The following is a 71489-nucleotide window of genomic DNA, read 5'->3' as shown; positions in this document are numbered from 1 at the left end:
GTCTGCCTCTTTTAGTCCTTAACTTTGCAGGGCTCTCAGTAAACATCAATCCTGTTACTGACCCCATCATCTGAAGCAGATAGGAACACCTTCCACAGGATAGGTGTGTCTGGCTAGGGTTTCTGGAAAGAGGAGGCATTAGCAGAGTGGAAAGATAGCCTGAATCCCTATTAGTGAGGGCAGGTGTTTACCAGAGTTCAATGTAGCTCCTCTATTCCTGTATCTTGTCCAGGCTAATCCAGTCCTGGATGATGTAGCATTTCATCGAGTACGCCCTTTGCCTCCAATAATAAGATTCCCTTCTTCTTCAAGCAAAATGATGGCTTGGCCTTCAGTGTGTTCAGTCGCTCTGCATTGAAAAGACATCTCAGCTGGGCCAACTTTCAAATCATTTACAGTAAAATAGTCCTGTTGCTAAGACCTGCATTCTGGCCTGACTCAGGTGTTGCCATGTACAAGTGTCCCTGAGCCTTGGTTTTCCCATTTATAAAAGACAGATGTGTTGGTTCTTTCTATGCTCCATTGACTGAGGACAGATTGGTCATTCAGTCAACCAACAAAGATTACTGAGGACCTCCAATGTGCCAGGCATACTGAGGTACAAAGTATGCAATGTTGAGCAACACAGAAATGATCTTGGGCCTTGCGGAGTTTAACGTCTGTTGGGAGAGATGGCCATATGTGCAGGTACATTAGCACACATTGTGATCACAACATGAGGGCCAAGAGACCAGAGTGGCTAACTCTGCCTGGGGGTTGGACAGGTTGCCTTTCTCACCATTACCTTTCCCTGGTTAACTTCTGCACATCATTCATTCATTATTCATTTACTCCCCCAAGCATTCTGTGAGTGCCTGCTAAGTGTCGGACACTGGAAATACAGTGAAGTTCAAAAACACAATGACCTGGCCCTGGGGAGCTTACGTTCAAGTGGAAAAGATGAACAATAAGCAAGTAAACAAACACACAGGGCTTATAGCCCTGTAGCTTCTTCAGTTTGACTGTTTCAAGAAGGCATCTCTGAGGAAATGACATTTTAATTGAGACCGGTTAACAAACAAAGAGCCAGTCACATAATAATCTGGGAGGCAGAGTTTTCTCACAAGCAGGAAAGCAAGTGCCAAGGCCTTAAAGTGGGACTGAGCTTGGTCTGTTTAAGGAAAAGAAGAAAAGAAAGCACATGAGGTTGGCATATGGAGAATGAGGGGAGGACAGCACCAGATGAGGTTAGCATGGTAAGTGGGGCTGGGTTACTTGGGGCCTTGGAGATCAGGATAAGAAAGGTGAATTTTATTCTCCCTGCAATGGGCAGCCACGGGAGGTTTGAGCAGGGAAGTAAAGCGATTTGCATTTTAAAATCACTCTAGCTCCTGAGCCAAAAGTGGGTTGAGGGCACAGCAAGAGTGGAGGCAGGGAGACCAATTACAGAGTGGGAGTCGACTGTGGCTTTGCCAGTGATACTCTCCTATTGCTCAGCTCAGTACTGTGAGCCCTGTGAGAGGCCTCCTCTCTGATTCCCGCCTTCTGCCAGGCCTACTGCTAGAGCTCTGTGCATGCAGAAAGTGAGCTGCTTGCTGTGACAGTTTCTCCCCTCCTCTGGTAGCAAGAAAATAACTGAGATTGGAAGCTAAGAACCAGAAGTCCTTCCTCCCACAGTCACTCTGGTCTTGACTTCTGCCCCCCACCCCTTGGTGTTTGCCAGAATCTCTGCCTATTTCTGCCATATCAATTCCATTTCAGTGTTGTTGGACTACAGATGCATCAATCAGGCAACTTCTTTCCCAAATCCCTTCCAGGCAGGAAGGCCTCGGTCCCTCTTCATCTTGCCTCCTGACTGCAGTCTAGAAGAGCATGGCCTGGCAGATTGGCGACCAGTGCCCACATGGGCAGGACCTGTGATTGATTGCCACCCCCAGTCTATGCAGGGCCTCTGTCTGACTCTCCCCACTGGGAAGGCAGGAAAGAGGCCCAGGCAGAGGCTGGGCTATGACCAAGGCTGTGTTCAGAGGTGGAAGCCAAGCCAGGACCTGTGTCCAGGTTTCCAGACTCCTAGTCCCATGCCTTTTTCTACCCCACTATGCCGCCAGCCCATTCCAAGAGAGAAATCAAGAGTCTGAGAATGGCTTTGGAGCAGGAAACCACAACTCTCTTGCCAAGTCCACTTTCCCATCAGAACAAACCCCTTTAATTCTCCTGCCACCTCAGCAGTGTTCCTCCCTCCTGCCTGCCTATCCAGATTTCACTCAGAGACCATTGGAAATCTGGTCAGTGCTGGTTTGGGGAGCGGCAGCGGGGGCAGAGCTAATTCCACACTGGAGATGAACAACTCATGACCAACACATTTGGGCCTCTGAACTGACAATGAAAGCCCAGATGGCATCGCTCACCATCTTCACAGTGATCTGCAGACGGATGAGGACTTCTTTCAAGACCAAAAGTTAAGCAGAGACAAAAGGGAGCCAAACACCTACTTCCCTCTGCTACATATCTCTCTTCTCCTTGTTATGAGGAAACTGCCTTCTCACTCCTGGGCCTCAATTCTCCCCTCTGTAAAATGAAAAGCTGGCCTAAATGATCTCTGACTGAGAACCTTCTAGTAATGCTGCTCTGCAAACTCTGTGAGGCGTGAGACTGCTGTAATGAGTGAGTGGTCAACGTGGGAAGACAAGAGTCCTAGATTTCCCAGGGAAAGCAAAGCAGTCTCTGAGAACTTACTCTGTTCCAAGCCTTGATCTGAACCCCATCTTGAGGGGAGAACAGGGTTGGGGGAGAGAGAAGAATTCAGGCAGCTGCCATTGAAGATAAATTTTAAGAAAATAGCCAAGATGTTGAAAGAGTTCATTTAATAAATTTTGCTTGGTGATATATATCTCCCTGTCTCTCCTTGAAACCTTCAGTAAAATGCCACATTAACTGTCAATGCATTTGCTGTTGGATTTGTTCTTTTTGAATATTAAGCATTATGCTGAAACTGCCCTCTACAAGGGCATGGTGCCAGAGCAGGGAGGGCCCAAAGAGGCCCCGGCACCTTTGAATATATCCAGAAGAGTTTTACTAGCCTGGCCTGTCTACAGGAGGAAGGCCTGATGGTCCCCCAGCTACTCCCCTGCCCCCATCTCCTTTTCCCTCATCCTGGGGCCACTAGGCCACAGAGCACCTCTGCTCAGAAAGGGTGAGAATCCTCAAAGAAGAAACAAGGCCTCAAGGTTTATTTCACAGTTCAGTAACTTGAAATGCAGGGCCTGAGTCTCAGAGATCAAGGGAGTCACATATAGGGTCTAAGTTTGACTTGCAAGCATATTGGCATCACTGTCACCTGGGATGGACTGAATAGTGTCCCCCCGCCACCACCACCCAATTCATATGTTGAAGTCTTACCCACCAACGTGATGGTATTGGAGGTGGGGCCTTTGGGAGGTAATTAGGGTTAGATGAGGTCCCGAGAGTGCGGGCCCTCATGATGGGATTAGTGTCCTTACAAGACAGGGAGTTTGTATTTCTCTCTCTCTCTCTTCCCGCCCCCCTTCCCCCCTCCCCAACCCCCGAAGCATGTGAGCACACAGCAAGAAGGCAGCTGTTGTTTAAGCCCCTAAGTTTATTGTATTTTGTTATGGTAGCTCAGCAGCTCAAGCTGACAAGTAAACCATTCCTGGACCGCTGAGAGGAAGCCAAAGCCTTTCCCTTCACATATATACATGTTAATCAGCAGCCCTGTGAGCGAGGCATGAAAGGCATTATCAACCCCACTCCATATGGGAAGAAATTGAAGCCCAAAAAGCAACCTCACTTGACCAAGGTCCCAAAGTGAATAAGCCCAGTGTTGGGTCTCAAACCCAGTACTTCTGAGTCTAAGTCCAATATTCAAGTCCTGGTTTCTCAAAGCGTGGCCCAGGGCCCACATCCTTTGGAATACTCTGCAGAGTTTCTTGAGCAAGAGGAATTGGTGGCTTGTCAGGCTTCCTAATTAACATCATCTGAGGGTGAGCTCATGAATCTGCATTTTAGCCAGCTGCCCTGTGAGTCTTAGGCTTCCTAACAGTAGAGAAGCTGCCTTAGTTTACTCAGGTTGCCATAATGAAGATGGGTCTTAAACAACAGAAGTGTATTTTCTCATAGTTTTGGAGGCTAGAAGTCTGAGATCAAGGTGTGGGCAGGGTTGGTTTCTCCTGAAGCGTCTCTCCTTGGCTTATAAGATGGAGTCTTCTCCCTGTGTCCTCAGATGGTCATCTCTGTGTGTGTGTCTATGTCCTAATCTCTTCTTATAAGGACACCAGTCCTTTTGGATTAGGGCCTACCCATATGACCCTCTTTAAATGTAATTACCTCTGTAAAGACCTACCTCCAAATACAGTCAACATTCTGAGGTACTGGAAGTTAGGACTTCAACTTATGAATTTGCAAGGACAAAATTCATAATAGAAGCCTCGATTGAAAATGTGATCCCCAAGTCCCACCCCTAGTGAAGAGCAAGTCATTTCTCTTTTTCTCCCTCTTCCTCCCACATCTCAGTACTCTAAAAAGAGCAACATGTTTCAGAGTGCTGGCTTCAGGTGAGCCAAGCCAGGAGGCCCTGCTCCCTGTTTCTATAGTCCTAAGCCTCACTGATGCCTTTGGGGACCCTCGGGAAGCTGGGGCTTTCCCTCCCATCCATGATGGTGGGTGTGCCACATGGCACAGTGGCTTGTGAAGAAAAGCCCTGCCCTCAGGTGTGCAAGTCAGCTCCATCTGCACATCTTTAAGAGCCTAATTAATCCAAAACCAAGTGGAAGGTACACTTCCAGAGGCAGAAAACACACACCCACCACTCTGGCTCAGTGCCTGCACAGTAAATATTGTGTTTTGTGCCCTGAAGCTGACAAGCTCATGGAACCTGAATGAAACCATCAGGGCTTATCATTTCATGCCAGCTAAAGATATCAGAGAACAAAGATGATGTCTAGGAGGAATGCATAGGGATGGCCCCTCATCTGTGCATCCTGTGTTTTCAGGCCACAGTTATGGGAGGGGTGGTGGCATATGGAGCACCCCAGTTTTGCCTACAAGGCCTGGCGATGGAAGCTGCAAATACTCAACCTAACAGGCCATTTTAGTGCTCCTCCTACAGCTGTACCTGACAAGCTAGCTGCGCTGAAGCCCTTGGACCCAAAAACCTTTGCTCTCCAAGGCCCTTCACCCTCTCTGGAAAGCCCAAGCACTCTCCAAGAGACAACTACAATACTAGCTTCCCACGGAGCTTTAGTGCCCTCTCCCCTGAACTCAGCCTCTGGCATAGAGACTCTCCATTTCTCTACTCCCTTTGACTCCAAGGCAGGGAGTTCAGTCTCAGTGGGAAACACACCCTTTGCTCTGAGACAGTCCCCGGGCAGGGGCAGTTCTGATAGCTCATGGAATCAGACTACGACTACCCTCCCTCCAGTCCACTTTCTGGTTGCCCAGGGATGCTGTCTTGACAGTCCCATTTCCCAATGCTCTTGGACCTAAAGGCATATGTATGCACTAGCCCTGAGCATTCAGGTGGCCCAGGAATATGACACAGCCAAGGAAGTGCAGAGCAGTGCAGAGAAGTTTCAAAGAGCTGCTCTGCCATGGTTTCCAGAAGCAGAATGTGGGCTTGTGCACACTGCTTGCCAGCCTGCTAGAGGGCCTCACTCTTGGGAGTGGGAGAAGGGTGGCAAGGCTGTAAGAGCCACTCTGGCAGCAAGAGGAGAGTGGACGGGAGGAAAGGAATGTGAACTCAGCTTTGTAGCAGACATGCCTGTGGGAGCAGACGGTGGGTGGAGTGCACAGACTGGAAAGAAGAGGCACAAATGAGTACTAGAGCTGGGCCAAGGCCACTTTAGGCTTCCTGAGGCCACTCAGCTTGTTTATGTGAGCTTTTTATACAAAGGCTGGTCTGCAGACCCAGGCCCTCTTTTCATCATTGACAATGGGAGTAGACTGCTAGGGAGATGAGGCCTCGGCCCCAGAATGCAGGCCTCTTCTGCAGAGGGCCTACATTTGGCTGTAAGGGTCCACCCCAGCCAAGCAAAGCTCAGCAGGCAGGAGCTGAGCTGATTTTAGCAGCCATGAAAGCAGCTGCTGCAATACTGTCCCATGAAGACAGTTGTGTTTCCCACGCAGGGCTCGATGTCATCCCCCAGGCATCTGGTATGGGATTCGAGAGCCCCCTCCATCCGGCCTTTGCCTTATCTATGTGCACATCTGTATCCTTCACGTAGCTGAGAGCCCCTTCAGGCCAGCAAATGCATCTGATTCCTGTTTCTATCACACTCGCTCCACAGCCCACACCCCAGAACCTAGCAATGAGTGTGAGATGGCTCAGTGTCAGCAAGGGATCCCAGTAATACCAGAAACCTATGAAGATGAAGTGTGAAGTCACCACTGTACATGTAGGTCAGGAGATCAGTAATTCTTGGATAGGCAACCTCTCCCATGGGACACAGTTTTTTTGTTTGTTTTGTTTTGTTTTTTGCTGCTGCTGGAGCTAGGGCCCATGTGAGAGCTATGTGCTTCTTAATGCAAAGGAGAAGAGCTGGCTTACTTCCTCCATCCACAAGGGATGTACAGGGCCTTCTAAGGAAGCACTGGGCTCTCCAAAATGCCGACGCACCACACTGGCTTTGCAAGGCATTGTCTTTCTTTTTTCATTCTTCTCCTCCTCCTCCTCTTCCTCCTCACCTTTCTTTGCATGTGTATTGACTTTCTCCATTTTACCAGAAATATATGCTCATTAGGAACATTTGAATTATTCCAAATAAGAAAAAGAAGTAGAAAATGTCATCTAATTTTCAACAACCAAAGATAGCCATGGTTAATATTTTCAAATGTTTTATTCCAATATTTCCTCTAATCTTTCTGAGAAGTGAGGGTTTCTGTGTGTTTGCTTTATTTCTACTGCCTAGCGACAACTGACAGCCAGGTGAGGAGGAGGGAGCAGAATGAGACAATGTAAATGTCAGGAGAGCGGCATTTAGGTCCCAGCTGCACTACTGACATGCTCTGCAAGGTTGAGCATGCACTGACCCTCCCTGGGCTTCAGCTTTCCCATCTATGTAATGGGGTATTGGATTAGATAAGGTCAGAGGCTTCTTCCAGCTTGATGATTTTTTGAATTCATCAAGGAGTAGAGAAAGCTTCAAGGAGAAATTGTTACTTGAGCTGAGATTTTAAAAGCTTTGTTAATAGATTTGGAAGAGGGTATTCTAAGTTAACTCTGTTAACAGATTTGGAAGATAGCATTCTAAGCGGAAGAGAAGGCAGATGCAAAAACAAAAAGGCTGGAAGATACAAGCTGTCCTTAGGGGAGAGCCTCTGTAGGCTTGAGGATGTGAGAAATGTCCATGGGAGATGCAGCTAGGACCAGACACCAGATACCTGGAATCCTTTACGTTGAAGGCCCTTTGGATCCAAGATGGGTCCTAAGCAGAGAGTGTTTGTGAGCCTGTCATGTAGAGAGTGGCAGTTGAAAGATGAGCAGGGGACAGTGCCAGCTCTTGCTCATCCAGGTGTGAGATCTCAGACCTGCTATCTGGCCTTGCTGGTCAAGCTGAGATGGCAGTCTGTAGGATCAAGGAAGGCTACAGCCAGGAGCCTATGTTCACCATCTCAACTGCAAGCATGGCACAAATCTGAGGGTAAAAGATTCAAAGAACCTTGAATGAGAGAGAAGGAGCAGAAGCCCCAGTAAGAAAGCAATTTGGATAAAAAGAAATACCGTAAAAAGAGTAAGATGATGACCTAAACACAGAGTTCAGATCTTCCTGCCATCTCCACCAGCCTTGTTCATGAAAGTCCCAAACTAATCTGAACATGATGGCAAATAGAGGTGAAGATGTTTAGAGAAATCGTCAGACTTCTTAGGAAGGAAGATGGTTGGGGAGAAGGATGTGGGCATTCATTCACCTATATATTCACTAAGTGTCTCCATGGGCCCACTAAGAGGCAAGCCCTGTGTGAGGGTGTCAGCCAAGCTCTCGACCCTCTCAGCCAAAATTTCAATTTGCAAGATGCACATATCAGAAACAGTGGAGCATTGCCCGGTAATTTGTCCCAAGTTAAATAAACTTGTAGGGAATCATGGTGCTTGGGTTGCTGCCTCATGGTCCAAATAGCTTGGCTTCTCAAAAATGTTATTAACTGCATTGAAGAAAATGTAGCCTGCATTTCCATTTAGCCATAAGACTTTATTATCACAAAATGCAATGCAAGAATTTCAAGACTGAACTGGAATTTGAAAGCCACCTACTCTAGAGTCATTATGACCCTGATTTAAACAGGTTAACACAAATATATATTAGTCTTACTGTTTCTAAAGAGAGAGTTTTCCAAATGCAAGTGGACAAATAAAGGTAGTGCTCCATTCACAAACCTCCTATTTTCCACCAAGCAAATTATATAGCCGGGCTTGAGTAGAACATCCTGTGGAGTTGCCTCTGGTAGCCTTAAGGCCTTCCAGAAGTTTTGTATCAAGTTATATTCCCAGAGAACCTGTCAACATTTGCCCTCCCTTTAGCAGCTGGCTGGGTAATTCAGGGGATAACTTTATTTGGCATCCCCGAGAGCCCTTTACATCTAGGGGTTCTTTGCCATGACTCCTTGCTCTCTTGCCTCTCTTGTTCTAAAGCAGTAAAGAGAGGAGAAGAAATGTTGGAGCTCATAGTAAATGTCCTGAAATGGTCACCCCACTCAGCTAGTTTCTAAAACTTTAGACAGGTGTACTATGTAAAGAGAACTCCAGTGCTCCAGAAGCAGCTTTGACTCTGTCTCTCCCACATCTACTATGAAAGGCAGAACCTGATTGGCCCCATGACTCATACCCCACCCAGTTTGTTTTGTCTCAAATAATCCCAAGAAAACCCATTAAATCATCTGAACATTTATTGGTGGCCATTCTCTTTTCCTTTGTCAATAGGAGATTTGGGAGTCCTTTAGGAAGACTCTGAAACCCCAGGTATGTGTTCTTGGGTGTAGGGAGCCCAGAAAGGCCCTGGTGGTAAAGGTGGTAGCAATGGCACTGGTAAGAATGGAGGGTTGCCTGCGGCCATACTTACTAAGGCCAATAGGGGGACCTCTGCCCTGTCCCTGGCCTGATGCCCTCCCCAGCCCCTTTGCCTGCTTGCTTTCTGCCTACCTTCTTTTTAAATGCAGCACAGCACAGTGCAGAACCCTGAAGCAGTACGAGCTTTTCATGGTGATCATAAAGGCACCATTGTTATCACCTCCCTTCGTTATTTATTTGGCCATGATGAAGGCAGCCCCATTAACACAGACTACGAATCTCGCCTTGCCTGTCTGCCGTTATCACTGTGCTTGCAGCTCAGGCTACAGATTAAATATCTATCATCATGCTGTTAAATGGCCTCTGCAGTAGGGGCAGAAATGCAAATCCACCTTACAGCAGCTGGTGGCAGCTAATCCAGCCAGGGCATCCCATATAGGCACCCCAGCCATGGAGAAATCAGCTTTACCTCTGTGGCGATGTGCCAAAGCTCACCTGTGGCTCATCAGTTCCACAGGTCAGCTCAGAAGAAAGGATGCCAGGGAAGCTTGTTGTTACCTGGGCTAGCTAGTAGCTCTAGGAGAGCAACCCCCCACAACTCCTCTCTTGTTATCCCCATACTAAAATTGAGACCCCAACTACAAGAGACAAAAGACTGGGCTTGCAACCTGGGTGAGACAATGGCTAGCAAATGAAAAATATGTGGTAAGGAGTTGTGACTGACTCTAGAACCCTGTGAGGAGGGGGACTGACATGCAGGCTTCATATTTGTGCATTCCTCTAGTGTCCCTGGGAACAAAATCCACCTCTACCACAGTGGATGAATTTGCTAGTTGAATTGTGCATGCAAGGGCTTATGCTGTGGCTCGACAGCTCCATCCCAAGGGGCCTGTTGTGGCTCTTCTGCTTCAGGAGGGACTCCAGGCTGCCTCCAAAATTTATGCTGCTCTAAAAGAGAAGAGACAAATACAGGGTTCTGAAGCCCCTGGGACCTCATTCTTTTCCATACTAATTGGCAAGTTTATCTCTAAGGCTTTTACAGCATTGCAATCTGGCTATTCTCACCTTTGGTGAATCACACCTCCTTGAGGGAGGGATCCTTGATGTTTCTGCTGCCTGTGGTGCCACCAAATGCCACTGCAATTCTGGCCACAGGCAGGAAGGAGATGCAGCAAACACCACAGTCTGAATGATGCTTAAACTATGGCTCAGTTCCAGGCACAATGTTGAGCATAGTTACCTTGGGGTTCTATGACCTTCTCAGGCTGGGTCAGCTCTACTAAGCATGACCTCCACCTCCAGGACAAGGGGCTAGTAGCAGAGGGACAGCACTCTGCTCAAAGGCTTCTCTGCTTCCAGTGCGCATCTTAATGAATGCATACCTCAGGAATCATCTGTGGCCGCAGGAAACCCTCTAACCCTGAAGCCCCTTGTTGATAGGGCCTGGGTCTTCTTCAGTTCTTAGGAATGGGTTGTGAGTGAATGAATGAGTGAATGAATGACCAACTTGAAAAGTAAATGAACAGGAGTGTAAGAAAAAGGCTTCTCAAACCCTGAGGTCTACAGCTGCAGGATCCTTGACACCTGCTCCTCCAGTCACCTGGAAATGCTTCTTTGTACTCACAGCTAGAAAGCCTTTGTGAAGTCCATTGTGTTATTGGGAGCAGGGAGCACAGAAGACACATTTTTATGTTGACAAAACCCACCCCGCAGGCAGCCAACTGTTTCCTCCAACTTGCATCCTGATAATTCATCTTAGGGTTTCCTTCTAGGGCCCAAGCTGTGGGTCCTCCTCCACTGGACAGACTTTCAGAGACCTCAAGAGGATGGCCATGCTCCACCAGGAATCTGTTCTTCTCCATGCTGAACTGTTCCTTCACATTTTCTCCTCTCCATCCATCCTAGTAGTTTTCTTCTGTATACACCAGGTTGTACCCAGTCCAATTCAAGTGTGGAGCCCAGAACTGAGCTCAAGTGTGTGAATGTTGTCTGATCAGAGGGAAGTCATTATTCCCTTCATTCTACACTGTACAGCCAACTACTGTGGCAACTGGTTCTGTGGTCACATTGCACTGTGGGCCCCTTTGGAACTTTGTGGTTAACCGAACTAGGTATTTCTCTTCTGAGTTTCTTCAGAGCCTGAGCTCTTTAATCAGGGTCATACAATTTATTTTTAAAAGATGATGACTTTTTTAATGACTCTTTCAGAAGTCATTGTGTTGAGTTGGGCTAGGGTGTTATAGCTAGTTCCATCCTTTTCTCCAAACCTTGGAGCACTGGCAAGTTTGGCACAACTGCCTTATATGCCTTTAACTGAATCACTTCTGTAAATTTGAGAATGATCAAGATCAAGATCAGAGTTCTGAGACATGTCACACTAGACTATGTTGCACATAGTCTATGCCATGTTGCGCACCAACTTTTTTTTCCAACTTTTATTTTAAGTTCAGGGATACATGTGCAGGATGTGCAGGTTTGTTACATTGGTAAATGTGTGCCATGGTGGTTTGATGCACAGATCATCTCGTCACCCAGGTATTAAGCCCAGCTTCCATTAGCTGTTCTTTCTGATGCTTTTCCTCCCCTCACCCCTCCCCACCCTCTGACAGGCCTCAGTGTGTGTTGTTCCCCTCTGTGTGTCCATGTGTTCTCATCATTCAGCTTTCACTTATAAGTGGCACCTCACATTATTTGGTTTTCTGTTCTGTGTTAGTTTGCTGAGAATGATGGCCTCCAGCTCCATCCATGCTCCTGCAAAAGACATGATAGGGTTTCTTTTTATGGCTGCATAGTATTCCATGGTGTATATGTACCACATTTTCTTTATCCAGTCTATTATTGATGGACATTTCGGTTGATACCATGTCTTTGCTATTGCAAATAGTGCTACAGTGAAGATACGCATGCATGTATCTTTATAATAGAACGATTTACATTCCTTTAGGTATATACCCAGTAATGGGTTTACTGGGTCAAATGGTATTTCTGCCTCTAGATCTTTGAGGAATCACCACACTGTCTTCCACAATGGTTGAACTAATTTACATTCCCACCAATAGTGTGGAAGCATTCCTTCTTCTCCACGACCTCACCAGTAGTTGTTGTCTTTTGACTTTTTAGTAATAGTCATTCTGACTGGTGTGACGTGGTATCTCATTGTGGTTTTTATTAGCATTTTTCTAATGTTCAGTGATGTTTAGCTTTTTTACATGTTTGTTGGCCATAAGTATGTCTTCTTTTGAGAAGTGTCTGTTCATGACCTTTGACCACTTTTTAATGGAATTTTTTTGTTGTAAATTTAAGTTCCTTATAGATGCTGTCTATTAGACCTTTGTCAGGTGGATAGATTGCAAAAATGTTCTTCCATTCTGTTCTTCCATATCTGTTTACTCTGTTGATAGTTTCTTTTACTATGCAGAAGCTCTTTTGTTTATTTAGATCTCATTTGTCAATTTTTGCTTTTGTTGTGACTGCCTTTGGCGTCTTTATCATGAAATCTTTGCCCGTGCCTATGTCCTGAATGGTATTGCATAGGTTTTCTTCTAAGGTTTTTATAGGCTTTGGTTTTATGTTTCAGTCTTTAATCCATCTTGAGTTGATTTTTATATATGATGTAAGGAAGGGGTCCAGTTTCAATTTTTTGCATATGGCTAGCCAGTTCTCCCAGCAACATTTATTACATATGGAATCCTTTCCCCATTGCTTGTTTTTGTCAGGTTTATTGAAGATCAGATAGTTTTAAGTGTGCAGTCTTATTTCCAGGTTCTCTTTTCTGTTTCATTGGTCTATATGTGTGTTCTTGTAGCAGTACCATGCTGTTATGGTTGCTATAGCCCTCTAGTATAGTTTGAGTCAGGCAGCGTGATGCCTCCAGCTTTGTTCTTTTGGCTTAGAATTGCCTTGGCTATTTGGGCTCTTTTGTGGCTCCACATGAATTTTAAAATAGATTTTTCCTAATTTTGTGAAGAATGTCAATAGTCGTTTAATGAATCTATAAATTACTTTGGGCAGTATGGCCATTTTAACGATATTGATTCTTCCTATCCATGAGCATGGAATGTTTTTCCATTTGTTTGTGTCATCTCTGATTTCTCTGAGCAGTGGTTTGTAGTTCTCCTTGAAGAGGTCCTTCACTTCCCTTGTTAGCTGTATTCCTAGGTATTTTATTCTTTTTGTGACAATTGTAAATGGGAGCTCATTTGTGATTTGGCTCTCTGCTTGCCTGTTATTGGTGTACAGGAATGCTAGGGATTTTTGCACATTGATTTTACATCCTGAGACTTTGCTGAAGTTGCTTATCAGCTTAAGAAGCTTTTGGGATGAGACGATGGGGTTTTCTAGATATAGGATCAAGTCATCTGCAAACAAAGATAGTTTGGCTTTCTCGCTTCCCATTTGAATACCCTTTATTTCTTTCTTTTGCCTGATTTTCCTGGCCAAAACTTCCATACTATATCGAATAAAAGTGATGAGAGAGGGCAACCTTGTCTTGTGCTGGTTTTCAAGGAGAATGCTTCCAGCTTTTGCCCATTCAGTATGATGTTGGCTGTGGGTTTGTCATATATGGATCTTATTATTTTGAGGTACGTTCCTTCAATATGTGGTTTATTGAGGGTTTTAACATGAAGGGATGTTGAATTTTATTGAAGGCGTTTTCTTCATCTATTGAGATAATCATATGTTTTTTCTTTAGTTCTGTTTATGTGACTAATCACATTTATTGATCTGTGTATGTTGAACCAGCCTTGGATCCCAGGGATGAAGCTTACTTGATCATGGTGGATAAGCTTTTTGATGGAACACCAACTTTTAATGTACACCATTTTGCTATAGTTGCTCAGGTACTCGTTAGTCCACCCAGTGGTATAACCATTCAACTCATATTTCTAAGAAAGTCGTGATAGACTAGTGGGTGGCTACCAATTAGGGATTTTGAAAACACCAAGACTTCTAGAATGTCACAAATGGAAGTCCTCTTAGTAAATGCCTGTTCCTTTTCTTTGTTAGACAGGGAAATCAAAAGCCCAGAGAAAGGAAGAGAGTGCCCAGAGTCACCAGTGTAGTAGAACAGAATGAAGCTCTAGTTCCGTACAATCTGGATCAAGCCCTCTGCACCTTGCTGCGGGCTCTATTCACAAGAGGACAATGAGCACTGGCACAATTATCCAGAATATATGAAGCTTCCTTGTAATTGACGTTGAAAATAAAAACAAGAGACAGGTCATACCACAGTCCCCTTTCCAGTACAGCAGTAAGAAGCCAAAAAGCATCATTCTCTCTGAATGTCACCCATGGTTACCACATCGGTGTCCCTGAGGACACAGGCTGGGATGAGATACACAATGAATGCTGGTGATGGGATCTACATGGAACCCCCAGTAGCCTTGACTGGGGCTAGACCATGGGCAGGTTGAGGAAAAAGCTCTCAACAGGGTGCTGAAAAAGCCATTAGTTATGTTGACCTCTCTCTGAGGGTGAGAAGCCTCTGCACCTACTTTCTTGCACAGACTGGGCTCAAAAAGAAGAAAATGGGTGGATATAAAAATTTTACCAGTAAATTTCTTAACCAGCTGACAAGCTTATTTTTCGCTTGTCTTCCCTTGGTGTTTTGTTTTGTTTTGTTTGTTTGTTTGTTTGCTTGTTTTTTCTCCACATAACTTCCAACTCCAGAGCTCATACATCCTTTATCACTGGAAGGAAGAAGTCATTTATCAGAAGCTGAGCAAGCCAGCCCACCAGCTCCACACATCCATGCTTCTGACTGTGCCTCTGAGCCTTTCTCATGGGCAGCATCTCTGTCTCCTAGGTCTTCAGGGTCTCTGCCTGAGTCTCCCTAGATCTCCATGTCTCTGTACCTCTGTCTTTTCTAATTACCATGGTTGTCTTTCTCTCTCTGGCTTGCTCTCTGTGTCTCTTTGTTTCTGTGTCTCTGTATCTCACTTCGTTTATCTCCCTGTCTCTCTCTCTCAACACACACACACACACACGCACACACACACACACACACACACACAGTATCTTTTCACTCTGGCCTCGGGTTCATCTTCCAAGCCCTAGACTCTGGAGCTCACAGCAATTCTAACCCCTCCCAGAAGGCCCAACAGTTTTCCTCCAAACTTGTAGCTCTGACCTTTCCCGCAGTTATCTAACTTTAAGTCATGACTGTTATTTGAACACTTGGTGTTGAGAATTTAGTGTAAGCTTTTCTTGGAGCTCACAAAAAGTGCTCCAAGTCTTCAGAAAATGTAGAACAGGAAAGGAGAACCACTGGGACTCCCTGGGGCTTGTCCCAGCATGTGAAAACGCAACCTGAGCATTTGAAGGTGGCTTATTTGAAGGTGAAGCATTTGAAAGATGCCTGAGGTCAGATGGAGATGGCAGAGCAGCAGAATTGTGGCTCACACTTATAATCCCAGCACTTTGGGAAGGCAAAGCAGGAGGATTGCCTGAAACCAAGAGTTCAAGACCAGCCTAAGCACCATAGCAAGACCCCATCTCTACAAAAAGAAAAAAAGAAAAAAAATAGTATTTTTTAAAAATTAGATGGTGTGGTGGTATATACCTGTAGTCCCCAGCTACTCAGGAGGCTGAGGCAGGAGGATTGCTTTAACCCAGGAGTTGGAGGCTGCAGTGAGCTACGATCACACCACTGCACTCAAGCCTGGGAGACAGAGTGAGACCTTGTTGCATTAAAAAAATAAACAAATAAATTTTTAAAAGGCAGTCTTCACTTCTGGCCAGCCTTCCCCAAAGCAGAACCGTTTCAAGCTCTCCGTTGCCCTCCAGACAAAGATGAGGCTCCAGGCTACAGAGCCCCCCACTGTCACCCCAGCCTCACCTCTCACCACAGAAACCTTCTTTCCTGCTATGCCAGAATCCTCAGCAGTCTCTCCACCTGCCCTCTATGTATGTGCCTTTGTGCCTTTGCTCATGTAGTTTTTACTACTGAAATCTGTTTTTCTCCTTTTATACCATTCAGGCACCAAGTGTCTATAATTTTTGTTTTAAATGTCTGCTTATATCCTAAGCCCAATTTGAATATTATTTCCATGATCCAGCCATTTAACAACTATTTATTGAGCATCTGCTATATACCAAATACTCTTCTAGCTACCGGAAGGATGGTTTTGAACAAGGCAGATAAAATCCCTGCCCTCATGGAGCTTTTAGCTTTTGTGAAAGAGAAAGATATTAATCAGAGAAGCACACCAATAAAGGAATATTGGCATCTGAGCTAAGAGCTTTGATGCAATGAAAGCATGCAATGGAGAACCTGACCTTGTCTGGAAGGTCAGGAAATTCTTCCTTGCAGAGATAGTGTGTGAAATGAGACGTAAATAGGAAGGATTAATTGGGGTTAAGCCAAATAGATCAATATGTGCAAATACCTTGCAGTAGGTGCATATGTGTTTGAGGAACAGCAAGGGAGTTGGTATAGCCAGAACATAGTGGAGGATAGAGAAAGAGGCAGAACATCAGATCAGAAGGTGCCCAGGAATTGGAGGCCAGGGCCAGGGGAAGAGTTTGCATTTTATTCATCATGAGATGGAAAGTCACTGAAAAGTTCTAAGCAGGAGTTACAACCTTTGTAGAGATCCCCTTGGCAGCTGTGCAGGGGATAGACTTTTATGAGGGGCCATGAACAGAAGTGGATAGACCATATAGGAGGCTGTCACAGTCATCCAGGTGAGAGATGGTGGTGGCTGGGATCATAGGTGATGGCAGGGAGGATGGAGAAAAAATATTTTTAAGAATTAGAGTTGACACAATTTAAAAATATATTGGGAAGTGGGAAGGGGTGTGGATGTAGAGAAATTTGTATAGTGCAGAATACAGGGAAGGAGGAACATCTCGGAGAAGATCTTGAGTTTAGTTTTAAAGCAATTTGAATGGAGCATTATAATATTAGTTAACAGGTCTTCAATGCTGTAGAGAGCATACGGTATTACAGGACCCCATCCCTGCATTTTACATGTGTTACCTCACTCCTCCTCCAACCCTATCAAGTAGAGGAGGAGGAGGAGGAGGATGATTTTAATTTATAAGTGAGGTAACTGAGTTCTAGAGAGATAAAGTAATTTGCCTGAGATATCACAGCTAATCAGTGAAGAAGCAAGTATTTCAATGCAGGCAGTAGGGCCCATTAGTCCAGACTCTTTAAGTACTACATTCAGCTGCCTCTCATGTTGAGTTTGAGGTTCTACCACAGGCAGTAGGTGTCAGTAGTTATGGGTCTGGTGCTCAGAGGAGAGGTCTGCACTACAGCTGGCGGCTTAGCAATCACAGGTGCAGAGGTCATTACTAAAGCTGTGCAAGGTGGATGAACTGACCTAAGAGGTCACCCATGACACCTTATTATCTGCTTCCTGTCCTTTTTACATCCATTAATCCAACAATCATTCAGAAAGATCACTCCTTGCAAAGCCCTGGCTAGGCACTGGGGCTATAGACATGGAGGCAACAAGGTCTCTCCCCTCAGCAAGCTCACAGACTATTGGAGAAGACAGCAGAACTCACAGACAGCATGAGCAGTGCTATTTGGGTGACAGCCCTGGGTGCTGGTGTGGAGTTAAGGTGTGGGCCCAGGAATATAGATATAGGTTTAGATACTGGTACTCTTTCTCTGGTGAAACTAGATAGATAGATAGATAGATAGATAGATAAGAGAGACAGAGAGACGGGGGAGAGACATAAATGAACACATGGATAAATAATTACACAGATATATAAATAGATTTATTGCAAAGAATTGGCTTAATCAATTGTGGAGCTGCCCAGGCAAGTCCAAAATCCATAGGACAGGTCATCAGGAAGGACAGGCTGAAACCCCTCAGGTAGAAGCTGATGCTGCAGTCCACAGGCAGAATTTTTTTTTTTTTTAAATGGAAACCTCAGTTTTGCACTAAAGGCCTTTCAACTGATTGACTGAGACCTACCCAGATTATCTAGGATAATCTCCCTTACTTAAAGTCAATTGATTGTAGCTGTTAAGCACAGCTACAAAATACTCTCACAACAACACGTAGATTAGTGTTTAATTGAATACTTGGGGACTATAGTTAGCCAAGTAGGCACATAAGACTGATCATTGATCACAGGCACCCAGGATAGGAATATTAAAGAGCTTTCATTCAACAAATATTGAGTGGGTACCAGGCACTGAGTATACCATAGTAAACAAGCCATATAATAATCCCTACGCTCATGTAGCTAACAATCCAGCTTGGTCATGCTTCAGCGATTTTGTCCTATTAGGAATTTTTTCCTTCTTGTTCCCCACTGGACTGTGAGTTCCATGCATCTCCAGAGTTGGGACCATGTGTGACTCTTTGCTGATCTCCCTCTCCCAGGGCTCAGCACAGGAACCTGCAGTTAGAAGATGCTAAGAAAGTGTTGCTGCAAAGAATGGAAGTGTTTGTGGCCATGATAGAAAACTGCCTGGCTTCAAGCAGCTCAGTCATACTAGGCATCTGAACTATAGAACTTTCAAGGGGGACAAGACCTCAGCAATCACTGGTACATTCCATTCCTTTAATTTTAAATGCCCCATTCCCTTAGCACCACCTTTCCTTAGCCTGCCCTGGGAGCTTTTAGGCAGCTGTTACTCTGGAGTCAGACCCACTCAAAAGTACAGCCCATCGAGTGTAGTCAGGGAAGTTGGATATCTGCTTTGAGAATTACACTTTGGGGACAACAAGTGACCCCTTTGGCCCAGGCCAGATCTTTACTAAATCAATGCATGCTTTGTTTAGCATGTATGGCGCAGAATGGGAAGGCCTGGGCCCACTAAATGAAAACGACTGGGCAGGGCGTGGTGGCTCACGCCTGTAATCCCAGCACTTTTGGAGGCCAAGGTGGATGGATCACCTGAGGTCAGGAGTTCAAGGACAGCCTGGCCAACATGGTGTAACCTGGTCTCTACTAAAACTACAAAAATTAGCTGGGCGTGGTGGGGAGGGGGGCAGTAATCCCAGCTACTCAGGAGGCTGAGGCAGGAGAATCACTTGAACTGGGGAGGCAGAGATTGCAGTTAGCTGAGATCACCCTACTGCACTCCAGCCTGGGTGACAGAGTGAGACTCCATCAAGAAAAAGAAAGAAGGAAAGAAAAGAAAAGAAAAGGAATGAAGGAAGGAAGGAAGGGAGAAAGAGTGAAAGAGAAAGAAAAAAGAAAACAAAAGAAAAGAAAGGAAAGAAAAAGACTGTACATGCATCATAACTCCATTGGTCTTTGGGTTCTGTGAGAAAATTGCATAAGATGCCACCTTCACAGACAGCAGGAAACTGGGGAGCTAAGACAGTCACAGGGCAAAATGAAATCTTAGTTGGTGAACCAGGCCTAAGGGCCTAGTACCACATGGAGCCTTACATGCTGGAATAGAGGCAGGACAGCCTTTTCTGACCAGGAGCAGCACGGAGACAAAGAACTTCAAGGCTAGAAATGGCCTCTAGAGTAAGGGTCATTTAACACAAGCTACACAGAGTATGGTTCGCAATCTAGTGCTGGTTGGAAAGCAGTTTGTTCCAGGTGCAAGACAAGATAAATGCAGCAATTAGAGTAGGTATTTAGGTACTGTTTTGGCAGTTTGACATGGCTGCAACACAGAAGTGTGAATAGTGTATTTTACAAAAGTGTAGATTGTGACAGAATGAAAATTGAAAAACGAGTCCTTCCTTCACATGAAGTTTAAGAACTGCTCTTAAGTACAGGCTTCCCAGCCTAGCAGTGAGTCACCAGCACAGAGGTTGGCATCTGTGTTTTTAATGCCCTCCCAAGGTGATTCCCAAGCAGGCTTGGGAACCAGTGGACTATTGGTATGCAATGACCTACACCACAAACAGGAGAAACATGTGCAGGAGACACCTTCATACTTGGTTTCAGTGGCCATGAACCCACTCCTTGCTTACCTCCAGGGCTGGCTGAGGGGCGTCCCCATCCTAAGGCAGTGGCTCTGACCTCAAAAAAGTGCTTGCTTAGCTGGAGCTGGAGTGCTGAGTGGCAACTAGGCCCCTCTGAGACCCCACCAGGGCAAGGTCTGTGGACCCAAGTTCCCGCTGACCCACTCCTCAAGCAGAGGCTATTTAGACTCCCAGCCTCTCTGTGAGACATCTGAAAAAACCTTGCTGTGTGCCTCACGCCATCTCATAGAGCCTCCTGAAAGAGGTACACCCAGCCCATCTCTGACTTCCTAAGTGCAGTTACCAGTGCCATTCTTCCCCTTTCTACCAGTATCCCCCAACTCTTGCCAGAAGGAGTGTAGAAGGACTTGATTTGTTGAGACCCATTCAACTGCTTCTACATTCACCCCTGCAACGTCCCCATCTCACTTCAGGCTGCTCCCACCTGCTTAGCAGGGCCTGGGCCTCCTGGACTTGCCTTGCTTTGACCACGACTTCCCAACTCTGCTTGAAAACCTGCCTTGAAAATGCCAGTTGGCCTCAGCTTTTGCCTCTTCAAAGCTATTTGGCCACATTGTTCCTCTACCTTGTTCATCTGGTGGAGAGTGGGCAACGCGAGTACTAGTGCTTTGGAGGATGAGTTCTCAACTTTCTTAGAACAATGTGTGCTAGCATAGTGTGGAGACAAGAGCAAAGGACAGAGACTCAGGGAGCATAGGCTCAAATCCCACCTCTCTTACTAAATCATTGTGCATCTCTGAGAATCCCTCTCTCTCTGAGCCTCTAGATCCTCATCCATAAAATTAACATGCCTTCCTCAGAGGCCTCTTGTGGGTCTTGAAATGAAGCATAGGACCTGAAAGGAATTTGTAATGGCACTAGCTCTCTTGAAGTAATAGCTCTCGCTGCTCAAGACCCCAGAGAAAGGGGGGTTGCCAACTCAGTGCCAATGCCATGCGTTTTATATATAAGAATTAAGAAAATAAGAGGATACTGAAATAATAAAGGCCTTGAAACAGCTAAGTTGATTCATATAGACAAAGAGCAAAGAGGAAGACTTGTCCCACTAGATATTGAGACCTAATACAAATCTATAGTCATTTAGGAAATAGTAATAGGTTTTTGTACAGGAAAAAAAAAACTCAAAGGCAAACACTGGAGAGTTAATATATATGATAAAGTTAGAACCACAAATCAATGGAGAAAGGAAGGGTTTTTGAGTAAATAGTGCTGAGAAAAGTGACTAGATTCCCACCTCCCACCATATTTAAACATTGATTTTCAATGGATTCAAAACCTAAATATAAAAGGTAAAAACATAAAATAAACTGCAAGAAAATGTAAGAGAAAACCTTTTGGCCTTGGAGTGGAAAAGGATCAGATCTAAAACTAAAATCTGTAAGCCATAAGGATTGATAGATTTGACCACACAAAATTACAGATTACTGTTTACAAAATGACGTTTAAAAGCAAAGATAAGTTACAGAGATGAATAGTTTTGTGATGTTTAAACCCCCCCCCCAAAAAAAGGAATTGATCAACAAGAACACAGGAGTCTAAATTTTAAAAAACAGAGAAATATTTTGAATAGGCAATTTACATAAAAGGAAATCTAATGGCCAATAAACCTGTGAAAAGATACCTAAACTCAGTAGTAATCAAGGAAATGCAAATTAAAAAAATAAGATTCGCTTTGCCCCTATCAGTTTGGCAGACATTAGAAAGCTGGGTAATAATAGTATTACTATTTGTCAGCAAGGACAAGGTGACACTGAATCCCAGTGCTCTCCTGGTAGGGAGTGCAAACTACTCTACTGTACTGGAGAGCAATCTAGCAGGGCTTAGAATGAAGCATACGTGTATTCTGTGATCTAGTGGGCCCACATCTGGGGCTCTACTCCAATGCAGGTCCCTTTGGGACATGTCCAGGGATGGCCACTGTGGCACTGAATGGAACTCGGGACAGGTTATCTTTTCATCCCCAGGAGAATAGATAGGCTAAATACAAAACTAAGCAGCAGTTTGAAGTAACTAGGTGTATGCACAACATGGGCTGATCTCAAAATTACAGGCTGATTTCTTTTTTTAAGTAAGAAACAGAACAAGATTTATAGCACAATAATATTTATGCAAATTAAAAACACATACACGAAACAACACTATATTTTATAAGAACGCAAACACATTCAGGGACTCATCTCAAATGCATTAAAGTGGGTGCTCATGGAGGGGGAAAGGGGTGTGGGGACCTGAGAGAATGGGGACGAAATAACTAAAATGCAAGAGGGACCTTCCACATACCATAGGTGATGCTCGTGGCCCAGTCCTGAAGTAAGGGGTGGATTCAATTCAACTTTCTGCACCTGAGGTCCACAAATACATTTTAATAATATAGGCTTTAAAGGAAAATAGAAGCAACAAGAATAGAGAGTGGCTGCTTAATGGGTATGGGGTTTCCCATTTGAGTGATCATCTGCTCATCCCCGGCCTGGCTCCAGGCTACTGGCCCTTTGAGGCTAGGTTCCCCACTGTAACACAAGGACCCCTTGGCCCAGATGGCAGTGCTCAGGGCTGAGGGCAGGAGGCCTGGCTTCCAGCCCCAGGAGCTCTGCCCACCCCACCTTGGGGAGCTAGTCCTGGTCCTGTTTACCTCACAGACTCATTGTGATGATCGAGTGAGCTGACATATGGGAAAGAGCTCAATGCCTGACAAAGCACAGCGTGGTGTGAGGGATTATTGGTGATATTTATGACCAAGCTGTATTGCTCACGAGGCAATTTTGTCTCACTTATTCCTTCCTGACATGGCAGCCAATCTCCATTTCAGTGACTTGGGACTTTAAGGAGGCAATATTGCAAACCTTCCTTTATTTCCCAGGGTTTGCCAAAAATTTGGTCATTCCTCGTGATGTCAAATTAAAACAACTGAGAGCCCTGCAGGGTAGAGGGTTGGCAGGGGTGGAAGTTCAGAGCCCATCACTCAGACACAGGATGGCTACTCAAGATTTACTTCATCCCAGAGCCCCACACACATGCGTGGAGGTTCATGTCCATGCTCCCACTACACCACATGCCCTGGGGCCTTGATCCTTACCTGGCACAGAAATGTCTTCAGAGGGTCCAGCTCTGGCAAGGGTGGGACACTTCCAGGCTGCATGACAAGCTTATGGGAGGCATTGGACATTTTCTTTCTTTGGAAGAGATGTCAGCAGCTTTCTTTGCTTGGAGGCCCCTGCATTACCTAGTTGGTGCCACTCACTCTTGGTATGCTTAAAAAGGCAGTCCTCCCCAAGGTCTTGGTGTCCAAGTCCAGCATCTCTGCTCTGCTCAGGGTTTATGATCCAGGCTGAAGCTGGTATTGCTAACATCTCATTTGTAAGCCAGGTCATCCCACACAGTCTAGGTGTGCCTTCCTGTCTAATGGAGCCCTTTGCACGGACTCCTGTCTTAGCAGGAAACCTGTTTACCTCTTCCTTCCTCATACTGTTACCCTTTCTAGAAATGTCCTATCCTGGTTCTCTGCCTGAAAAACTACTCAGTCTTCAATATCTTCCCTAATTCTCCCAGACAGAGACAGTTACAATGTGCCCTAGACTTGACAGCACCTTTTATAAGTCTGGCTCTCACAGTACACAGCATACGGCAAAGGGCCCCAGAGACCTGTGACCAGGTCTGTCTTTCCACTATACTGGAAATCCTGGAAGGAAGTTGGTGGAACTATCATCGGTGTCCCCATCACCCAACACAGAATAACCAAGTACTTTGCTGGTGCTGGGTTCTTGTCACTATTTGCCACTGGAGCATCATCATTCATACAATCAACCTTCACTGATTCCTTACTGGGTGCCAAGCACAGTGCCAGGCCTTGGGGGTACAACCAGACACAAGATAAACATGATCTGACACTATTCAGTGGAGAGAGAGAGAGGTGAATTTGAACAAACACAGAAATAAAGGAGGACAATATGAGTGAGTAGTGCTAGCCAGAGATTTAACAAACGGTGATGTAGCAGAGAGTAGTTGCATGGACATTTCAGACTGGGTGGCCAGACATTCAGGTGGATGATTGAGTGTCCAGAAGGAGACAGTAATGCAGAGATCAGGGGACAGAGCATTCAGGCAGTAGGAACAGCGAGTGATTAACCGAAAGTTAAGAGCCTCTGCTATCATTGAAACAGTGATTAAACACATGCTATCTTGGGTGAAGGCTCTCTACTCCCAGCTTGTAGCAGGGACAGAAGGAAAACAGCTCCAACCATCTCCCTTGAGCAGTTTTGTCCCTATCTGATTTGCCTTTCCACTGGTCAAACTGCTGCTGCCTAACAAGAGTCCTGAGTCCCAGATCCTTGGACCAACTCCGTCAGAAATTGCCTTGATGCACAGGATGAAGGTGGTCTGGAGCCAAGCAGACCCATGTTCCAATCCCAGATCTTTCACTTACTTACTGGGAATCTAGGGCCCATTCATTAAGCTTCCTGTGCCTTGGCTGTTGCATGTACAAATGGAGAAATCTAGCTTGTTGACTTAATGCCAGGCTTAAAGGAAACCACGTATGTATAGTGTCTGGAGCAAAATGGGCCTGTGGTGAGCCAAAATCACCACAGCTAGAAGACCCTTGGAGACCATTTAGTCCAGTCCTCTGTTGAAAATGGGGACACTGTGGCCTAGTCTTGCCCAATATCACTCCCATTCAGGACTCCAACATAAATCTCCTGGAGCTTGTACTTCCCTGAATATTAAATTTGTCTTTCAGAAATAGCACAAATTCACTTTCCACTTGTACCACAAGGTTGAGAAGTGGCAGTGAGTGTGGGGGTGTGTGGACGTGGGTGTGAACCATGCTAAGAAAGTCACCTAACACACAAATACACATGTGTTCCCACATATCTGATACATGTGTGCAGACTCCACAGGCAAAGAATCTCGTTCTGTTATTCTTACCTTTGACTTATGATCCCTGTTCTTTGACTTTCTGAATGTAGGGCTCAGAGTCCCCAGCTGTACAATGGGACAGTTGAGACAGTGTTTGTGCAGCCACCACCATCTCCACTCCCTTGAGATTCTGCTAGTCCCCAGAAAGCCATTGCCAGCATCCTCTAGCAGGCTTTGGTGCATTGGCAGAAATGATGATCTGTGTGTAACATCTCTAGGAGCTGCCCTGGGCCTGGGAATATGACTGGGGAGGATTGGTGGCTTTTCTGAGTCCAATGTCTTCAGCTCAGTGAAAAGTCTGTCAAAGCCATATCCTTCTATTGACCCTCTTTCTCCCGCTCCATGTACCACTAGATCCAGAGGCTGGTCCCAGGAGTCTGCTGCTTGGAATGCTGGGAGCTGGGAGGGAGAAGGGTGGGCTAGAAGCCTGAGACATAGGGAGGAGAGAGACTGAGAAGGAAAGGGAGGAGAAGGGGCTTGGAGGATCAGCTGGAGCAAGAACTGTGAGAAGGGAAGAGGGATGATGAGAGGCAAGGCAGAAGCAGGGACTAGGCTGCCGGAAAAGACAAAGCCACGGGGAGGAGAGAGGGGGGCAGCAGGAAAAGATGACTGAGCCATCCTGAAAGACAGAGCAGAGGAGGATGGGAGGATTTGGTAGGGCAGAGAAAAAAGTGCCTGGGGAGGGGACAAAGAATGACATGAGGGAAGGAAAAAGCGAACTTTAGAGGGGAAGATTAAGCAGGAGGAGAAAAGGGGAGGCAAAAGGCGGAGAGGAGGGAAGAGTGGTCTCAGAGGCAAAAGGAGGAACAGAAGAAAGGGGGAGGAGGAGGGAAAGTAGCTGAGAGAGCCACAGAGGGAGAAAGAAGCAAGGAGGAGGAGGGGCAGGAGGAAGAGGAGCAGGAGAGCAAAGAGAGGAGAGAGAAGCACAAAAAGAAAGGAGTTGGAAAGGGAGCAAAGAAAGGTAAAGGCAAGGAGTGCCACTGCAGATGGCATCTGTGACCCGATTGTGAGGGGTGACCAAATCCAAGCCTGGGAAGACCCATTTCAAAAGGAACATGACATTGTTAAATGCCCATGATTTGTGGATAATCATTTGATAATTGATGCTTATCATCAAATTCTTCCAGGTGTGGATGTGTGGTGGTGAAATTGAGATCATTCCCCGCTCCCGAGTGGGCCATATATTCAGAATGACAATCCGTATTCCTTCCCCAAAGACCGGATGAAGACAGTAGAGCGGAACTTGGTGCGGGTTGCTGAGGTCTGGTTGGATGAGTATAAGGAGCTGTTCTATGGCCATGGAGACCACCTCATCGACCAAGGGCTAGATGTTGGCAACCTCACCCAGCAAAGGGAGCTGCGAAAGAAACTGAAGTGCAAAAGTTTCAAATGGTACTTGGAGAACGTCTTTCCTGACTTAAAGGCTCCCATTGTGAGAGCTAGTGGTGTAGAAACCACCTGGCTGGCGACCTTGTTCCCCCTACCTGAAGTAATACTCAACTTCAAAACACTGTTGCAATTGAAAATCAAACTCAACAGGCTTATTTAATTTTGTGTATTGCTGTGGATCATTTTAGGATTAGTGAAATGTAGTTTTTTCATTTCCTAACCTGCAATGTAAGTTTTTTTTTTTTTAATTGGTAAATAAATCTTCACAGAATCAAAAAAAAAAAAAAAAAGGAACATGACATTGGCCTGCTGTGTCTCTCAAGAGTCCTTGTGGCATTTCCCTGGCAGAGGGGAGCCAGCTCATGATCTGCCAAGACCCCTTCCACTCCACCAGTGACCCTTTCATGCTCCCTCCAAGTGAGCCCTGCCACCCAGCAAAGCTGAACATCAAGCTCTGTGTGTTGGCCTGGCATGAGAGTCAGCTAAGCTTTTCCACCTGTCATCACTCTGCCACCATGAGTCGCCAGGATAGGGTCCCAGATGTCTCCCTCCCTCTCTTCTTCTCTTCCTCACTCATTTCCTCTCTTCCTTTCATCTTTCCTCTTTCCTTTCTTCTTGCCTTCCTTCTCTCCCTCCTTCATTCCTTTCTTATTCTTTTCTCCACTCAGAGCAGGCTGCAGCCTTATCTCACCTCTATGCCCCTCAATCCCACAATGGGGGAGGTGGAGGTCTGGGCCCAGCCCCAGGTCTAGGTTGAATCCCCAGAGTGGAAGCCAGGTAGAACCCAGGAGTGTGTAGGGCAGTAATCTCACAGCTGGTCACTCAGTACAGTCACCATCCCTTTGAGTAGTAGAAAAAAGCTGCTTCCAACTCTAAGCTGTGGCTTTGTAGGGCCACTAATTCAAAGTACTTCCTGGATCTAGTGATGGTCACTGGTTATGAAAACTACTCTTAAAATAATGGACAGATATTAACTAATAATAAGATTTTCATGCCATTCAAAAATGATTCAATACATGACAAGATTTGAAGAAAGAGTATCAGCGATTGAGGATCAAATGAATGAAATGAAGTGAGAAGAGAAACCAAAAGAAAAAAGAAGAAAAAGAAATGAACAAAGCCTGCAAGAAGTATGGGATTATGTAAAAAGACCAAATCTACGTCTGATTGGGGTGCCTGAAAGTGAGGGGGAAAATGGAACCAAGTTGGAAAACACTCTTCAGGATATCATCCAGGAGAACTTCCCCAACCTAGTAGGGCAGGCCAACATTCAAATTCAGGAAATACAGAGAACGCCACAAAGATACTCCTCCAGAAGAGCAACTCCAAGACACATAATTGCCAGATTCACCAAAGTTGAAATGAAGGAAAAAATCTTAAGGGCAGCCAGAGAGAAAGGTCGGGTTACCCACAAGGGAAGCCCATCAGACTAACAGCAGATCTCTCGGCAGAAACTCTACAAGCCAGAAGAGAGTGGGGGCCAATATTCAACGTTCTTAAAGAAAAGAATTTTCAACCCAGAATTTCATATCCAGCCAAACTAAGTTTCATCAGTGAAGGAGAAATAAAATCCTTTACAGATAAGCAACGCTTAGAGATTTTGTCACCACCAGGCCTGCCTTACAAGAGACCCTGAAGGAAGCCCTAAACATGGAAAGGAACAACCAGTACCAGCCATTGCAAAAACATGCCAAAATGTAAAGACCATCGAGGCTAGGAAGAAACTGCATCAACTAATGAGCAAAATAACCAGTTAATATCAGAATGACAGGATCAAGTTCACACATAACAATATAACCTTAAATGTAAATGGACTAAATGGTCCAATGAAAAGACACAGACTGGCAAACTGGATCAAGAGTCAAGACCCATCAGTCTGCTGTATTCAGGAGACCCATCTCACATGCAGAGACATACATAGGCTCAAAATAAAGGGATGGAGAAGATCTACCAAGCAAATGGAGAACAAAAAAAAGCAGGGGTTGCAATCCTAGTCTCTGATAAAACAGACTTTAAACCATCAAAGATCAAAAGAGACAAAGAAGGCCATTACATAATGGTAAAGGGATCAATTCAACAGGAAGAGCTAACTCTCCTAAATATATATGCACCCAATACAGGAGCACCCAGATTCATAAAGCAAGTCCTTAGAGACCTACAAAGAGACTTAGACTCCCATACAATAATAATGGGAGATTTCAACACTCCACTGTCAACATTAGACAGATCAACGAGACAGAAAGTTAACAAGGATATCCAGGAATTGAACTCATCTCTGCACCAAGCGGACCTAATAGACATCTATAGAACTCTCCACCCCAAATCAACAGAATATACATTCTTCTCAGCACCACATCGCACTTATTCCAAAATTGACCACATAATTGGAAGGAAAGCACTCCTCAGCAAATGTACAAGAACAGAAATTATAACAAACTGTCTCTCAGACCACAGTGCAATCAAACTAGAACTCAGGACTAAGAAACTCAATCAAAACCGCTCAACTACATGGAAACTGAATAACCTGCTCCTGAATGACTACTGGGTACATAACGAAATGAAAGCAGAAATAAAGATGTTCTTTGAAACCAATGAGAACAAAGATACAACATACCAGAATCTCTGGGACACATTTAAAGCAGTGTGTAGAGGGAAATTTATAGCACTAAATGCCCACAAGAGAAAGCAGGAAAGATCTAAAATTGACACTTTAACATCACAATTAAAAGAACTAGAGAGGCAAGAGCAAACACATTCAAAAGCTAGCAGAAGGCAAGAAATAACTAAGATCAGAGCAGAACTGAAGGAGATGGAGTCACAAAAAACCCTCCAAAAAATCAATGAATCCAGGAGTTGGTTTTTTGAAAAGATCAACAAAATTGACAGACCGCTAGCAAGACTAATAAAGAAGAAAAGAGAGAGGAATCAAATAGACGCAATAAAAAATGATAAAGGGGATATCACCACCGACCCCACAGAAATACAAACAACCATCAGAGAATACTATAAATGCCTCTACGCAAATCGACTAGAAAATCTAGAAGAAATGGATAATTTCCTGGACACTTACACTCTCCCAAGACTGAACCAGGAAGAAGTTGAATCCCTGAATAGACCAATAACAGGCTCTGAAATTGAGGCAACAATTAATAGCCTACCCACGAAAAAAAGTCCAGGACCAGATGGATTCACAGCTGAATTCTACCAGAGGTACAAGGAGGAGCTGGTACCATTCCTTCTGAAACTATTCCAATCAATAGAAAAAGAGGGAATCCTCCCTAACTCATTTTATGAGGCCAACATCATCCTGATACCAAAGCCTGGCAGAGACACAACAAAAAAAGAGAATTTTAGACCAATATCCCTGATGAACATCGATGCAAAAATTCTCAATAAAATACTGGCAAACCGGATTCAGCAGCACATCAAAAAGCTTATCCACCATGATCAAGTGGGCTTCATCCCTGGGATGCAAGGCTGGTTCAACATTCGCAAATCAATAAACGTAATCCAGCATATAAACAGAACCAAAGACAAGAACCACATGATTATCTCAATAGATGCAGAAAAGGCTTTTGACAAAATTCAACAGCCCTTTATGCTAAAAACGCTCAATAAATTCGGTATTGATGGAACGTACCTCAAAATAATAAGAGCTATTTACGACAAACCCACAGCTAATATCATACTGAATGGGCAAAAACTGGAAAAATTCCCTTTGAAAACTGGCACAAGACAGGGATGCCCTCTCTCACCACTCCTATTCAACATAGTGTTGGAAGTTCTGGCTAGGGCAATCAGGCAAGAGAAAGAAATCAAGGGTATCCAGTTAGGAAAAGAAGAAGTCAAATTGTCCCTGTTTGCAGATGACATGATTGTATATTTAGAAAAACCCATCGTCTCAGCCCAAAATCTCCTTAAGCTGATAAGCAACTTCAGCAAAGTCTCAGGATACAAAATAATGTGCAAAAATCACAAGCATTCTTATACACCAGTAACAGACAAGCAGAGAGCCAAGTCAGGAATGAACTTCCATTCACAATTGCTTCAAAGAGAATAAAATACCTAGGAATCCAGCTTACAAGGGATGTAAAGGACCTCTTCAAGGAGAACTACAAACCACTGCTCAGTGAAATCAAAGAGGACACAAACAAATGGAAGAACATACCATGCTCATGGATAGGAAGAATCAATATCGTGAAAATGGCCATACTGCCCAAGGTTATTTATAGATTCAATGCCATCCCCATCAAGCTACCAATGAGTTTCTTCACAGAATTGGAAAAAACTGCTTTAAAGTTCATATGGAACCAAAAAAGAGCCCGCATTGCCAAGACAATCCTAGGTCAAAAGGACAAAGCTGGAGGCGTCACGCTACCTGACTTCAAACTATACTACAAGGCTACAGTAACCAAAACAGCATGGTACTGGTACCACAACAGAGAAATAGACCAATGGAACAGAACAGAGTCCTCAGAAATAATACCACACATCTACAGCCATCTGATCTTTGACAAACCTGACAAAAACAAGAAATGGGGAAAGGATTCCCTATTTAATAAATGGTGCTGGGAAAATTGGCTAGCCACAAGTAGAAAGCTGAAACTGGATCCTTTCCTTACCCCTTATACGAAAATTAATTCAAGATGGATTAGAGACTTAAATGTTAGACCTAATACCATAAAAACCCTAGAAGAAAATCTAGGTAGTACCATTCAGGACATAGGCATGGGCAAGGACTTCATGTCTAAAACACCAAAAGCAACGGCAGCAAAAGCCAAAATTGACAAATGGGATCTCATTAAACTAAAGAGCTTTTGCACAGCAAAAGAAACTACCATCAGAGTGAACAGGCAACCTACAGAATGGGAGAAAATTTTTGCAACCTACTCATCTGACAAAGGGCTAATATCCAGAATCTACAAAGAACTCAAACAAATATACAAGAAAAAAACAAACAACCCCATCAAAAAGTGGGGAAAGGATATGAACAGACATTTCTCAAAAGAAGACATCCATACAGCCAACAGACACATGAAAAATGCTCGTCATCACTCGCCATCAGAGAAATGCAAATCAAAACCACAATGAGATACCATCTCACACCAGTTAGAATGGCAATCATTAAGAAGTCAGGAAACATAGATGTTGGAGAGGATGTGGAGAAATAGGAACACTTTTACACTGTTGGTGGGATTGTAAACTAGTTCAACCATTATGGAAAACAGTATGGCGATTCCTCAAGGATCTAGAACTAGATGTACCATATGACCCAGCCATCCCACTACTGGGTATATACCCAAAGGATTATAAATACTCTACTACAAAGACACATGCACACGTATGTTTATTGCGGCACTATTCACAATAGCAAAGACTTGGAATCAACCCAAATGTCCATCTGTGACAGACTGGATTAAGAAAATGTGGCACATATACACCATGGAATACTATGCAGCCATCAAAAAGGATGAGTTTGCGTCCTTTGTAGGGACATGGATGCAGCTGGAAACCATCATTCTTAGCAAACTATCACAAGAAGAGAAAACCAAACACCGCATGTTCTCAGTCATAGGTGGGAACTGAACAATGAGATCACTTGGACTCGGGAAGGGGAACATCACACACTGGGGCCTATCATGGGGAGGGGGGAGGAGGGAGGGATTGCATTGGGGAGTTATACATGATATAAACGTTATGCACATGTACCCTAGAACTTAAAGTATAATAAAAAATAAAAATAAAATAAAAAAATAAAAATAAAAAAAATAAAAATAAAATAAAATAAAATTATGAACGTCTTTTACTAAAAAAAAAAAAAAAAAAAAGAAAATAGAAAAATCAAGTTTTAGCTAGCTTCATCTCAAAATCCTCAAATGTCACCAATCAGGACTTACCCCATCTGGCTATGATGTTATCTCTACAATTGGGTAAACATCCACCAGAAACCTGGGTTTCTGGCCCACAGTGGCTCAGTCTGGGGTGCTATCACTTTGAGGTTCAGGAGCAACTTTGAGTTGGCATGACCACAGCAGCCAGTATTTTGAACTGCACACTCCACTCCTTTCTGTACACAGGACCTGAAACTGTTCCATAACAGGTACAGTTAGCTCTCAGCACATTTGGACACAGTCACTGCCTCGCCTGCCTTGTCTTTGAGCCAAGGAAAACTGTTTTCTGTTCCACAGGGTCAGAACAGAAAAGGAAGAATGAGACCGTGCCTGTAAAATGAGATGCATTCCTGGGACTCTGTTTGCTGGCAGAGTTCCTGTTTCTCAGATTCTTTACTCCCCCACCTACCCCTCAGTCCACATCTGCACAAAACTGGTCTATTCTCTGAAATGACTGCTATGCTATGGACATGCTGGACACAACATTGTTTCCTAAAGGACTGTATTTTTATTTCATAGGCATAATAGAAAACACCAAGCACCTGAAAAAAACAAGAAATATACTGGTTTTCTCATTCTTTCAAAAAATATTTGTTGGCATCTACTCTGGGTCAGGCACTGAACAGAGACAATGTAATCAAGCAACAAGAGGTGATTTGATTGAGTGGGGCTGGGGACATCTCTAGAGACCCCCCAAATCAGGGTGGCTTTAGAAAAGTTTGTTTCACCTTGAAACCTGAGGGACCCAGTGCTTACAAAAGAGACAGAAACGGGGGAGAGACATGAGCCAAGGCTTCGGGGCCTGGCCTGAAGAGGCAATACTCTTGGGCCACTGGTGGTACATCCGAATTGTTGCACTGGTTTTGAGGCGGGGACTCCAACTCAGCCTCTCTAAGCACATTGCATATCCAAGTGCTCAGCAATTAAATCGATCCACAGAGGTGACTCACAGGCAGACAGCCAGCACAGTCATGGAGCTCTGTCTGCATTCCCAATTTGCCTGCTCAGGTTGCTGCCTTGTTAATGTCATTTAGCAAGCCTGATGCCCTGAATACCTGTCCCCAGCCCCTGCTGGAGCCCTCTGGCCATTGTCCCTGTTCGCCTGTCACGTCTTGTCACTACCTCCCTGAATTCAACAGGTTTGGGCAGCCTGTCTACAGACCTGCCTCATCACTCTTGTGTCTCCAGGAGCCAGGAAGGTGGCCTAGCAGTCCCAACCTTACCCTCTCTCAGACCAGGTCCCAGAGGTGAATGGCCTACAGCTGCACCCCTCCTCCCTTTCTTTGGGCAAGAAATGGAATGGGTTGCCAACAAAAACCCTGCAGGGTGGCACTGTGTCACTGGCAAATGTGGCCATTGAGAGGAGAGGGTGAGGGCAAAGGCTCCAAGGAGATGTGGAGATGAGGAGATCTGGGGCAGGCGCTGAAGAGCTGCCTCCTGCCACGGTCTGTGACTGCAGCTGCCCTGCTCAAATTCTTTCGCCAGAGGATCTTGGGGCGCTCCCACTCCTGGAGTACAGGTCGTGCAAAAAAACTCCCGCTACGTGGAGATTGAGCAAGGGCTTGGCGAGCCCAACTGCGCGCTCAAATTGCGGTGCAAGAGCGTCCCCACCATTCTTTATGGCCGGAGGTGGAACAGCAGCAGGGCCAGATGTCTGGAGCCTGAGGCAGCCTTAGCTTGGTCAGCTGGGTGCTGCCCAGACCTGGCCCAGGCTGCTGCCCCTCCCAGGCCTTTTGCCCAGCCCACTTCGGTCAGCCTTCCAAGACTCGGATCCCGAAAGCTGTGCCCCCTCCAGCACCAGACAAACAAGTTATATCTTGGTGGAGTAGATTCCACCTTCCCAGAGTCAGAGTGCAACAGAATGCCAGAACAGAAGGGTCTCCAGAGACCTTACCAATATATAGATAACAAAACAGAGGCTACAGGTTCAAGGAAGTGCCTTATCCACAGGCAACCCTAGGAACTCCTGATTATTATCTCAGTACTGTTCCCATCCAGCTTGAGTTCTGAGCCCCTGTGACCATCCACCTTGCCATTCTAGACCAACAAAGAGAGTGGGTCTATGCTGCAGGGACTCAGACCCTCAAGAGCCAGAGAGCCACACCTACGGTTCCCAGGGATGCCTACTCCTCCAGCTGGTCTCTGATTCCACCACTTCGGGAAGAAGTTAGAGGGACTTGGATATGGCACAAACCCAGGCTATGAAACCCAGTTGGTATTTAAATGACCTAACAACAAATTGCTCAATTTAATTTGCTTACCCGATTCAATAAAGGAGAAACAAGAAAACCCATCTAATTAAAAACATTGATCCATAGAAACTGGCAACTCCAAAGGCCTGGCTGGAAGTTTGAGCTTAGACAAACTTGAGTGATACAAGGGTAGGAGCTGAGGTAAGACGAATCTATCCTCTGACTGTCCCCAGGAGGGCTGCAAAGGGCCTGCAAACTTCCTTTCTTAAAATAAGTGGGAAACTGAGCCCAAAAGGGAAAGAAATTTTTTCAGTTCAACCACTGAGATCACGTTAACTCCAGGATCTGTAGAGCCCAGGAGAGAGTTAGGTTCATGCTCCACTGAACCCCCTCCTGGCCACAGACTGGAGCCATTGGTCTTGCTCTTCAACACTCTTGCTCATTTGGCTTGTGGGACCTGGTATCTCATTCTGCTTGCCCTTCCAGTTCTTCTGCATCTTTCAAGACCCTGGGCAAATATCAGGTTCCAGGGACAAATCTGTCCATAGAAGACAAGACAGCAGCTTGCTGAGGCCCCCTAGCACTGCCCAGTTTGAGTCATGTGAAATGCAGTTAGGCTGGCAGCACTGGGAAAGAGCAGGGTCTTCCTCAAGCCTAGGGGAGCCAAGGAAAGAGGCTCTATTGCATACTGTCCTCTTCCCCCAGCTACCCTACTGTGCTATGTTCCAGATTTCCAGGAATAGAATTGTCCAAGTCCCCAGAAAATGGGAGTGGAACAGGACCAAGCTTAGGTTACAGGGCTCCCAGGCCAGTGTTCCTATGGGCCATCCCTAACCATGGCCTTGGTCCGAGCCACAGCATTGAGTCCCTTTTTGACCTGGGCTTAGCAAACATTTTATCTAGAAAGGCATCTTCATCACCCTCCCCGTCAGGCTAACTGTAGCTGGCTTGGTGTCAGGCCCTGAATCAGGGCTAGATTGTCCTTCCAGGGAAATGTCTGCCTCGGAGAGAAGCAAAATCACTTAGTTCTTGGCAGCTCAGTCCCTGCCAGGGGGAAGGTGACCTGCCACTGAACCCACAGCCAGTATGGCACAGTACTCCTCCTGCTGGGGCCAGCTGGTACCCCACGCCTGCCTACCTCAGTTCCCTGTTCAACTGGGAAGCTCTACCTTAGCAGAGCCCTCTGGGAACCAAGTCCACACCCACTCTCCTCCTCCACACACATACCCTCCTGCAAGTAGCTTTGGCTATAGGAGGGCAGCATGAATCTCACACAGCCCCATCCTCTGGGAACAAGGGAGAGGGAAAGCCAGAAATACAGATGATAGCTGGAGTCACACTTGTTTGTAGGGGATCAAAGAAGGCTTTGGGAGGGAGGTGACATTAGAGGTGACTTTGAAGGATTAGGGGAATGTTGCAGACAGATGTAGGGATAGAAGTAGGTGTAAGCCAAGTTCCTCGTGGGACAGCTCCAGTTGGGTTATGGAATACCAAAGCATTTTGTGTGAGTAAAACCTGTAGGGCTATGAGGATGGGCAGAGAGAAGCAGCTGAGGATACGGGGTTTAGTCCATTAGAGACAAAGGAGGAAGCCAGCCCCTAAGAAGTTCCCAGTATTGGGTGTGTACAGAACACTAGGTACCAGTAGCTGCTCTAGGTGCTGCAGATGCAGTGGGGGCCAGCACAAAGGTCTATCTCAGGGAGCTGACATTCTAACTGGGGAAACGAGCAATAAACAAGGAAACCAATGAACAAGAAGATTGTGGAGGGTGCTAAGTGCTGTTAGGAAAACCTCACAGGGTGCTGAGACCAGCATGACTGGGAGGCTGGGGGCTCTTTTCGTTGTGGAGTCCTGAGAACAGGAAGCCAGCCACAGAAGGTCCAGAGGAAAAGAGAGCAACACAGAAAGACAACAAGTGCAAAGCTGCCAAGGGACAGAGAAGCTGGGTGTGTTTGAAGAACTCAGAGGAGACTGGAGGACCTGACTCCAGAAGAGGCCGGGAGAGAAAGCAGGTAAGGCCAAGGATGCTGGTGGGGGCTGTGCAACAGGACCTGGAGAGCAAGCCATGAGTTTGAATTTTATTATAAGAGTAATGGAAGACCCCAAAAGAATGCAAGCAGGATGAGACATGACTTTCATTGCTTTTGACTACTCTGCTGGCTAGTTGGGGAGTGGGTTGGAGTGGAGGGAGCAAAGGTGGAAACAGGGACACCAGTCTAGAGGCAACTGTAGTCATCCAGGAGAGAGACCTACACGAGGGCAGGAGTGGCGAAGGTGAGAGAGGTGCATGGATTCTGACTGGACTTTGAAAAGTTATGCAGACAGGGTATTTTCTGGCTGATTGAATGCAGTGGATGAAGAAAAGAGAGGGATCCAGGCTTACATCAGGGGCTTTGGCCTGAGCAACTAGAAGGACAGACATGCCATTACCAACATGGGAAGATGAGCAGGTTCTCTAGGAAACTCTAAGGGGTGAGTTATGGTGGTGTTACTTTTCAAATAGCATGGTGGCATCGAGTAGGTATTTGGCTATATGTATACAACCATCTGTGTACTACCTTCATGTGACACTGGAACAATTATTTTTGTAATAATTTTATTTATGTCAATTTTAAGTAGGCTGACATTAGCTCCATGCTAACCAATCTTATCCATAACATCAAGGGTTTTTCAGATTTCTAGTATTTTTTTTTTCTGAATACAATAAGTAATGACAACCACAATGCTCAAGTCTCCCTGTAATTCCACCCTGACATTCTCTCCTTCCCCAATCTTCAGCAGAGTCTGGGTACCTAGCATGAACAAACTTGTACTGGACATTGGCCTTGTCACTCAGGAACCTCTGAGGGCCTTCAAAGGGACCACAGTGGGGCACAGTGGAAAAAAGACCTGGTCCAATAGCTCTGCAAGGCCCCGGGGGTGGGGGGGGGGGCAGCCACCTAACTGCCTCAACCGGCCCCGCTCAGTTCTCTGCTGTGTGGAGGGTTCACAGAGTGGAGCCCACCACCCTTTCCTGAGGTTCATGCGCCCTCTGGTGGTAGGGTTCCCCATCTCTGTGCACTGGGGGCTTCCTTGTTTCCGGGTTAAACAGAAAACAGAGACCCTCTGCCTCGGATTCACCGAAGGGAAGGAATAAATGGTCAGCCTAACTTTAAGCTCCAGACCAAGGAATAGATGCTTCCGAGGCTTGGGCTCAGGTTGGGCTTGCCAGACAAGGGCCACCACAGGTCACACCAAAAGAAGAGGGAGTGTGGTACGCAGGAAAGGGGACTTTTGTTTTCTATAGAAGGTCACCAATGCAGAGAAAAGCAAATTGATGGCCATATTCAAATAGAGCAATTTACCTTCAATTGATATTTTCAAAGGAAAATAAAAAACATTCCAATTTAAACATTTTAAAATCAAGAGCAGGAAACAACAGGCTGTGCTGAATAAATCCAACACATAATGGAAAATGTACTTCAGTTCCTGTATTACAGCCAGTTATAGGAGAGAAGCGGGGGCGGCGGCCAGCAACAGACAGGAGAGTCACGCTCTTACAGAGAAAGCAACTCGAGAGAGGGTGGGGAGGGGTTGGCCAGAGACAGACACTGCCTAGGCTGACATCCAGGTCCTCACACAGGCATACACACACACACACACACACAAACACACACACGACAAGCTGCACACAGGTATTCCTTCTGTTGTTCCTTCATCCTTTCTCAATGAACAAGCTGTCTTTAGATGAGAAGACATTATTGCTAAACAGACACTTGCAGACCAATGTGCAAGGGAGTCTCACATAGAAAGCTGTGATGGGACTCAGAGAAGGGGCCTGTGAATTTAATCTCAGAAGAAAAAGAGGCAGAAAACGGTAATCCAGGCAGAGGGAACAGCGTGAGAAAATACCTGAAAGCATTCCAAGACCTTAACCCTAACTTCTCAAAAGGGAAGTTTACATCAACTCTAAAAATGAATTCAATGTAATTTTATTAAGAGCAGGAAATCTAGACCTTCCTCTAATGACAATCCAATAGTCCACCCTCGCTGTCGTCAAAAAAAACAAAAAGTTCAACCCCAAAATTAACAATAATTAGCCTGAGATATTGTAAATATGGCTCTACAGTCTGAAATTTAATGGCATCTTTTGTCAAAAATAGTCTTATTTCCACTTTAGTCTCATGACTGCAATACTATAGTGTTATCCCTATAGTATTTACTACAATACAGTCATCAAAAATATCTGAAAAATGTTCCTAGACATTGTGAAACAGTGCATCCATCCACTTCTGTAAAAATAGGAGCCACACAAAGATCTAAAAGAATGCTGCCTGCCCAGATCCAGAACAGATAAAGTTAGTGTTAAGGTCTTGGAATGTGAACACATTGTTTGTAGTGCTATGCATTCCTCTCCTGAGATTTTAACTTACTACTGGAAATTCTTAACCAATGATAATAGTTTTTTTCTCTTTATTTTCAAAACGTTTTCCTTTGCTTTGATTAGACACTCTGTGCTTTTTTTTGGGGGGGGGGAGCGGGAGCCGGTAATCATAGTTCATCTAAATGCAGCTTTTTCTGAACTTTAAAGATAGAATCCCGTTTTTAATGAACTGAAGTAGCAAAATCACCTTTTTCATTCTTTTAGGAAATAGCTATTGCCAAAGTGAAGGTGTAGATAATGCCTAGTCTTGTTACATAATGGGGATGTGGTTTGCATAATTGTCTTTATAAAATTGAAATTTCAAGGGATATCAGCATTTATGCCACTTTTCCAGTTCCAAAATCGTTCCATTCCATTCTAGAAATTTGAAGTATGTAACTTGAAATCCTTAATAAAATTTATATTTAATTTTATTTAAAAAAAAGAAAATATCTGAAAGCTTAAGAAAACATAGACATTCGAGACACAGCAAAAAGTTGTGAGAGACTGGACCCCAGGATATCTGGGGAAAATAAAACTGGAAGAGGGTGGGAGCTGAGCCCTGGAGTCTGTGTCTTGAACCACTGAGCTCCCCATGTGATCCAGAGAAGGTGCCTGCCTTGCCCTGGGGAAAACCAAATCCAAGACACAATGTCCATCCCATGATGTGGGCTGGAAATCAGGTACCTGTTGGGGGGGGGCTGATGGTGAGCCAGGCTCCAGGGAGAACACTGCAGATTTCTTGCTGAAATCAAGGCAAAAAATTTCAATGCAGTCATCCCCCTGCTTCTGGCCCCAGTACCATCTTACGCTTGCAAAAGTTACACATTGTCCTGGTTCCAAGACACTGTAAAAACTGAACTCAGTGCAACCTTAGTAATGAAGGTATTGGCAAGGAGCTGGCTGGGTCTCCAACGATTCCTCCTGTTGTGTAGGGTTCTCTTGAGGCAAAGGGGTTTAGAGCCTTTCCTCCAAGCCCAGTATCCAAAGCGAGGGTGTACACAAAGCACTGCTCCATCATGAATGTATCTCCCTCCTGCTGCAACTTTCAGGGACCAGGACCTAGGCATGTGTCATGTTGCAGATCCCTCCTGATGAGTCTTCCCCTGGTTAAGATTTCTTCCTCTAAGCTAGGGAAGAAGTCAAGAAACTACACTAAGTGTAAAAGAAGCCTGGCCAGAAGGATGAATTCAGTTAAAAAGGAATGGTAATGCCAAAGGCACAGGCAACAGAAGCAAAAGTAGATGAATTGAATTACAACAAAATTAAACACTTCTGTATACCAAAGGACACAATCCCCATGGTCACACAGTAAAAAGGCAACCTAGAGAATAAGGAAAATAGTTGCAAATCATATCTGATAAGGGTTTATTTAATATCCAGAATATTTAAAGAACTTCTACAACTTGACACTCCAATTAAAAAATGGCCAAAGAACTTGTACAGACTTTTCTCCAAAAAAGATATACAAATGGCCAACAAGCTTGTGAAAATATACTCAAAATCACCGGTCATTAGAGAAATGAAAATCAAAACTACAATAAGATTCACCTCACACCATTAGGATAGCTACAAAAACACAGAAACTAAGTGATGGTGAGAATGTAGAGAAATTGGAACCCTTGTGCATTGTTGGTAGGAATGTAAAATGATGTCACTGTTTTGGTGGCATACAAAAAAGAAAATCGTCCTCAAAAAATTGGAAATAGAATTACTATGTGATCCAGCAATTCATTTCTGAGTATATACCCAAAAAACTGAAAACGGGGTCTCAAAGAACTATTTGTATACCCATGTATACAGGAATATTCACCATAGCCAAATGGTGGAAACAACCCAGGTGTTCATTGAGAAATGAATGACTAAGCAAAATGTGGCGATCTATACAATCAAATATTATTTGGCCTTAAAAAGGAAAGAAATTCTGACACATGCTACAACATCGATGAGTCTTAAAGATATTATGCTGAGTAAAATAAGCTGGACACAAAGAACAAATACTGTATGATAGCACTTATACGAGGTCCCAAAAGAAGTTAAATTTATAGAGACAGAAAGTAGAATGGTGGCTTCCAGGGGCTGGGTAGAAGCAATGGGGAATTTTTATTGGGGACAAAGTTTCCATTTTGCAAGATGAAAAATTCTCAAGATTGTTTTCACAACAATGTGAATATACTTAACACTACCAAACTGTACACTTAAAAGTGATTACGATGGTAAATTTTATGTGTATTTCACCACAAGAAGTACATGCATAAATAAGTGGTGTGCATGTGAACAGGAAGGCCTCTGAGTCTGCACCTAGATTTTCTTGCTCACTAATTAATACTTTTCCTTCAGGCTCCTAATCAGGTTATAATGCCCAGCTGAAAGACATGATACTCCAGGAGACCTTTCCCAACTCCCCCAGCAGAGCCAATGCTTCTGTCAAGGCATGACTGCTGGCAGGGAGAAGCATAGGAGTTTTGGTCAGCTGTGTTTCTTTGCTCATTCATTCATTCATTCATTCACTCATTCACCTGTTCACTTACTCCCCCATTGAATAAATGTTCTCTGAATGCTCCTCAGTGCCAACTATGTCACTGAGGCTGCAAAGAGACCCATGAGGGAGACTGTCTTGGCCTCGTCCACAGTCAGGAGGAGAAACGAAGTCCACTAAAACTGATCCCACATTACAAAACCAGGACAGAGAGGTTCTTATGCACTGTGGGAGTACAGAGAGGAGATAATTGACAAGTGTGCGAGTCGTTGCAGTCAAGTGGGCCTTCTGAGAGAAGGTGGTGCCTGAGCTAAGCCCTGAAGGACCCATAAGGTTTAGGCAGACAGGGAAAGGTGGGAGAGTGTATTTTGGACCAAAAGAGTTCTGGATAGGGGTGAAGAAAAGTAGTCTGTCCTTCATATCCTTGCGTTTCACATCTGCAGGTTCAACCAACGACGGATTAAAAATATTCAGGAAAAAAAATAACAGATCAAAATAATACAAAGAAAAGATACAATATAACAGCTATTTACATATCACTGACATTGTATCAGGTATTACAAATAATCGAGAGATGACTTAAAGTATGGGAGGATATGCATAGGTTATATTCAATACTACGTCATTTTGTATCAGGGACTTGAACATCCACAAATTTAGGTAACTATGGGGACTCCTGAAAGCAATCTGTCATGAATACTGAGGGACAAACATATAGGGAAAAGAGAGGGATTAATGGAGGGAGGGAGAGAATGTGAATAGCAAAGTTGAGCAATAACCACAGACAGTTCGAAGGAATTTGTTAACTCATAGGTGCCTCTGATACAGATATTCACTTGAAGAGTCTCCCCACAACAGTAGTTTTCAGGGGCTCTTCAGAAATGCTCTTCATAGGGGAGGGATGGCCAGAGCTGCCAGCTACCTCTGTCTCCAGGTGGACAAACGCCAGTTGCCTTGCTCCTCACTCCCTGCCCTGAAATGGACCAGAAGCCGGGTCTATCTCCTTGGTCCACAGAAGATTGCAGAGACCCCATCCTGGCTAGCAGACAGATCAATCTAGATTGAGTAGGACAGAGTAGGAACTAGAGTATCTGATGGGGAGGAATAGCCCTTAGTGGGCACCCTTCTACCCCCTCCCAACAACACTATCACATCCCTTGGCCTGTCTTGGGAGACAGACACTGGGTACCTGATCTAAATGTCTATAGTAGGTGCTTAAAGTACACGCATGTGCAGGGAAAAGGGAGTATTCAGAACAAATGTTAGAAAAAGTGGCAGCCAGAACCAAGGGAGAAGTGACTATGTGCAAAAGAGCCAGAGGGGGGCAGTACTGCAGCAAGGTGTATGTCATTTTGCAAATGGCCTTCTTCAGAGCAGATCATTGCCCAGGCTCCCAGTCCCAGGACAGACCCCTCAGAGACAGCTGCTCCCTTCTCCCTTCCTCAGACGTAGGCAGGCTGAAACTCTTGGAAGCCCAGCCAACACAGTCTGTACTCTCCACAAAATGGGCTAAACTTGGAGGTGGAATCTTGGATGTTTAGGCCAAAAACCCGGGGTCAGGAGGCTTTTGGAAGAATTCAGGGAACATGAGGGTAATGCATGCAAATCTGGAGATCTAAATAGCACCTCTAGCTCCTGGGATCAAGGCCAAGGCTGGAGAAGCAGTTGGGCCCCAGGTCTTATGGCTTGTCAGCAGCAGCCAGCTCGGGGCTGCTCATCCCATCAGACAGGTAGTCATCTTCATTGTTCTGTTTCATCTTGGTTTCCAGAATCGTGATGCGCTGCTTGAGTTTCTGCTGGGCCCCTGTGTACTCAGCCAGCAGGCGGCCAAAGCGAGTGTATAAGGTTTCCATGTTGGTCTCCAGCTGCCCTAGCTTCTCCTGCACGTCCACCTCCATGCTGGTTGCCACTTCATTCTCATCCAGCAGCCCCTCCTTCATGAGGATCTCCGACCCCTCTCTTCTAGGACTTTCTTGGCATCAGGGTATTCAGTCACTGCTTCCATAAGATCATCCTTGGACAAGCAGAAGAGATCTGAGTAGCCCAGGCTGCGGATATTAGCCGTGCGTCGATTGCCCATTTTACTTCCCTTAATGTTAAGGATACTGATCTCACCAAGCAGCTTCCAGCCGAGAGCAGGGCATACTGAGTCACCCCATCATCAGCCACCACTGCCAGCTTGCCCTCCTTAATGATGTACATCTCCTTGCCGATGTCCCCTTTGCGACAAATGTAATCCCCAGGACTGAAGACCTGAGGACGGAGTTTTAATACCAGCTTACCAGCAGGCCAGCCTCACAATCATGGAAGATGCGCACTTTCTTGAGTGTGGACAAGTGGACATTGATGGCTATCTCAGCCCTGAGCTTGGCTGGCAGATTCTTGAGAACTTCTCGCTCATCCACTGTCTTCTTATTGGTCCACAAGTAGTCAAACCACCTAATGACTTTGGCTTCCATCTCCTTGCTGACCTTTCGGAACTGCATGTAGTGTTTCACGGCATCGATCTTAGCCTGGAACTCTGTCCGGGTGGCATTCATGTTGGAGATCATGGAGCCCACATTTCCCACAATGGTGGCAAAGATGAGGACGCCAATCAGGAAGTCAAAGATGACAAATAGGTACTCCTCATCCTTTACAGGGGGTGGTGTCTCCCCAATGGTAGTGAGGGTCAGTGTGGACCAGTAAAGGCAATAGATGTATTCCCTAGCCAGGTAGCCATACTCAGGGTCAGTGATGTTCGGGTAAACCCAGGTGTCAACCCCAAAGCCTATGGATTTAGAGATGGCATAGTAGATGCAGGCATTCCAGTGGATGATGACCAAGATGTAGAGGACAAGGTTGCTGATGCGAAAGATGTTAGGGTAGCTGGTGCGTGTCTCTGTCCGGTCAAAGAACTCAAACATGCGGGCAAAGTGCAGCAGGCGGTTGAAGCGCACCTCAGGGCTGTGGATGCCCACAGCAAAATAGATCAGGTCAGTGGGGATGATGGAAGCCACATCCAGCTTGAACTGCAGGGTGTGGATGTAGTTGTCTCGCAGTTTCTTGGTATCTTTGACCATCAGCCCCTGCTCCAGGAAACCTAGTAGAGATGCAAGCCGGCATGTCACCTCTGCCCTCACGGTGTATATATATATCCTTCCCTATAGGCTAATATCTCTAGGCAAGGAAAATACCAGTCACTGAAACCTCCTTCCCAGGAGGGATATAGCTCACATACCAGGGCTGGCCAGAAGGACTCTAAGAGAACACCCCCTGATTGAAACCTCTCTATGCACGTGGGACCATGAGGTTCAAAGAGGGGCACTCACCTACTAGAGTCCCGCCCAAGTAATTTAGTCCAACACCATGTCCAGTGGGCTTTCTAAAAATTTGGACTCAGGCCTTCGGATTTACCTGCATCCCAGTTGCTCACTGACCTGTGCGCAATCTGATGAAGATGTCTGCAATGTAGACCACATCTGAGACATAGTCCAGCACCAGCCACACCAGGTAGTAGTCTTTCTGTAGGTCACTGAAGCAGGCTCTGCAGGAGGACAGGACTAAGCTTCACCCTCAAAGCCAGCCAAAGGTCCCTTGGAGGTCCCAAACTGAGTGTTCACTGTGTGCAGGACTTGGGATGGCTACCAGGGGCATCATTTAGTCACAGTCAGCCTGATACCAAGAGACACTTATCTACAAGTAACTTCTGCCCCACCCCTCCTCATGACATAACATCACTACATAGACAGCACCACTAACCATTAGTTTTCTGTCTCACCCCCTGAACTGTGAGGTCCAGGAAGGCAGGCACCCCTCTTAATCATTACGGCATGCCTATGCCTGATCTAGGGCAACAGGATTTGAGCACTCAAAGGCTGTGAGTTGAATGAATGAACAAGTCATTGGAAGAACAAATACAGAACACAACTGACCGTCTCCATGCTCATCTCTTCAACATACATCTTATTCAGCACTCAACAAACAGCACTAGCCAATACATGTGAGAGAGAGGGTAGTAGTGGGAATGGAGAAAGGTTGGAGGTTGCAAGAATGTTTTAAAAGGAAGTGGCAGGATTTGGCAACTGAGTAGGGAGAGGGTTGGGGGAGAGCAGAGTCAGGGACAGAGCCCAGGATGATTGTCCAGTGAGTGTACTAGTCAAAGGGGAGAGCCTTAATTCTGACTACTTGGTCACATTTAGACTGAAACTCCAGCCCCCTGCCCTTCCCACTGAGTCTGCAGAGCTGGCCCGTGCCAGTGATGGCTCATTCACAGCCTCCAGCCACACTAGGCCATCCCGAGACAGGGTTTTTATACATGCTGTTTCTTCTGGCCAGAATGCTCCCTCTACCATCCTCAGGTATCTAATTAGCTGCCTCCCTTCCACCAACTAAGGCATCACCTCCTCAGAGAGCGTGATCCCAACTGCCCTTTCTCTAGCAGCTCTCTTCCACCAGTCCCTGGCATCATCCTGGTCATTTGTTTCATTCAGGTTTACAGTCATTGTCCGCCACTAGCCTGGGAGGTCCAGGAGAGCAGAGACCATGGTTGTTGTGCTCACCACATTATCCCCAGCACTGAGCACACATGAGGTGCTCAGTCAAATCCTTGCTGAATGAATGAATGTGATTGGGATGGAGTAGGTTGGGGAATGCTGCCAAGGAAAGCTACATGTAGATAGTGGCTTTTGAACTGAGCCTGCCAGGAGAAGAATCTCCATAGGTGGAAAACAGAAAGGAAAGGGAATTTTCTCTAGAGGAAACAGCGTGTTCTGATCCAAGAGTGGTGAATGCTGGGGCTAGGGTGTGTCCAGAAGGTGTAGCAAGAGAAAAAGGTCAGGTTCAGAGGAGTTTGAAGGCCATGCTTAGGACTTGAACTTCATCCCGTGGACAATGGGAAGCCACTGAAGGGTTTGTGAGGAGGGAATGGCATCACCAAATCCTAGTTTTCTGTCAAGCATGTTGGTTGCAAAAGTGGAAGATGCACCCTAGGTGTGTGGAGCCACTGTAGTTGTCCCAGACACAGGACAGACAAGAAATCTTCATGGCATATTAAATGGAGAGAGGGTTGGGGCTAACAGAGAAGTTGGAGGTGCCATTGGTATCCAGGGACTGCTGCGCTGTCAATCCCGGGGTCTGAAGACTGGGTTGCTTTGGCCACCCCTCCTGGGCCCCACCCTGCTCACCTGGCCACCAGCAGGCACCAGTTGTAAAGGACAGGCATGGCAATGACAAACAGCCAGCAGTAGTACCAATCCCCAGCTGGGTCCAAGACAAATAATTCAAATTTCTTCCTGAGAAGACAGACAAAGGCAAAGCTTGGGGATCAGGTCCCCCAGTGTGATAGCACCCCAGCTCCCAGAAACCAGAGGTGCCTGAGAAAGCACTGCCAAAGGGGATATGTGGGGTGAAAGATGGGTTGGCTGAGGGCCCCATTTTTCAGAGACCTACAACCTGGTACTGGGCATCTGAGTGGAACTCAGATGGGCAGGGGCACCCATCTTCCCATTCTGAACCTAGATAGGTCCATTGATTCCCATGCACCTTACAGGTCCCTTGCCCAGAGGGCAGAGCTTTCAGTAGCGGTGGGTCTCAGGGCCTGGGAAGGGATTTCCACAGGATGGTAACTGGGGCTTACGCCTATTCCCACATCCCTCCCTAAAGACAGGTGCTCCAGGTGAGTGAGCACCACGAGCTTCCTGCCCACCTCACCCTCCCTTTTCAGTCATGGCCTCCAGCCTCCAAATCACTTTCCCAGATGTTGTGTGCTGCTTTGGCAAGGGATGTTGTGTCCTGCTTTCCCTCTACTGGCCAGAGGTGGGGAATGTCAGCTTGGCCAGACATCTGCAGTTGTCTTCTCATTCCTCAAAGGACAGACCCTCCAGCTCTGCCTTCTCTGCCTCCCCACACTGTCCTGCTCCATCATCCATCCCTTCTCCTCCAGCCTTCTACATGATCTCTTCAAAGACCCACTTCCTCGCCCACAGTGGAGCTGAGATTGGCATCCCCTCCAGGGCACTCCCTGAATGCACCCTCTGAGTATTTCCTGGCGACTGGAACTGGGCTGTACATTCACGTGCAGCAAGAGGACATCTGGCAAGAGGCAACTAAGGCAAGAAAAGACACCAAAGGTTCTCATGGCAAGTAGGCCACTGGCTGTTGGAGGAACAATGGAAATACTCTGGAGTTGAAAACATTGCAAGTCACCCTTGCCCACCACTCTCCTTACTACAGCAGGGTTTGTCATAGCCCCTGGCAGTAGCATGGAAACCCCAGTGAGCTCTTCCATTGCATGCTTGGAGCCCATTTGAGCCCCACAGGCTGAAGAGCTGTACTTGGTGCCTTTGTCCTTGCCATCCTTGTCGCCTTTGCCATCCCCCTGCTGTGTGGTCACAGTCTGGAGTTCAGGCCCACGAAAACGCTCGAGGAATGAGTCAGGCCTAGGTTCCTCCTCTCGGAAATTCTTGTTGGCCCACTCTCTGATGATCCCCACCAGGCGAACTATCCTAGAGGTGAGAGAAAAGAAGCATTGGCCAGAGCCAAGACTCATGCTGTTCAGAGAGCACCTGTCCCCACAAGCTCACTGTCTGCTGAAGAAGATGAAAGAAGGACAGTGAAACCTACAAACAGGCCAGACCATGATTTCCCGTGTGCTAAAAGCTGGGGTAGAGGCCAGTACTTAGGGCAGGGGGCTGGGGCTCAGGCATGACCCTGAATGCAGTCCAGGGGAAGACAGCTGTCCTGGGAAGACTTCCTATAGGAAGTGCCATCTCAGTTGATGGTGAGAAGAGCAAAGAGGAAGTCTTCAGGACAAGATGGAGATTGTGTTAAGGCAGGAACTGTCAGGAGTAAAGCTTGCCCTGAGCTTCCTGCTTTCCCTATGGAGCCTCTGACTCTGGGATAGAGAGGCCTTGGGTCCTCTACCTAGTCCTCTCTACTGGGAAGGGTATCACTCTCTGATGCTGAGACAGCCAAATGTGAAGGGAGGTCTCTTCTGGCCCCTCTGAGCTTGCCTGCCTTGGGGTTTGCCCAGGCCTCATGAGGAAATAATTATGTTTTGCTACCACCGACAGTGCTCCCTGGAGGTCTTGGTGGACAGGACTAGTGGGACTGGGAAGAGGAGGGCAGTGGTAGCCACCCTGACAGGCCCCATGAGTAAGAAAGGGAAGCAGCAGGGTAGTTGTGGGACCCACCTGCGGAAGCCACCCCTTCCCCACTGTGGGGCATCCACGTCTGCCAGCCTCTGCAGTTCTGAGGAGGTGTCATTGTCAGCTGCAGAGTGTGGCCTGCGGAAAAAAGAGCAGGGTTGACCCAGGGTCATCAGGGCATGACTTGTCTCCCCTCCTGGGTCATGCTTAGAAATCCCGTGTTCTTTTTAGAGGCTGTCCTGGAGACAAAGATTGCTTGCTCTGTGACAATGAGGCAGAGCTGGGAAGAAGTAGCAGCCTCTGTACCCCCCGATACCACGCAGACTCACCTGCTGCTTGTCCTGTGGTCATCTTTGCCATTGGCCTTGATGGCAGACGGTGCATGATGGTTGTGATTGTTGGCTGGGGAGCTCTTCACGCCATTGGCTTTTTCAGTCATCCTCCATGTACAACCAGAGCACTTATCTGCCAGGAAGAGGGCCAAGAAGAAGGTCACAGAGGACCCTGACACCCACAGAGAGTGGGAGAGTGGCAAGCGAACAGGATGGATTAGAACCCAGGCCCACTTCGCCAACCTCAGCACCCTCAGGCACTGCTATGACAGTCAGGGCAGTGGGATACAGCATTCCCTAAGTGCCAGGCGCCAGGGGCCAAGAAAATGAGGGTACTCCCCCAACCCTAATATGTAATTGCAAATGGAAACAGTGCTAAACTACAAAAAGTGTTTGCTTTTCTATTTTACCCCAGTATTTTTTTTTTTTTTTTTACATACAAACTATCAAAGCTAAAACAAAACATAACAAACAAAAACTGTTTAAGCCATCTTCCTGTGCCTTCACTTTGCAGATGTCTGGCACATACGTAAGCTGCCAAGCAGCTCAAGGCAGCCACTGCCCCAAAGCCCTGGCCCAAGGGGGAAGTGCATCTCCTGACCCAGAATAGCTTCCCTCTTCCCTAAGGAGCATAAGCTCTGAGGTGGTCTCCAGTGAGGAGAACCAGAAATCTGGGTGGCTTGGGGAGGTGTGGGGTAGAGAGCAGCTACTCTGGGCCAGGGAGACATATCTCCTCCCTTGGGCCAGGGCTTTGGGGCAGTGGCTGACTTGGAACTGCTCGGCAACTTAAGCATGTGCCAGACATCTGCAAAGCGAAGGCACAGGGAGATGGCTTAAACAGTTTTTGTTCATTTTGTTTTGTTTTCGCTTTGATAGTTTAATAATGAGGGCTCTCTCCTCTGCGCAGAGCAGGAGAGGGACAAGGGCAGTGTTCTTTGCCAGAAAAATCCCTCTGGCTGCTCTGTGGAGCCTGCATTAGAGGGAGAGCAAGAGTGAAGGTTGGGGCAGGAAGGAGGCTGGACAACAGTACTGATGAGCCCAAGACAAGAAGGCAGAGTGCGTAACTATCTAGGAAGGAGAATGGATGGGACTCAGAGAAGGAGTGCATGTGGGGAGCAATGGAGAGAGTCGGTGGGATCACAAAGAAAGAGGAGACAAAGTGAGGGTCTGGAGCAGAGTTGTGGAGAACCCCAATATTTAAGAGTTGAGCAGAGGATGAGGTGCCCACAAAACAGATGGAGAAGGAATAGCCCAGGAGGTAGCAATCTAGAGGAGGGACAGGAGATTGTGTCCCACAGTGTCTTTTGCCACAGAGTCAGGAGATACTTGGAGGAGTTCTTCCCTGCCAGGGCTGGTTGGCATGCCCTACCAGGTGTGGCCAGAAATGGTCAGCATGACCCCCAGATTTCCCACAGCCCATGCTGCTGGACCCACACAGTCTGGAAGCTGTTCCGGGAGCTCCCTCAGTCCCCGCCCAAGCTTGTTCCAGCCTCTGAAGCTATCACCATGGCAATGGCAGGTATGTCAAACAACCTCAGAGATGCTCATCTGGTGCTCTCTGTGGGACTATGGCACCAAGATAGTAATGAGGGCACTTGCGGGAAAGGAACCAGCATCGCTGAGTCCCTGCTTGGACCCTGGAGACAGCAGACCATGGAGACAAAAAGTTCCAGGCAACACAAACAAAGCCAGAGCCATTCGCACCAGAGTTTCAGGGCTGGCCTCCTGGAAAAGCTGGTGTTGAAGCTGAAGCTGGCAGATCAAAAGGGCTGTAATCCAGGGCCAGGCCAGTGCTGGGGGCAGAGCATATGTTCACACCCTCTCTAAGGTTCTGCCACAAAGACAGATTCCCCCCACCCTATGACCCTGCTCCTTCTGTACCAGGAAACAGACCCGTCCCTGAGCCTGACTGCCTGCATACCCTCCTCTTTGTCAGAAACTGCCCCTCAGGCTGCTTGCGGGAAATAAGGCAGTTGGACTGGTGGGTCTCATGTATACACCCTCTCCAGGAAACCTCAAGTCCCAAGGCTCCAGATACCATCGCGTCAAATCAGCTCCTCCTCAAAGTTACCCACCTCTGAAAGGGGCCTACCCTCTTCCCAGTCACTCAAGCTGGAAGCCTGGTGTCAACCATAACTCCTTGTTTCCTTTATCACATCCAAGCAGCCTCTGTCCTGAGTTGATTGCCCCCACAAAAAGCGTCAAAGTTCTGTCCACCCATTGCCCTCCATCCCCAAGGCCCTGGACTGGTCTCAAGCCTTCAACATGGCTCTCCAGGCCTGCTGCAGTGGACTCCAGATGGCCCAGCGTTCACTGGGGTCTGGACTGGAGGGGGCACATGAGCACCAGAGTTTACATTGCAGGTAAAGCTCTCAGGGGGATGTATCCATCCCCATATCATGACAGCAGAGAAAAAAGCTAAGGGTGGAGCTCTGGGGAACTGCAACCATGAAAGATAGCTGAGGGGCTGAGTGAGTGAAGGGGAATGAGGCTGGGAGTATGAGAAACGTGAAGGAGTTCCCAGGGAAGGCAGACTTTCAGGAAGGGAGCTGTCTGCAAGGCCAATGCCCCGCTCCCATATCAGGTAGATAAGTGCTCTGTGCCAGATACTCCTTGCCCTTAAGATGAGAGCTGGAGCGGGCACTGGGTGGAACAATAGGGGCCTCTCTGGGGAACCTTATCAAGAGTAGCGTCAAGGAGTGGTGGTGAAAGAGAGCTTGTTTCACAAAGTTTCAAGCGAGGAGTAGGAGGGGACAGACAAGAGATAGAGCACATAGCTCAGTCTTTCTAAGAGACTGACCAAGAAAAAGAGGAAAGATAGAGTGGGAACTGGAGGAGGGTGTGGGGCTGACAAAGGCTCTCTGTCTTGCTGTTGCTGTTATTATTCTATGTCAAGAAGATAATAAAGCAAGCTGAAAGGTTTTGAGGAGGAATTCAGCAGATAATAAAAATATGTATGCTTGTGAGCAACTCCAGTTGAGGCTGGAGCCCATGAAAGATGGGTGGAATGGGAAGGTTCAGGTACCAGAGGAAGTGACAGGAGACAGATCCAGGACAATGGGAAGGGGCTGCTGAGAAACAGGCCACGAGACAGTTGAAGGGATTCACTCTTGCAAAACCCCAGTGTTCTAAGTGAAATGGGAAGGATGCGGGGGGTTTCATCTTCAGAGACACCAGGCAGCAGTAGGTGCAGACTTTGGAGGAGGCCAGAACATTTGCAATAGCTGCTGCAAAGAGAGACAGGGGATACCAAACAAGTGTGAGGACAAGAAAAGGCTTGGCAAGGAAGACAACAGACCATGTACCTACCAAAGAGAACAGAGATGGGCAACAGATCTTAGATGAGCAGTGGGATTCTCAAGGAGGGTGGTTTAACAGCCTAGAATAAGGCATGATTATTTGATAAAAAGTCCAAACACAGTCAAGGTGGAGTTGCAGGCTTCTTTTCTCCTTATCCACAAGCTGAGCAGCCAGCCCAAGACTTTAAAGAAAAACCAGCCTGGTCAAGGAGTTTATTGAAAGAGTTTTGAGGAAAATTCCTTCCTCTAGAAGTCAAGTCAGAGAGAGAAGGAACAAGTTCATCATATAGCCAAGATTAGAAGTTTCAGTTCATGGCCCATTCATTCACTCATCTATCTCATACACATACCCAAGACACCTACTATGTGCCGGGTCCTCTGCTGGGTGCTGAGTTAGAAAGAAGAGTCTGGCAGTCTCGATCTCAGTGGTGCTCCCAGAGTAAGAGACAGATAGGAACACGATTTATCGCAAGTCTGTTCATGTTCTATTCTGTTTCTGAGCAGCGTCTAACAGTTTATCCACTCCATCTTTCTTGAAATAATGGATTCTACTCCCCTCGTTCTCCTCCTACCTCACTGGCCACTTCTCAATGTTCTTTGAAGAGGCCTCCTCCTCTTCCCCAACTCTAAATGTCGGAGTGTCCCAAACTCAGTCCTTCAATGGACTTCTTGTCTTTTCTCTCTTCATCACCTCCTTCTCCAGTCTCATGGCTTTAAATACATCTGTATGTTGATGACTTGCAAACTCTTAAAACCAGTTCAACCTATCCATGGACAGTAATTTACCTTCCTCACATAACCACTTGGATTTTGAATAGGCATCTCAGGTTCTGTATGTCCAAAAGTGAGTTATCTTCCCCTCAAAAGCTTATCCTTCCATAATCATCTGCATCTCAGTAAAGGCAAAGCCATATAACTGGGAGCCATACTCCCAGTTACTCCGGTCACAAACCTTAGCATCATCCTTGACTCCTCTTTTTTTCATACCCCATGGACTCTACATATATGCAAATCATATGGGCTCTACCTTAAAAACATACCTCTTATCCAATCACTTTATCTCCACCATTACCACGTTAATCAAAGCTACCATCTTTTCTCAGTGCCTGGAACATAGTAGGTGTTCAATAAATAAGTTTTAAATGAGTAGTCTATGCATGGTACCTGCATTTTTCCCAGTCCATTACTCCCTCTCTTTTTACTTTCATTGTACAGCATAGGATTCTGCTGTATCAATTATTTGATTTTAAAGGAACATGCCACCCTTTTCCTCTTAGCCAACATGGGGTAACAGGGATCATATTTTTCCTCCGGAATGAAATAACCAAACATATAAAAAATATACGACACAACAGTTTTCAAGACTAAAAACATTAGACAACAAAAGACAGCCATCCCTAAGAGACAGGAGCCAAATGTGAATCCTGTGACTGCCCCAGATTACTCCTTTGTGAGAGTTTCCAGGCCATGGCACAGAGGAGAATGCAGGTGGAACCTGATGGATGACTTCCTGGGTTAAGGACAGAGAAGAGAATGAAAGGAGACCAAAGCAGCTAAAGTTTGCAGAACAGAGTACTGCAGAGGAGAGAGCTGCACAGAGAGAGCTCTGGAGACCTGCAAAGAGTCTTTCCCAAGTATCCATCTGAGTGCTTATTTGCATACACCAATGAGGTGGTTATCCATGACTTAGGAAAGAACCATCCCCCCAAATTAGACATTACAGTTCCCAGCTCTCACACATGGCCTGGAATAGTGCCTCATGCCACCAGTCAAACTGGAAACCTAGTGGTTCATGGGCTATTGGGTAGAGTACCTAGAAGGGGCTTGCCTCACTCATGAGGAATAACTGTTCCTTTCACTGAGCATGGTTCTAGTCCTACTGAAAAATCTTAAAAGCAAAACCCAAAAGGATCAAACTCTTTCCATTAACTTAACTTCACACCAGAACAAGGTTCAAGAATGTTTCTAGAAGTACAAAACCGCACAGCACCCAACAAAGTAAAAATCACAATGTGGCATCCACTCAGAAATTATCAGCCATGCAAATGAATTCCCAATAATGAGGAGGCAACAATTTATCAATTGAAGTAAACCCATAATTGACACAGATGTACAATTAGTACACAAGAATATGAAAACAGCTAATACGACTGTATTCTATATGTTCAAAAAGTTAAGTAGGGCCATGAAATATATAAAAAGACCCAACTCAAATTTCTAAAGATGAAAACTACAATTTTTGAGATGAAAATTACACTATGTGGGATTCACAGAAGATCAGATATTGCAGAAGAAGGAATTAGTGCACGTACAGACAAACTGATTTTAAAATGAATTTACAGTATTTATTTAGACAATGAAACTATCCACAGTGTAGCACAGAAAGAAAAGACAATCAGAAAACAACAATAGCAGCAACAGCAACAATAAAAAGCAAAGTGTCAGTGGAAACTACACCAAGGCATATGAGTATCAAAGTGCCCACATCCACTGATAATAGGGAAATCGTAACAGTTGCCCGAGAAAGAAGACGCATTATGCACTGAATCACAAAAGTGTGGATGGCATCTAATATCCACTAACAAAGGTACAGGTGACAACAAGACCTCTCTGCTGAGCTTCAAGCTTTCCTTCCAACTTCCAACTGGACATTACTCTCTGGGTGCCCTTGGAAAGCTGCAGCTCATCTTGCCTCAAGTCACACTATTCATCGCCACCATCAGCCCTTTGACAGATAGACATTTGTGACTGACTGGGCCTTCAGACCCTCAACTGCTGGCTTTCAGGGTGGCTTGGCGTTCTAAATTCTCCCTGAAGAGCATGCCCAGGCTCCTTCTCCCTGTCCACAGCTTTCTGCCAAGTTTCTCAGGTCCTGGGGTGAAGCCTGTGTTCAGACTATGCCACCCTTCTTGCCAATACTGCCTGCACTAGAGTATGTACTGCCTGAGGGCAGGCATCAGTGTCTGTGTTCTTGTCCATTACATTCCTGCACCGCACTGAGGCTGGCTCCTGAAAAGCATTGCATATATGTTGGTGGAAAGAAGGAAGAGAGGGAGAGAGAGAGGGAAAAAGACATAAAGGCTAGATCTTGGTGAAGTTCTGAGGAATCTCAGAAGACAGAGCTCAGAAAAGGGAAGTGCTGAGCCTGAAGCAGTGAGCAGGGGAGAACAGATGCAGGGGGTCTTCCTGGGGAGTGGGATTGGTGAGGGAGTGGCTTATGAAACCGGTTTCTCCAAGTAACCAGACGTCCCAGCTTCTTATACAGCCCAGCCCATCCTTGACAGAAAAGCAGAAGAAGCTCGATAAGGACTTAAATGATTCAATCAATATAATTAGAATACTTGATCTAGTTAAAAGAGAAAAAATTACATTACCTCAATTGGTATAGAAAAAATATTGAACAAAATTCAGAACCTATTTACTTTTTAAATATCTTATGAAATCAGAAATAGAAAGGACCTTCTTTCTATTCCTAATATATACATAGAAATACATATAATATATAAATATAAATATATATTATATATACATTATAATCTATTTCAATATTAAGAAATTGTTTTCTTTTTTCATGGGATTAGGAATTTTAGGTAGGGCATGATGGCTCACGCCTCCAATCCCAGCACTTTGGGAGGCTGGGGCAAGTGGATCACTTGAGGCCAGCAGTTCGAGACCAGCCTGGCCAATGTGGCAAAACCCCATCTCTACTAAAAATACAAAAATTAGCTGGGCGTGGTGGCAGGCGTCTGTAATCCCAGCTACTCGGGAGGCTAAGGCACGAGAATCACTTGAACGTGGGAGGTGGAGGTTGCAGTGAGCTGAGATCGCGTCACTGCACTCCAGCCTGGGAGACAGAGTAAGACTCTCTCTCCAAAAGAAAAACAAATTTTTAAAGTAAAATTTAAAAAAGGAATTTTAAAAAGTAAGTAAATTGTCACCATTTCTAAACAGTACTGTGCTGGATTTCTTAGCCAGTGCAATAAGCAAGAAAAATAAATGAAGTGCATAGGTACTGGGAATTAAAAGAAATGTTTTAAATAGACTATGGTTAATAATTCATAGCATATTTCAAAACTGCTAAAAGAGAAGATTTGAAATAGTCCCAACACAAGAAATGATAAATGTGTGAGATTATGAGTATCCCCAGATTTGATTATTACACATTGTATGCATGCACCAAAATGTCACATGTACCACATATTTATAATCTCTATGTATCAACAAAAAAATTTAATGTAAACAACGAAACTGTGATGATGAAACTGTAGGAAACATTTTATATGATATTGAGTTAGAAAGACAATACCATGAAAGAAAACATTGAACATAAATTCACATTAACCCAACATTTAAGAGAATACAATAAACTGAAAAAAAAATTGACAGAGAAAGAAAAAGATTTTTTTATAAACAGAGATCTTACAAATCAATATATTGAAAAAATAAAAACAGTAAAATCACAAAAACACAGATGCAAGGATACTAGTCACAGTAACATATATTTTAATGAATTAATCAATTAACCGAGTGAACCAAGACCATAGGGTGGAATACAATGCAGCTCTTAAAATGGTATTGCTATTGTAAAAGACTACTTCTTGTCAGGGGGAAAGCAGGTTTCAAAATGGAAAGTTCTGTTATGTTAATAACGTAGTCCATACATGCATGTGTGATATATATTCACACACAGATACATAAACTCACAAGATCAAGACTTTATTTCTCAATTCTGAGGGTGTGGGGAAATTGTTTTCCTTTGTGTATTTTTTATAGTGTCCAATATTCTGTATTGTAGTATGTGATGTCTGTAATTGGGAAGAGAGGTTATAGGGCTATATAATAAAATAAAATAAAATATTACTTTAAAACAACAGCAGCAACAAAAATCCTACCCATTTTGGTTTCAGGTTCAAGTTAATACCAGGTCAAGCCAAAGTTTTTCCACTGATACTGGGAAGGGATCTTTTTCATGGTTGACAGCCTAGAGATACTACACGTCTTAGCTAGAAACTAGTCCCCCAGATAGTCAATATCTGTTATGTTTTAATATCAGATATTTTCCAGTGCAGTGGCAAAAGTCTTGGGTGGCAGGCAGAGAACAGTACAGGGGAGAATCATAGACATCATGGCGGGGAGGGCAGTAGGGCAGGCAGGCAGAGAAGCAGGGAGGTATGTGGGTGAGCAGCAATAGCGAAGTCCCAGAGGAAGCAGTGGGTATCCCTGACAGGAAGCTGGAATCTGGTGATTCAGGGGCAGGTTCTCATTCATGGAGCAGCTACCTTGTGCTAAGTACTTGACATAAGTTAATTCATTTAATCCTCATGACAACCTGACAAAGTTGACACTACTAAGAGTAGTGTCCCCATTGCACAGATTCATACCTAAGCAATTTGGCTCCAAAAGCACACTCAGTCACAGGGCCAGTTTAGAAGGCAAAAGGAGCCAGGAAGTGCACAAGTACTAAAAAGAGAGGTATGGTCAGAACTGCACTGGAAGCAGCAGGCTCCTGGACTGACTTTTGAGTGTGAAACTGAAGCTGCCGTGACCCCTGTGCCCAGGCTCAGGAGGGACAGTGGGAGGGGGCCCCGCTGTGATAAGGTGAGCTGCAGGAGCTGGAGGTGGAGAGCATGCCCGGCACTCACTAGGCAGGTAGTAGGCCTTTGAGTCTGAGTCGCTTCAGCCTCCCTGAGTTCAGGCTCCAGCACAGCAGCTTCATGAACTAGGTCCTTGAGAACTACTTGTTGAATGAATAAAATCTTCATAAGGATACACAAGAGGCAGGGCTTTGCCCAAGAGGCTTGGCAGGCCAGCGTGGTTGATCACTACCTTAACAGGGGGCTACAATCTCTAGTGTGGACACCACTATGCCCAACTTACCATGGTTGGGCTGCTTTGCCAAGGGAGGCTTCGTCTCTTTACAGACAAAGATGGGGCTGGGGGAATATACCTGGCATCAGCCACACACAGTCCATACCCCAGGGGAGGCTCCTCCTAGAAGGCCACCCAAGACAGGCTGAATCCTAGTGATTGTAGCTCATCTCCCTAAATGCTCCTGTCCTCACTGAGAAGCCCCTCCTGAGCTCCACATCTTCAGGTGCCCATGGGCCATCTCCCTCTCCTAGAGGAAGACACTGGGCCCCTGGAACGAATGTGTTCAAACTAACATGAACTTCTGTCCCTCCACCCCAGTTCCTCTGTCCCCAGCGCCTTATCCGGAGAAAGGCACATCTTGCCCCACATGTGCTTAATTCAGAAACCTAGGAGTCATCCTTGATACCTCACACACGCTCCCCAGATCGTATTTATTATTCTGCTGGAATCTCTCTCCAGCATCTTCTTCTCCATCCATTCTGACTGCTGCTACCCTGGGCCTTTCCCAGACTCTGTCACAGTCTCACTGTTTCTCTGTCTTCAGATCCCAGCTCTTCCTTTCCTTTACCTTCCACACCACCAGGGTGAGTTCCATAGGACTCCACCTGGTCCTGTCTGTTGCTCCTCTGAAAACCCATGGAAGAAGACCTCACTCTAGAAATAAACTTTATGTGACAAGTACTCATCTAATTTTTTTAGTCATTAATCTGCAGAGCTGAGCCCAATGGTAAGCACGTAATAAGTGCTTGATGCATATTTGGCAAGTGAATGAATGAATGAATGAATGAATTCCCAGAACTTGCTCTGTACTCTCCCAAATCTACCTTGTTTCATGTTCACTTTTCCCCGACTTTATTTGTATCATAGATTTATCATATCCTGACAATGAACTACAGATTTTTTTGTTCCCTGCTGCATGCCAGGATTAGGGATCATGTCCGTATTTGTTGGATGAATGAAAGGATCATCTAAATAATACAGTCCAAACTCTGCACTCGGGCTTTCAAACTCCTTCAGGATGTCACTAGACCCATCTCTGCAGCCTCATCTCCTATGGGGCCATTTTGTGTTGGAGCTTAGTGGGGGTGTGGCCAGGGCTGGTCTTGGCAGTTTCGTGGCCACCAGGACACCTGCAGACCAACCAGATACATATTCTGTCTGCCACATGCATGTGTCCAGTCCAAGCACTAGTGTCCCTCCCTCTGGAGAAGGTGGTCACTGATGAGTGGTACTAAGGAGCAGTTGGAGGGGGCCCAGCTATGAAGAGAGAGGGGCCCAGGGACCCAGCTACTGGCAGGATGTCTAGAGATGAGGCTGCTCCAATACTAGCTGCCTCCTATGGCCACAGTCTCACATAGACGGAGCCTACACTTGCCACCCTGAGCTCAAGCTGAGATGGATGCAAGCTCAGCCGGAGGGCCCAAATGGGGTGCCAGGCCTGAAGCAGCCCTGGAAGCCTATCTCTGCCCCAGGCCTGTTGCCTGGCTCCAGAATCTTCCCTCAGCCAGAAGCTCCAAGGGCTTCACCCCGCATGCATTTCCCCAAATGGCAGAGTGGCCTGAAGTGGGTGCTCCCCTCTAAGGATCTCCAGAAGAAGTCAGGGTGCAGTTCAAACAGTCAAAAGCAAAGGCTGCAATCCCAGCATGGTTCCTGAGAGAAGGCCACATAACTCATGCCCCTACCTCCACTGCTACTCATATGCAGAGACCCATAGGCTCCAAGTGAACACTGCCCGTGTTCTGAGGCTGGGGGGTCCAGAAATGCGCAGAGTCAGGCAGGCAGTGAAGGCCCATGGGTTCCCCTCTTCCTCCCACTGAAGCTTGCCTGTCTGGCAGGCCCTAAGTCCCTCTGCTCCAAATCTTCTCCAGCAACCTTCCCTGCCACTCTCCTAGGAAAGGACAAAGTCCCAGCTGCTTCAGGACAAACTTTGTGTGGCACTCAGTGCCTCCACCCTCCTAGAGCCCCAAATAATTTATTTGACTCCTTTAACAAGGGATAACGTTTCCCAACACAGCCACTTTCCTCAGCTCCCTCGGCAGACCATGCACATGAAGACCCATGTCAAGCCAGGTTCTAGGGCCTACACACTTTTCACGGACTCCAGCTCTGTACCCCCATGGAGGCAACTGGCCTGTGGTCACAGAAAGGTATCAGCCCAAGATCAGCCCCTTTCCTCACCAATCAGATGGCTTCAGAGGCAGGGGATCTCCTGACCAGTCAGCATCTGTTGGTCCTTCTGCACAACCTCCAGTCAGAGACAAACCACTGGGTACTCATCAGCATCTGGAGCTAAGAGAGATCTCCTGCCATTCCTGCCCCTCAGGCCAGCGGGGCCCTTGAGCCCCTGACAAATTAGCTGCAGCCTCCAGGTCAGAAAGCTGCCCCACCCTGCCTGAGGCCAACAGGGGAAGCTGGCAGAGGCCGAGAAGAGCTCATACCCATAGCTAAGGCAAACTCAAGATGCTGCTCCAGGGTGTCACCTGCCCACTGGAGAAGCTGGCCTGTCTGTGGGCCCTGTATGCCCCAGGCTGTTGGCAGGCGAGGGCTGGATGCTGGGCTGCCTGGCTGTGGAAGCTGCTTGCCTGCCCAGATCCAGGAGCCAGCCCCTCCCAAGCTCCCTGAGGAGCTCTCCCTCGTACGGAGCATGCTCAGAGCTTTGTGTCTGGGGATTCAACCCCACCAGCTCACAGCCCTGGTGTACTTGCCTCCAGGTCTTGGCACAATCTCAGCCAGTCCACCTGACTGACCTGAGGTCAAGCCAGGGAGAAATCTGAGAGAAGAGGTACCTGGGGTAGGGCTGGCCTGAGGGGGAAAATCCATACCTTCTCTGCCAGGTCCCCTGGACTTGGCCTCCAAGAAGGATTGGGGTTAGGGAAGGGAAACAAGGCAAGACCCTTGGGACAGTGAGCTTTGGGCTCCTTTCCAAGAAGCCAGGATTTCAGGCTGCTCCTGGGTACACCAGAGTCCCCTCCATGCACCCTCATGTACCCCTCCTCACATGCCCACCTTCCTCTTCCCACCTTCCACCAGCTGCCAGGAAGCCAGCCTGTGACAAAAGAACTGGAATATTGAGTTTCAGCTTTTGCCCAGGACTGGCGGAGGACCAGGGGCCCACTTGGCAGGGCAGGAAACTACATAAATGGAGGATTAAAGCTTTGCCCACCTGCGCAGCCAGCTGGGAAGACAAGCCACTTCCTCAGGGGGCTGCTAGGAGTGGCTTAAATGACATCCTGCATGCAAAGCCTGGGGTACATACAGGTGCGCATAATCTGCATGGAACAGCATAGAGAGTTTGCAAGGATACGCACCAACCAAACCATGGGAAATACTTCGGTGGAGGGACTTGGCACTTGGGGTGCAAGGGACTGTGTTAGCTAGGCCTGGAATGTTTGCCTTTTTGGGGAGAATGTGTTCATGAACAACTTGTGTAATTAAACATTTTTAAGAAACAACGTGTATGGCACAGAGTAGATGTGCCATAGGAAGCAATGAATAGAACTGACTTCCTTTGGTAGGGAAAGGTTTTCAACAGAAGGCATGCCCTAAAGGCCAGGAGGGGAAGACCAGGGCTAGAATCAATCTCTGGGGGCCCTAATCAGAGGCCATCCTGCCAGTCCTTTACTTGTTCCAGGAGTGCAGAAGACAATGCAGGTTACCTTGTGCCCTCAAGAAGCTACTGATCCAGTGGAGGACTGATGTGTACCCCTCTCATACTAAGCCTGGGCAGCCCCTGGGAAGCTTCACAGACTACAGATAAACAGCGTGCCAGGAGAATCCCCTCCCCCACCCCCAAGTAAGAATGAGTTCCTTCCTCATTCATTCACCCACAGCATCCTGCTTTGCCATGGAGAAGTTCATGGCTTGCTGAAGGAAGGGGTGGGCTCAGGGTGGAGGGTTGGGCAAGGCAAGGACAGGTTGGCAGAGAAATGCAATCAGATGAGCAAATGCTCCAGGTGGGTCAGAGCCAGAGGGCCAGGCAGGAGGTGCCAACTTGCCTCCTGGCACTCTGCCCCCTGAGCCTCTTTGGGTCTCCCAGGGGCTCAGGAATCACAGATGTGCCAGCCCCCACAATATGGTCCCCATGCCCCTTAAGGAACATTGCAGAGGGGCCCAGCCTGGGCAGCTCTGACTCCAGGTCCTCTCAGGAGCTTCCTGAGGTCTTCTAGGTGGGGCAGGGAGTTCTAGAGATAGAGCAAGAATGCCCATCTAGGAACTGGCCCCCAGCCCTGCTGGGAACCAGCCAAGTGGTCACACAGAAAGGCAGGGTGGAGGCCCAGTCAAGGGCTCCTTATGAGCTCATCTGGCTCAGGAGACATTCCTCCAGGGCACTGCCATGCTGTTTGTTTGCAACTCAGCTAAATTGCTCCCAAGGGTGAACCTTTGTTTCACAACATATTTTCAGCCAGACTTTTTCTGCAACTATGTCCATGTCTGTGCAGGCTCACAAACACTTAGGTCCCAAAGGGCAGACCCAGCCCTTCCCGGTTGCAGTCTCCTCTTCCTCTGAGCTTCCTGTGAGGCCTGACTGGGGCAGGAGAAAGGGGCAGCCCAGGGTAGACAGTGTGAAGGCTGGACTCGTGGCAGTGGGAGCCCTGGGCTGACGGCAAGAAGCTGCACGTGCTGCCCCTGCTCCATCTCCCTGGTTCCCTTAATATTCCTCTGTATCTTGGGTCCTGGTCTGTCCTGAGGCTGAAGGAAGAGGAGGGGCAGCCTGCAAGGAGGTCCCCCTGTCTTCCATCTAACCCATGGGTGACTCCTGGGGCCCCAGGGCCCATTTGCAGAGGACACGGAACACCCCTGGTACTCCCTGGCCCTCTTGGCTCTCCTGGCCAGAAGTACTCATATCTGGGTGCTGCTGTTTCCCCATTCTGCATAGGGGCTTCCTGTAGCACTTGATTACCTCTGTGCTCTGGGACCAGAGAGAGAATCTCCCAACTGTTTCTTTCCTAGGTGTCCTTTTCTGTGCTTTGAGCAGGGCCCAGGCTCCAGGGGCCACATGCCTGGTGTCCTACAGGGCTGACAGGAGGCCCTGCATCCTCATCTTACAAGTATTGCAAATCCTAGAGTGTCAGGGGTGGAAGAACCCCCTCATTGTATAGGAACCCATGAGGACCAGAGAGAAAGAGGGGGAGCAGGGGCAGAGCAGGCTCTGGGACTCAGTCTTCTCTCTCTCCCTCTACTCTAACTTCCCTCCCTCTGCCACTCTGTGTCTCTGACTTTATCTCTCTCTCTGCCTCTCCCTTCCTCCATCCTTTCTTCTCTCCTCGCCCCTCCTCCTCTCCCTGTCTCTTCACTGTCTCTCTCTCTCACATACAGAGGCACACACATTCATTTCATACCTGGTGACTAACACACTCCCCAATCTTTATAGATGGAGAATCCTTGACAGATTTGGGGGATTAGGGAAGGTGCACTTAGCAACTAAAGACAGTGGAAAGTTCTGGGTCAGAGACATGTGTGTTGATCCCTTGGTCCCAGGGAAAGGGGTTGCAGCTCTTCTGTAAGCCTCCTGCAGCCAGGCACATCTGCACTGTGGTCAGGCCCCCATATGGCAGGCAACATTCTCCACCTCTCAGGCTCAGCCCCACTGGACGACCCGGCTATTCACCCTGCCTGAGGTGTGCTTCATGGGCTGTGGACCCAGAGTGTGTGGTGGGTAGGGTGCGGGGTATGTGTAGCTCCTGTTCAGCCTGCAGAGCTGAGGCAGGACCTCATCTCCAGTGAGTCTGTCTGCAGGAGGCAGGTCAAACCCTAGCGCAGGACTCAGGAAAACTCACACCAGAGAACTCACACCCAGGCCCTGTCTCGCTGGATGACCCAGGTACATGATTCCTCCCTCTGGAATTCAATTTCCTCTTGTGCAAATGAGAATGTTTCTGGTCCCTTGCAGGAGATTTCCTCTGATTGCATCCCTGCAACACAGTCCAGACATGCTCCCAGAACCACACACCCACAAGCACCCATTTGCATGAGCCCAACAGGAAGAACTTTGCAAAGCTGGGGCTGGGGACAGTGAGGCGGGGAAGGTGAAAGGGAGGAGGAAACCAGGGCCCCTGGGGCAATGGCAGAGGCTCAGTCCCAGCCACAAGGTCTTTGTGAAGAGGAGCTGTTGTTCCTCAGTGCACCCCAATCCCACTGTTGCCCCAAATGAGTGCTGGACACAAGAACCTCAGCCACAGAGTTTTGCTGCTATGGCGGAACTTTTATTGAGCATGATGTTTGCGCAGAGCGCAGTGCACGAGGTGGAAACAAACAAGGAAGGAAAACAAAGCCACACCCCTGCCCACAGAGGATGGAACAGAAGGGCCGCTGAGGCCAGGACGGCAAGGTTGCCACTAGGTATTACTGTGGCGTCCAGATGCCGCCATGCTCTTCACCCTTCAAAGGGTGGCATCTCAGCCCATGCAGTCCTCCTCCACCTTCGCAGCAGCCAGGACCTCACAATGCAGTGACCTGGCCTCCCCAGGTAGGAGGCCTAACCAGTGTTGAAAATGACCCTGACGCTGCCTGAGGGCTGTTGGGAGATAAAAGGGGGATGGGCAATGGCGGCCCGGGGAAAGAGGAAAGAAAGAAGGGGAAGCAGGGAGGGCTCCAATACGGAGGCCGCGCGGGGGCGATCACTGGTTCATCCACAGCCACAGGTTGGCAATGCTGGCTGACACCAGCACGGCGATGATCAGGGTCTCCCTCTGGCGCCAGGTGGCGCCCTGGTCCTCCAGGGCGCGCAGACGCCGGTTGACTGCATATAGCTGCAGAGGAGCCAAAGGCAGGACTGCTGAGCGAGGCTCTTCTCCAGAAGCCCACAGCTCAGCCATCGGAAAAGCATAAAGTTAAAGCAAGAAGGGGCTTGACTGCCCTTTGGCGGTGGAGCCGGGAGTGCCCCAGTGAGAAGCAGGGGGCTGGGCCAGGTCCGCCGGACCAAAGACTTGGCTGCTGCGTCTGCAGGCCCTACTTCTGCCTTCTCCCTTAATGCTCACTTCCATTCTCTGGAAGAGGCCAGCCCATTCCAGCTGCGCCGGGGAGCCAAGGAAGGAAGGGTCTCCTCCTGAGAAGGTCTGGGTTTGATTTGAACAAAGGCGACCCCTCTCTCAGACCTTTGGGTATCACTCTCTCTCTGGACATAGAACACTTATCCTTGTATGTTCCCTCTTCCTCCACCTTTTATCTGCCCCTATTCCCTGCCAGCATCTCAGGGACAGCAGTAGGTTTGAGATTGGACATCTATCTGGGTCAGAGCCATGGGGATGAGGAGGAAAAGGAAGGGAATCTGCCCCACCTCCAGCGCTAAAAGGAAAGATGATGACTGTAAGGGGCTACAAGACCCCAGCTGTTGAGCCCTGACTACTCCAAGGCATTGTGATTCTGCTTGCACCCACCAATTGGGTCCCTCCTCACCTGTCTTCTCATGACTTCCATCTCCAGTACATTGAGCTCTTCCAGGCTAGTCTGTGCCACTGCGTCTGTCCCTGGGTTGCTGGGAGAGAAAAAAGACAGAGGGTCAAAGCTGCTGGTGGTCCCCGGCAGGACCTGGCAGTGAGCACAAGAAGGCAGTGAGGTCAAGCAGGTAAGGTCGGGATCTTCTTGGACAGTGACTCTATGAGCCTCCAGTCCTCTCCCATGGTAAAGAGGGCCTAGGGCCTTGAGGACTGGGAGTCAGCCTGAGCTAGCCTGAGCCAGCCTGGCCCAGCCCAGCCCAGACCAACTCGGCTAGCCCACAGAGCACTGGGATGCCCCAAATGGGCAGGGAGCCAGGGTGCTCATGGTCTCTGACAGGGAGGCATTCCAGGCCCTCATGACTCCGTCCTGGCCAAGCTGCTCACCAGCCCCTCTGCCCCACTCTGGGCCCTGTCTGAGCAGCCAGGGCCCACAGACCCTCAGCTCTTACCGATCATAATGGAAACGCATGCCTTGGAAATTGCCAGGGTACTCCTGGAGATGGGCATCCCCATGGCCTGATTGTCTCAGCATTCTGGGCATTGGCAGCTGGGACCCCTGAAGAAAGGAATGATCAGTAAAGTAGCCTGCCCAGCCCCACATGAGTGGCTTCCCCAGTTTGCCCAGAACCAATGGTGCACCACATGGGGAGTCACATGGTGCCTGGCCTCTGGAATCAAGGGCTGGCAGCTTCAAGCCTCTGGGAAAGCTTGGGAACTCCACACAGGCTGCTGGCCACCACCCCACCTGCACCATGCTCCTCGGTAGCTCTTGGTCATCCAGGCAGGCTGTGGCAAAAGAAGAGCAGTGACAGGGGTCTCTGTCCTCTGCAAGAACTTTCACATGCAGGTATTAGCTGAGAGGCTGAGCAACCTACTGAAGGAGAACGTAACACCTTGATTGGCAGCCCAGGCCATTGAGGTCTGGCGAGGTGCCTTTACTTCCCAAGGATGCATGGTAAATGTCAGGGCTAAGGCTAGAACCCTGGCTACTGGGAAACCACCAACTCCTCTGGGTAAGCCCAGCCAGCCATCCCTGTGGCTTTCATTTTCATCCATCTGCCAACAACTCCCTAGTGTGTACATCTCTGCCCCAGAGCCCTTGGGCCAGGGCTATCTGATGCCTTTGAAGAGTCAGTGGAGGATAGAGGAACAGAGCGTGGCTTTTGGTGCCAGACCTGCCTGGGCTCAAATCATAGTTCTAGGTTTCCAGTTCAAGATGAAATATTTCACAAGCTGCTTATTTAACACACACCACATGCCAGGGACCATGCCATCCTCTAAGCCCTTACCAATACTAAGTGACTGATTCCTCATCACAACCCTGTGAAATGGTATCATTAACATCCCATTTTGAAAGTAGGGGAAACTGAAACACAGAGAGGTTAATAAACTTGTCCAAGTCACACAGCTAGTAAGTAGCAGAGCAGTAATTTGAACCCAGGACATTTCAGTCCAGAGGTTATACTCTTAACCATTACACTATGATGTCTCTCATATTTAACACTCGTTCCTGTTAAGGCTCCACTAAGTGCCACTGAAGATAATAAAACAGTATAAACCCATAAGAAGGAAGACAACATGAGAGGCATCAGCTAATGAAAGGATTCAATAGAATTCTGGAATCCAGGAAGTGTCCATGGAGAAACTAGGCCTCAGTGTGGATGGGAAGCAGATGGGACTCAGCTGACAAGGGAGGCCCCTGCCAGCAGCATCCAGAGAGGACTTAGACCTGCAAGGACAATGGCGGCATATCACAAGAAAGGAGAGGAGGGAGGAAAACAGGGCCTTAACTAATGATCTGTGTATGAAGCAGTCATCCACACTTCCCACTCTTGGTTGGCAGCCAGGCATTTACCCCCAAGCCAAAACCTGAATCAAATGAATAAGAAAGCTGGGGTGAAAGTGACACAAAATAAAACCCTCTTCATTCTGGCAGGGTTCAGGGTGCCCCACGAGACAGCCAGTTCCTTACCCGCTTACCCTGCTGAAGTAGAGCCTGCCATTTGAAAGGCCTGACCGAGGCGTGCAGAGTCCTGGGTTAGCTCTTCTATTTGCCTCATTCTTACAAAAAAATAGACAACCAAGGCTCACTTGTTACCTGAGAAAGATCTGCAGCCCTCTTCTGTTCTGAAGTGACAACATCAAACTGAAGGTGGATCGATTTCTGTGTAAAGGATTTTCATAGGAACTTTGCCACTGCACTCTGTTTGTTGCAATAATGCAACTAATCTCTCTCAAGAGGAGCACACAGATATTGGTGCAACATTTTTATGAACAGTAGTTCATGGTCACAATATTTTATTTTCTTAAGATACTTCAAAAATTGCATTAAAAAGATAATGGGAATTAGAGGGACCCCATAACTAGAATTTGATCAATGGTGTCTCTTAGAAAAATTTTCAGACCATTGCTTGATTTTCCTATAAATTGGAATCAGAAGGACAAAGAAAAATTTGAGAGATTTGAAGGCAAAAAATAAGGATGAATGGCTGATGGCTGGATTTTGTTTGTTTCAGATAACATAGTTTGCTGTTAACACACCAAGTCCCAACTTCTCTCTGTAATCATTTCAAAAAATGTCATTTTTATTTCCATGTAGTTTTAAAGGCACACTACTTTTTTTCCAAGTCAGCAGGATAGCGTTAACTTTTCTCACCTTTGCATATTATGATTCTCCTAGAGACAGTTGCATTAACTGTTTTATTCAAAAATAAAGGAATGAACGAATGAATGAATGAATAGAATAGAATAATTAGATTTCCTCATTCTAAATTTCTAAATTTAATTTATAAATTCAATATAATGTCTATATTTTCAGTCTACCTCTAGCCCTCATAGTCAACTTTAATTAAACCAGAGATTATATATCCTCTAGTCTCAGGGACATTGGTGGCTTGCAGGAGCCTGACTTCCTGGAGCAACTTGATTTGGCTTCTGTCTTTGGACACAAAAAGCCAACTCAATATTTGAATTATTTTTATTCCCAGGAAATCTCTAACCTGCAAGCTTTTTTCTCATTCTTTACTGGGGCTACCCAATAAATCATTTCAGCAATCAAGTCTCCCTCCCTCTCCAACCTTATTGTCCCCCCAATAACTTTCAAACTTTACTGTGGTAACAGTAAAACCACCATTTTCTAACGCTTTCCCTCATCCACCTGAATGTGGTGAAAAACACTGGCTACACAATGATAGGATTAATGATTCCCTAAAACAGTCAGGTCTCCCTCCTCTGCAAAATGGCTCAGTATCCTTTGCAACAATGTGGCCAGCATTTTTCTAGAAGATTCAACACCCACAATGAATGTACCTTAAAGAATTGACTACAGAACTGTGGGACTCACATGATTTCCTGGAGCAGTCAGTCAGACCTCCCTCCCTCTCCAATCTTGTTGCCTTTTCCCAGCAGCCTTTGCAACAGCATAACAACAATTTTTGTAAAACTTTCCCTTACCCACAGTGAATTTAGCTAGCTAAAATGATTGGCTACAGAACTGTGGGACTCACTTAATTCTCTAGAATAATCAGGCTTCCCTCCCCCTCCAAAATGACTGTGTTTTCCCAATATCATTTGCAACAGTATAGCCACTATTTGTTCTAGAACATTCCTTCACCCATGTCAAATGTAGCTTAAAAGGACTGGCTACAAAATGGTCAGATTCACTTTCCTGGATTTCTTTCTTCTTTCTTTCTCTTTATTTCTCTTTCTTTCTTTCTTTTCTTTTCTTTCTTTCTTTCCTTCCTTCCTTCCTTCCTTTTCCTTCCTTCCTCTCTCTCTCTCTCTCTCTCTCTTTCTCTTGCTCTGTTGCCCAGACTGGAGTACAGTTGCATCATCTCAGCTCACTGCAACCTCTGCTTGCTAGGTTCAAGCGATTCTCATGCCTCAGCCTCCTGAGTAGCTGTGATTACAGGCATGTGCCACCATGCCCAGCTAATTTTTGTATTTTTAGTAGAGACAGGGTTTCACCATGTTGGCCAGACTGTTCTCCAACTCCTGGCCTCAAGTGATCCGTCCACCTCTTCCTGCCAGAGTGCTGAGATTACAGGCATGAGCCACCATGCCAGGCCATTTGACTGGATTTTTTAACAGCCAGAAAGCATAGGAGCCTCACCTGAGTTATCGTGTGTATACACACACACGCACCACACACACAATTTTAAATACAGGAAAGCGTTATTTCACACAATGGATTTACAGAGTGAAATATTTATGTACTCCCCATGCAATATTTGTTTCAGGCATTCTGAACTCCCAAGGTTGCATCCCAAGCATAGGAAAGGATGACCCTGACCTTTCTGTCCTCATTTGCCAGCTTGGAACACAGGAGCTTCCTCCTCCTCACAAGTCAATGTCTAGCCCTGCCTGACCTGGTCAGGCTACAGCCCCTACAACCAGTACTCCCAACCCCAACCTGGCCACCATGTGCTGAGGACCCCATGCAGTACCATTTCTTGGATCGGGTGGCAGTCATATTCCAAACTCGTTTGGCTGAAGCAGAGCCAGCAGCTTTTTGTTCCAACTTCTGCCTCTTCTGGGAGGCACCCAGGGACCGAGATCCATGCTCCATCATTTCTAGAGAGAAGAACAGAGACCCCAGGAGCACCCATAGAAGTTGTACCAGGGCTTCTTGGGCACAAAACACACCAAAAAGAAGACAGAGTCCCCAGCTTTCTTGGGAATCACTCAGCACCCATTAACCACTGTCCACCAGCTGATCCCAGGTCTCAGTTTGTTCATCTGTTCAAAAGTTAAACAAGAATTTCCTGAGGGCTCAGCTCGAGACTAGGTTACTCTCCAGTAACCTAGAGAGCAATGACCAAGAACAAGATTCCAGCTATCAAGGAACTGACCATCTGTTTGTGTATAAGGGTGAATGACAGGTATAAAACAGAAGGTCTATCCTTGCAAATGCAGACAGAGAGATGCAGGCTCCATAAATGATCAAAACAGGGTAACATAGTGAAAGGAAAGGGCTCCTCCTAGAAAAGTAGGAGACAACAATTGAGGCAGGGACCTGAAAGAAATAAAGGACCCAGCCCTGGGAAATTGAGGGAAAGAGCATTCCAGACAGAGGAAACAGCAAATGCAAGGTCTTTGGGGAAGAAGCAGGCTTGGAGCGTTGTAAGAACAAACAGAAATGCAATGTGATCTGGATCCCTTTGTGTGCTATAGAAATGGTATTTTCTGTCTGTATCATAGCATGAAATGTTTTGAGGAGGCTGATACAACCTTATAGATCATGGAGTTTGGATTTTCCTCCAAATGGCAGGAAAATGAATTCGAGGGTTGGGAGAGAGAATTGATCTCTGGTCTCATAATTTGAGCCCTCTGAGTATTTTGCGACAGACACTGTGGTGGCTTGGACACGGGGAAGACAGAGGGACCACACATGTTGTTCCCATCCTCCTCCCTCCCGGGGCAAAATGCTCACATCATCTATCCCTTTTCTCCTAGATCCCTTACCATCAACCCACAAATCCTCAAAGCCCGCCCAACACACAGATGTGCAAACACTTCCATGCACACATGCACCTTTCCCAACACACACATGCACAGGTACAGACACGTATCTACACAGTTGGCTGTAGCCTAGGGGTGTTTTAGGGGATCCTCACCCGCTATCACCAGGTGCTCTTGGTTTTGCCCTTGGCGTCCATGATTCAGTTCTTCTGTCAGGGACATTTCCATCTCTGCCTTGGTGTTGGGAGGGCCTCCTGCCATCACAACCAGCTGTTCACTTGTAAGCTATGGCTAAGGATGTACAGGGTGCCAGGAACAGAGGAGTCACACTCAGAAAATCACCTCTTCCTGGAACAGAAGCTCAAGGAAAGTATAGTCAGACCTGGGGGTGGAGCAAGACTCCCTCTCTGGGCTGAGGCCTTGGACTCAGCACTTTCTGTTTCTATTGTATCTTGTTGGCTAGGTCTGTGGCCTTCGCCTCTGCTACTCTGTAAGCAACTTAGGAGAAGACATTCAATTCCATGCCTTTGACTGTGAGAACTGCTCTGGCTCGTGAATCTCCATATTTAGCCCATGGGGGGAAGGGTGGGGTCCACCCTCCATCATTTCTATGAAGAAACAGGGATTCGCACAGGGTCCAAGAGCCAGGCAGTGGCTACAGCAGAGCTAGGTCCTAGCAATCCAGGCCATACCAGACCTTCAGAAGGGATTCTCTGGAGAGCATATCCTACCTCCCCCATCCAGAGTCCCCAGACATGGGAGGTAGCCTTTTTCTGAAGTAGG

At 46.6% G+C, this 71489-nt stretch overlaps 2 protein-coding genes across 2 annotated transcripts; both read right to left on the bottom strand.

Moving 5' to 3' along the window:
• Nucleotides 1–42860: 42860 nt before the first annotated feature.
• CNGA2 (cyclic nucleotide gated channel subunit alpha 2) lies at nt 42861–48747 on the bottom strand. Its single transcript, XM_033201683.1, is given in 9 exon segments — nt 42861–43132; nt 43135–43299; nt 43302–43460; nt 43463–44263; nt 44601–44707; nt 46347–46454; nt 47496–47666; nt 48354–48446; nt 48638–48747. Coding segments are annotated over 9 exon segments (1986 nt in total).
• A 15244-nt stretch (nt 48748–63991) lies between these two features.
• Nucleotides 63992–71097, bottom strand: FATE1 (fetal and adult testis expressed 1). The gene is made up of 7 exons (XM_033202016.1): nt 70862–71097; nt 69692–69818; nt 66935–66975; nt 65992–66032; nt 65696–65802; nt 65206–65284; nt 63992–64559 (listed from the first exon to the last, which is right to left on the bottom strand). Exons 1-7 carry the CDS (start codon nt 70965–70967, stop codon nt 64428–64430), a joined length of 633 nt encoding a protein of 210 aa, XP_033057907.1. The 5' UTR covers nt 70968–71097; the 3' UTR covers nt 63992–64427.
• Nucleotides 71098–71489: the final 392 nt, after the last annotated feature.

Source organism: Trachypithecus francoisi, unplaced genomic scaffold (genome assembly GCF_009764315.1).
Source record: "Trachypithecus francoisi isolate TF-2019V2 unplaced genomic scaffold, Tfra_2.0 Lachesis_group6, whole genome shotgun sequence".
Classification (NCBI taxonomy): Eukaryota; Metazoa; Chordata; class Mammalia; order Primates; family Cercopithecidae; genus Trachypithecus; species Trachypithecus francoisi.
The sequence above is the reverse complement of the archived record's forward strand: the minus strand, read 5'-3'. Positions and strand labels throughout refer to the sequence as shown.

Bases quoted from the DNA above. Each gene is read 5' to 3' on its own strand.
- FATE1 (XM_033202016.1), bottom strand. From the start codon at position 70,967: ATGGCAGGAGGCCCTCCCAACACCAAGGCAGAGATGGAAATGTCCCTG. The intron at 69,819-70,861 runs GTGAGGATCCCC...TCTTCTCTCTAG, and splicing joins AGAGCACCTGGTGATAGCGG to AAATGATGGAGCATGGATCT. The intron at 66,976-69,691 runs GTACTGCATGGG...TTGTCCTTGCAG, and splicing joins GCCACCCGATCCAAGAAATG to GTCTAAGTCCTCTCTGGATG.